Source organism: Cnephaeus nilssonii (genome assembly GCF_951640355.1).
Source record: "Cnephaeus nilssonii genome assembly, chromosome: X".
NCBI lineage: Eukaryota > Metazoa > Chordata > Mammalia > Chiroptera > Vespertilionidae > Cnephaeus > Cnephaeus nilssonii.
Window position 1 is genome coordinate 22,753,660 of NC_137071.1, and position 72,089 is coordinate 22,825,748.

General features: G+C 42.2%; 2 protein-coding genes and 1 pseudogene across 3 annotated transcripts; 1 reads left to right on the top strand and 2 right to left on the bottom strand.

Annotated features, from left to right (window-relative positions):
• Nucleotides 1-14,012: 14,012 nt before the first annotated feature.
• LOC307096130 (tryptophan--tRNA ligase, cytoplasmic-like) lies at nucleotides 14,013-49,120 on the top strand (annotated as a pseudogene). Its single transcript has 2 exons — nucleotides 14,013-14,067; nucleotides 47,801-49,120. The product of its transcript is annotated as a tryptophan--tRNA ligase, cytoplasmic-like (transcript).
• A 5,912-nt stretch (nucleotides 49,121-55,032) lies between these two features.
• Nucleotides 55,033-55,794, bottom strand: LOC307096131 (ferritin heavy chain-like; the record flags this gene model as incomplete). Its single annotated transcript, XM_079765679.1, has 1 exon — nucleotides 55,033-55,794. One exon carries the CDS (start codon nucleotides 55,792-55,794, stop codon nucleotides 55,033-55,035), a length of 762 nt encoding a protein of 253 aa, XP_079621805.1.
• Nucleotides 55,795-58,567: 2,773 nt separating this feature from the next.
• On the bottom strand, nucleotides 58,568-59,116 carry LOC307095967 (ferritin heavy chain-like; the record flags this gene model as incomplete). Its single annotated transcript, XM_079765604.1, has 1 exon — nucleotides 58,568-59,116. One exon carries the CDS (start codon nucleotides 59,114-59,116, stop codon nucleotides 58,568-58,570), a length of 549 nt encoding a protein of 182 aa, XP_079621730.1.
• Between the last annotated feature and the right edge of the window lie 12,973 nt (nucleotides 59,117-72,089).

Below are 72,089 nucleotides of genomic sequence, written 5' to 3' on the forward strand. Positions count from 1 at the left end.
CATACATACCTCTCTCTACACTACCTTAAAAAATTATTTTTCTCTCTGGCCTTTTGTTGTTGTTTGCTTGAATGTTGATTAGATTGAATTTTTATGCTTTTTTATGAGATTGTTTTGATTATTCTTTTTGTTTGTTTGGTTGGATCTATTGTTTGCTTTGTTTTTGTTTGTTTGTTACTTTTCTTTTCCCTTGCCTCACTTGATATTAGTTGGTGTTGCAGTTTGTATTAATCTCCAGGATCGTGTTGCTGGAATTTGCTGGGATTAGTGGTTGTTCTAGTGGAGTCTACTCCCCATATATATAGTTTGTTCCCCTTCTCTCTCTTAGTATTGTTCTTGTCTCTCTTACTTTTTTCTTTTCTTTTTTTTCTTCTCTGCTCTTTTCCCAAGTTCAGATTCACACTCTTTTTTTTTGTTGTTCTTTCTTTTTACTCTCCCGCTTCCAATCCTATTCCCTAATTTGACTTTCTCTGGTGGTTACCTTTATTGGAGGTTATTAATATTGTGAATACAATTCTGTTCAGTGCCTTGTGTGTTGTGCCTGGTTGTGTTGTATTTTGTACCTTTAAATCAACGCCAGAGAGAGAGAACTATATAACCAGACATCCGGAGAAGAGAGACCATGGGGAGACAAAGAAAAAGCCCCCATAGGAAGGAGAAGCAGGCATCACCAGAAAAGGAAGTAAACGAATTAGAGGCAAACAACCTATCAGAAAGAATTCAGAGAAATGGTCATAAGGTGGCTGAAAAGGATGGAAGACAAATTCGACAATATGAGTAAGAACCAAGAGGAAATGAAGAAGAACCAAGAAGAAATGAAAAATGACATCGCTGCTGTAAAGAACTCAATAGAAAGCATCAAGAGTAGACTAGATGAAGCAGAGGACCGCATAAGTGAGCTAGAAGACAAGATGGAAAAAAATACCCAATTACAACAGCTTCCAGAAACAAAAATTAGAAAGCATGAGGAGAGCCTAAGGGAACTTCGGGACAACACAAAACAAAACAACATCAGGATAATAGGGGTACCAGAAGGAAAGGAAAAGGAGCAAGGAATAGAAAACCTGTTAGAAGAAATAATAACAGAAAACTTCCCTGATATAGGGAAGAAAAAACGCACACAAATCCAAGAAGCTCACAGAGTTCCAAGCAAAATAAACCCCAAAAGACCGATGCCAAGGCATATTATAATTATGTTGGCAAACACCAACGACAAAGTAAGAATCTTAAAAGTGGCCAGAGAGAGACAGACAGTTACATACAAAGGAACCCCCATCAGACTAGCAACTGATTTCTCAACAGAAACTCATCAGGCCAGAAGGGAATGGAATGAAATATACAAAGTCATGCAAAGGAAGGGTCTCAATCCAAGAATACTGTACCCAGCAAGGCTATCAATCAAAATTGAAGGTGAAATCAGGAGCTTCACAGACAAAAAAGGGCTAAGGGAGTTTATCACCACCAAACCAGCAATGAAAGAAATGCTAAAGGGTCTGCTGTAAAAAAAAAAAAAGAAAGAAAGAAAGAAATAGGAAGCAAAGAAGGAACACAGGGGTATAGAATAAAAATGGCGAAAAATAAGTGCCTATCAATAATAACTTTAAATGTAAATGGATTGAATGCCCCAATCAAAAGACACAGGGTAACAGATTGGATAAGAAAACAAAACCCATATATCTGCTGTCTACAGGAAACCGACTTCAAAAAAAAGGACGCATACAGACTGAGAGTAAAGGGATGGAAAAAGGTTTTCCTGGCAAATGGAAATGAAAAAAAAAAAAAGCTGGGGTAGCAATACTTATATATGACAAATTAGATCTCAAAGTGAAGGACAGAACAAGAGATAATGAAGGCCACTTCATAATACTAAAGGGAGCAATCCAACAAGAAGAAATAACTCTGGTAAACATATATGCACCCAATACAGGAGCACCAAGATATATTAAAAAACTCCTGGAAGATATCAAAGGAGAGATTCACAGCAATACAATCATAGTAGGAGACTTCAATACCCCACTATCACCATTGGACAAATCCTCTAAACAAAAAATCAGCAAAGAAACATCAATCCTAAATGACTCACTAGACCAGATGGAATTAATCGACATCTTCAGAACATTTCACCCCGAAGCCACAGAATATACATTCTTCTCAAGTGCACATGGGTCATTTTCAAAGATAGACCATATGTTAGGACATAGGCAAAGTCTCTCCAAATTCAAGAAGATAGAAATCATATCAAGTATCTTCTCAGATCACAGTGGCATAAAACTGGAAATCAACTACAATAAAAACAACCCAAAGAAATCAAACACATGGAGACTAAACAGCATGCTATTAAACCATGACTGGGTTACCAAAGACATCAAGGAAGAAATAAAAAACATCATGGCAACAAATGACAATGAAAACACAACAATCCAAAATTTATGGGACACAGCGAAAGCAGTCCTGAGAGGGAAGTTCATAGCTCTACAAGCCTACTGCAAAAAACAAGAAACAATGGTAATAAATTACCTAACCCAACAACTCAAAGAGTTAGAGAGAGAGCAACAAGAAAACCCCAGTGTAAGCAGAAGGAAAGAAATAATAAAGATCAGAGCGGAGATAAACGACATAGAGACCAAAGAAACAATACAAAAGATCAACAAAACCAAGAGCTGGTTCTTTGAAAGGATAAAGAAGATTGATGAACCTCTAGCCAGGCGGACCAAGAGGCAAAGAGAGAGTACCCAAATAAACAAAATCAGAAATGAAAGAGGTGAAATAACAACAGACCCCGAGGAAATACAAAGGATTGTTACAAAATACTATGAACAACTCTATTCCAACAAACTGGACAACCTGGAGGAAATGGACATATTCCTAGACAAATACAACCTTCCAAGACTCAATCAGGAAGAATCTAAACAGCTCAACAGGCCACTAACTATGGAAGAAATTGAAGCAGTCATCAAAAAGCTTCCGTCAAACAAAAGCCCGGGGCCAGACGGCTTCACTGGAGAGTTTTACCAAACTTTCAAGGAAGAACTAAAACCTATCCTCCTCAGACTATTCAAAAAAATTCAAGAGGAAGGAACACTTCCAGGTTCCTTCTATGAAGCCAGCATCACCCTAATAGCAAAACCAGATAAAGACAACACAATGAAAGAGAATTACAGACCAATATCCCTCATGAACATAGATGCCAAAATCCTCAACAAAATCCTAGCAAATCGGCTCCAGCAATACATCAGAAAGATCATACATCATGACCAAGTAGGATTTATCCCAGGAATGCAAGGATGGTACAATACCTGCAAAGCAATAAATGTGATACATCACATAAACAAATTGAGATAAAAATCACATAGTCATATCAATAGATGCAGAAAAAGCATTTGACAAAATCCATCACCCCTTCTTGATAAAATCTCTCAACAAGGTTGGAATAGAAGGATCATACCTCAACATAATAAAAGCTATATATGATAAACCCACAGCAAACATCATACTCAATGGGCAAAAACTAAAACCATTTCCCCTAAGAACAGGAACAAGACAGGGATGCCCACTCTCACCACTCCTGTTCGACATAGTACTGGAAGTATTAGCTATTGCAATTAGGCAAGAAGAAGAAATAAGAGGCATCCAAATTGGAAAAGAAGAAGTGAAGCTGTCCTTATTTGCAGATGACATGATATTGTACATAAAAAACCCAAAAGATTCCATCAAAAAAACTAATAGACTTAATAAATGAATTCGGTAATGTAGCGGGATACAAAATTAACGCCAAGAAATCTATGGCATTTCTATACGCCAATAGTGAACTTACAGAAAGAGAGACTAAAAAAGCAATCCCACTTACCATTGCACCAAAAAAATTAAGATACCTAAGAATAAACTTAACTAAGGAGGTAAAAGACCTATACGCGGAAAACTACAGGACACTGAAAAAAGAGATAGAGGAAGATGTAAACAGATGGAAGAACATACCATGTTCATGGATTGGTAGAATCAACATCATTAAAATGTCCATACTACCCAAAAAAATCTACAGATTCAATACAATCCCCATCAAATACCAACAGCATATTTCACAGACCTAGAAAGAACTCTCCAAAAATTCATCTGGAATAAAAAAAGACCCCGAATAGCCACAGCAATTCTTAGAAAGAAGAAGAAAGTAGGAGGGATCTCAACACCAGATTTCAAGCTGTATTACAAAGCCACTGTTCTCAAAACAGCCTGGTACTGGCACAAGAACAGACATATAGATCAATGGAACAGAATAGAGAATCCAGATATCGACCCAAACCACTATGCTCAATTAATATTTGACAAAGGAGGCATGAACATACAATGGAGTCAAGACAGTCTCTTCAATAAATGGTGTTGGGAAAATTGGACACACACATGCAAAAAAATGAAACTAGATCACCAACTTACACCATACACAAAAATAAACTCAAAATGGATACAGGACTTAAACATAAGACGGGAAACCATAAAAATACTAGAGGAATCCACAGACAACAAAATCTCAGACATATGCCAAAAGAACTTCTTCACTGACACTGCCCCTAGGGCAATGGAAGCTAAAGAGAAAATTAACAAATGGGACTACATCAAAATAAAAAGCTTTTTTACAGCAAAAGAAACCATCAACAAAACAACAAGAAAGCCCACTGCATGGGAGAACATATTTGCAAATGCTATCACTGATAAAGGTTTAATCTCCAACATCTACAGGCAGCTTATGCAACTTAATGAAAGGAAGATAAATGATACAATAAAAAAATGGGCAACGGACCTAAACAGAATATTTTCAAAAGAAGACAGAAGGAAGGCCAAGAGACACATGAAAACATGCTCAAAGTCACTTATTATCCGAGAGATGCAAATAAAAACAACAATGAGGTACCATCTCACACCTGTCAGAATGGCTATCATCAACAAATCAACAAAGGACAAGTGTTGGCGAGGATGCGGAGAAAAAGGAACCCTTGTGCACTGCTGGTGGGAATGCAGACTGGTGCAGCCACTGTGGAGAACAGTATGGAGTTTCCTCAAAAAACTGAAAATGGAACTCCCATTTGACCCAGTAATTCCACTCCTGGGAATATATCCGAAGAAACTAGAAACACCAATCAGAAAGGATATATGCACCCTTATGTTCATAGCAGCACAATTTACAATAGCTAAGATTTGGAAACAGCCTAGATGCCGTCAGCAGATGACTCGATCAGAAAACCGTGGTACATCTACACAATGGAATACTATGCTGCCATGAAAAAGAAGGAATTCTCATCATTTGCAGCAACCTGGATGGAATTGGAGAATATTATACTAAATGAAATAAGCCAGTCAATGAAAGACAAATAGCACATGATCTCACTCATTTATGGATAATAAAGAACATTATAAACTGATGAACAAAAAGATAGATACAGAGACAGTAAAGCAACAAACAGACTGTCAAATTACAGCAGGAAGGTTAGGGAGAGGTGGGGGTGAAAAGAGATCAAACGAAGGACTTGTATGCATGCATATAAGCATAAACAATGGATGCAAAACTCTGGGGGGGGGTGAGGGCATGTATGGGTGTGGGGTGTGGGGGGGAATGGTAAGATATGTACACATATAATACATCAATAAAAAAAAAAATAAATAAATAAAAAGAGGAGATGTAAGTGGGTTACAAAAACTCCATTGGTGATAGATTAGGGAAGCAGAAGAAAGCAAAGCATGGAAACCTCTGGAATTGAATAAAAAGTAAAATGATAGACACATACTTATTTTACTTAGGTGGGTACAGGATAGTTAACAGTCAACAATTAACTCAATAACAATGAGGAGATTTGTGGTCTCTTCAGATTGGTGCCTGTGCTTTGAGGGGTCTGAAAAAAGGAAAATTGCTTTGACATTCCAACGATATATTATCATAGATGCAAAAAGACAATAGGCTCAGTTAAAGTAAGATTGACCTTTGACAGGGAAGATACTGGCCTAGGAAATGACTAGCCACCATAAACTGCTTTTCTTGCCAAGGCTGACCAGCAGACTCTGAGCAATAGATGAATGATTATACAACTTTTGCTGTGAAAGAGAGGGCTAAGGGACTACCTGGCTAAAGGAACCAGACAGCCTTGATTTCCTGCCTCTTCAGGCTTTTATTATAACAACAGCTTGATATAAAGTTTATTTTTTAGATACAATCAGCAGGATAAGTAATCTTGGGAGGACACATGTGTGTGCAGTGTTCTTTAAGCAAGGAAACCTACAGATTAAGCATAAAGATTCTGGTAAACACCAGGGAATCTGCATGTGCACAGTCTTGTTTGGAAAGGTCAAGGCAGGGTCTGCTGCCTTTGGAAAGGCTCTCCTAGAGGCCCCCGACCTTTTGGAGATTCCTCCTTACAGACTTTCCAACCAAGTCTCCTGTGCTTCCCCACACTTTTTAATTTGAAAGGTTTTAATTTCAGACCATCCTTTGGGGTTACTTTAGGTCTCTGAGTTTTCAAGGCCACCATGCAGGCTTTCCTTGAAATAGTCAGGTTAGCATGTGGCCCCGTTTTGTCCACACCACTTTGGCATATTTGGAGGAAGCCTACACTGAACATCATCAGTTAGAATATACTGAAATCTATGATCACAGGAAATGAGGAGGTCCTACAGAGGCCCCAGTATGATGATACAGAACTACAGGTTTGGAGATCTAAAAGAAAGCATGTGCTGGTAGACCATAAGCTAGTTCCCTTTGAAGGGGAACAGAATTTTCCACTCCAAAATATGTCTCTCTGCCATAAAGATTATCTTGAGCTGGTTATTTTTTAAGATAGAGAAGACACAGAAAAAGCTCTGAACACCTTGAAGTTACCCTTTTCTAAGAGACATTTACATTTTTGTTTATATTTCTGAGATGCATTATATAACATCTAAATCAATTATCTCCATCTTTACGGGTGTCTCCCTCACTGTACCAGGAAAAGGGGGATGAATAAATCTCTAGAAACTCTTATCAAGGACTTAAATCTGCATAACAACCTTAGTATTTATTGTGCTTTGCCTGGTAACCTCCTATTACTGTCCTCTACCCCTAACATCCTTTATTTTTAGTAGTTAAGGTTATGACTTGGAATATTTTAAGTTGTTGATCTATTTTCCTGGGTCTCTCTCAGGCATACAAGAGGTATACATGTTATTAAACTTCTATTTGTTTTTCTTCTGTTAATCTCTTTTTATTACTTGGTGGTGGAGGGGAGAGAGTATCTCAACCAACAACCTAGAAGGGTAGAGATAGAATTATTTTCCTCCTCCACACAGCATACAAGATCTAACTATGAAAATCAATATTTCTACATATTACAAATGATTATTCTGAGAATGAAATGAAGAAATAATTTTACTCACAATAGTATCAAAAAGGATAAAAATCTCAGAAGTAAATTTATCAAAAGAGGTATAAGGTTTAAATATTAAAAGTACAGAATATTTCTGAGATGCATTAAATAACATCTAAATCAATGAAAATGGTCATAAATTGGAAGACTCAATATTGTCAAGATATTAATTCTCCCCAAATTGATTTATTAATTACTGGCATTTCTTTTCAAAATCCAGTCATTACCAAAACTTCTAGGTTATGCTAATGACTCCTCAATTTTTACAACCCCTGCTCTAGTCTTTTTAAAAATATATATTTTTAACAATTTCAGTAAGGAAGGGAGAGGGAGAGAGAAATAGAAACATCAAACATCAATGATGAGAGAGTCACTGATTTGCTGTCTCCTGCACACCTCACTCTGGGGATCAAGCCTGCAACTCAGGCATATGCCCTGACCAGGAATCAAGCCATGACCTCCTGGTTCATAGGTCAATGGCTCAACCACTGAGCAATGCTGGCCAGGCCCCCTGATCTAGTCTTTAACCAACTCAGTTTGCCAAAAGCTTTTTCTTCTCTTTTTCTTTTCTCTTCATATGTTTTATTCCAGCCAATGGGTCCAGAGGGGGTATTGCTTGTTCTTACAATAGTACTTAGCATTAAGGCTATATTTTTACCACTATGTTTATAATGTATACCAGTTTACAATTTCAAACATTCATTAAAGAATAAACCAAGAGACTTCCTCAAGATAATAATGTTTATTTATCTTGCAGTCCAGACTTCTAAATGTCCAAAGTCTATCTTGCCTTCTAAAAGAATATGATTCTGGAGGTGACACTTCTTTGTTTCCACAACTCTTTTATTCACTGTTCTTATTTCTCCTAAAAAGAGGGTAGGGAAGGCCCTGTCCAGTTAGCTCAGTTAGTTGTTTAGAGCTTTATCTTCATACTACTGACCCGGTGCACAAAATCCGTGCACATTAAAAGGGAATTAATTAGAGGAAATATTTTAATGTTTCTATTTGCCCTTTCTCTATAATAGAAGTGTCAGAGATGAAAGAAAGTTAGTAAAATGTATATGAAAATCTTCTTCCTGTCAGAGTCTGGGGCACACAATGGGAACCAGAGTCAAGTCCCCGTCCACCCATGTGCACCTCAAAATCACACGAGACCCAGACCCTGCCGGCCCCAACCCCATTGGGCTAGATCAAGGCCTGGCCATCCCCACTCCTGTCAAGCCCCACTAGGTGGGGGCATGGCCTCAAGTTGCCTGGCCTGGTGCCAGGGTGGGGGGCACAGCCTGAGGTCCCCTGTCAAGCCCTGTCAGGCGGGGGGTACAGCCTCAGGTCCCCCAGCCCAACACTGGGGTGAGGGGCATGGCCTGAGGTCCTCCAGCCTGGGCCAGGGCAAGGGGTGCGCCTTGAGATTCCCTGTCAAGCCCCATGTGCAGGTGGTGTGGTCTGAGGTCCCCTGTCAAGCCCCATTGGTGGGGTTGCTGCCTGAGGCTCCCGTCAAGCCCTGCATGACAGGGGGCATGGCCTCAGATCCCCTGGCCTGGTGCTGAGGTAGGGGGCATGGCCTGAGGTCCCTCATCAAGCCTTGCTGGGCGGGGGGGGGGGGCATGGCCTGAGGTCCCCAGCCAGGCACCAGGTCAGCAGGCGCAGCCTGATGTCTCCTGTCAAGCCTCACCTGCCCTGGCCCAGTGCCTCGCAGCCTCAGGTCCCTGCTGATTGCTCTTTAAGACTCGTTATGGGAATTCGGCCTCCTCTAGGGGGGAACCATCTTGTGTTATAAAATCCCTGCCTTCACTGTGGGCGCAGCCATTTTTGTTATGGCATGACAATTAATTTGCATATTCCCTCTTTATTAGATAGGATGCCAAGGTCATGGGTTTGATCCCAGGTCAGTAAATATATAAGAATCAACCAATGGATGCATAAATAAGTGAAACAACAAATAGATGTCTCTCTCACTCTTTCTCTCTCTCTCTAAAAAATTAATTAAAATTTTTAAAATAAAAAAGTTATAATAAATAAAGAGGATGGAGAGAGGAGAGGCAAGGAGAGAGGAAATTAATAATCAAAGAAAAGTCTATGGCCTTGAATGGTTTGGCTCTGTGGATAAAGAGTAGGCCTGCAGACTGAAGAGTCCCAGGTTCGATTCCAGTCAAAGGTATGTACCTTGGTTGTGGGCACATCCCCAGTAGGGGGTGTGCAGGAGGCAGCTGATCAATGTAACTCTCTCATCAATGTTTGTAACTCTCTATCCCTCTCCCTTCCTCTCTGTAAAAAATCAACGATCAACAATATATATATATATATATATATATATATATATATATATATATATATATATATATATATATAAAAGTCTATGGTTCTTACAAATAAGAATATTATAGTTGCATACTTAGATTTTTTCTTCTCCATTGTATGTATTTTTTAGTAATGAAAAAAGCTATTTGAACTATTTGGAAACCATTCAAATTTGAAAAAACATTTTCAATTTTTTCAACTTGAGTTTTAAGCTCACCGAATTAAGTTGGATTCCTCACATTGCTTCTAATGAAGCAAGAAAGATTGTGCTATTTTTGCAGCCATATATGTTTGTCAGCTCATTAGTATTGCTTATTTATTTACACTTTCTCTTCATTCTTTCATATATTTTTTCCCCTCAAAGTATTAAAAAAAAAGGAAGTACAAAAGGTGTATCTTGGCATCTATGTGGAAAGTCAGTTTATAAAATTCCATTCTTTGTACATATAGGACACACAAACCATTCCTTATTTCCCCAGAGATATATACTGCTTTCAGTTAAATTAATGTTTTCTCTCTAAGACTCTTATTTTTATTAAAAATTATGCTAGTTTTCCCATTTTTAAACTATGCCTACTTAAAGTCTCATTTCTAGGACTTCAATTTATGAAACAACTTGATTTGGTATAAAAAGTAGCCCCAAATATATTTAAAAATGAATGTTAAGAAATCTTTTTTGAAAGAAAGAAAAAGAGCACTAAGTAAACAAAATATCTTATTTGTCAGAGGCAAAATTCCCAAGTTATTTTATGCTCTAAAAAGAATCTACCTATATTAGTTATCTATTATCTATAATAGCAAATTACTCCAAAATTTAGCAGCTAAAAACAATAAAATTTATAGTCTCACTGTTTCTATAAATCAGGAATATGGAAGACATTTAGCTGGTTGCTCCCTTATGAGGCTTTGGTTTCTTTGGCAGGGGCTGCACATCTGCAGTGCTAAATGGTGTCGGGGTGGGGATTGATATTCAAACCCACTAATGTGTATGTTGGTAAGCCTTGGTCCCTCTCTAGGTAGGCCTCCCCATTGGACTTCCTCACAGAATAGTAGCTGGCTTCCTCCAGGGTGAAAAATGCAAGAGAAAGAGTATACGCTTAAAACAAAAACCACCATATTTTTGTAACCTAATCGTCTCACTTCATTACTCTGCTATATACCATCCTACCTAATAAGAGAGTAATATGCAAATTAACAATTACTCCGCTACACCCACAAGCCACGCCCACCAATCAATCAGGAGCGATTATGCAAATTAACCCCAACCAAGATGGCTGCGGCCATGGAGAGAAGGAGGGAGGCTTGATTTTCCCCGCCAACACAGGAAGCGAAGCTTTCTACACACCCTGGCCAGCCGAGGCCTCCACTCCAGGCTACAAAGTTTCAATTATAGAAGATAAATCTCAACAGAAATGGTGGCAGCCATGGAGCTAGAGAGAGTAGGAGGGTAGGGTTGCCCCTGGCGATGGAGGAAGCCAAGCTTTCCACACACCCTGGCCAGCTGAGGCCTCCACTCCAGGTTACAAAGTTCCAATTACAGAAGATAAATAAATTCCAACAGAAATGGCTGCCATCATGGAGCAAGCAGGAGGCTTGGCTTCGCTCCAGGCTACAAAGTTTCAATTGAAGAATATAAATAAAATCCAGATACCAGGGCCTCTGCTTGAGTTGTGGGGGGGTGTGGCCAGCCTGCAAACCACCACAAGCCCCTTTCCCAGGCCACCCCATGTCCCAAGGGAACCCCCACCTTGATCTGGGACACCCTTCAGGGCAAACCAGCCAGCCCCCACCCATGCACCAGGCCTCTATCCTATCTAATAAAAGAGTAATATACAGATTGACCATCACTCCAACACATAAGATTGCTGCCCCCATGTGGTCAAAGATCCTGCCCCCATGTGGACACAAGTTGGCCACTACAAGATGGCCAGCAGGTAGGGAAGTTGGGAGGGACCAGGCCTGCAAGGAAGGGCAGTTGGGGGTGACCGGGCCTACAGGGAAGGTCAGTTGGGGGGGACCCAGGCCTGCAGGGGAGAGCAGTTGGGGGGTGACCATGCCTGCAGGGGAGGGAAGTTAGGGGAAAACAGGCTGGCAGGGGAGCAGTTAGGCATCAATCAGGCTGGCAGGGGAGTTGTTAGGGGGTGATCCGGCTGGCAGGCAGAAGTGGTTAGGGGAAATCAGGAAGGCAGGCAGGTGAGCAGTTGGGACCCAGCAGTCCTGGATTGTGAGAGGGATGTCCGACTACCCGGTGGGATTGGGCCTAAACGGGCAGTCGGACATCCCTTGAGGGGTCCTAGATTGGAAAGGGTGCAGGCTGGGCTGAGGGACACACACACCCGTGCATGAATTTTGTGCACCGGGCCTCTTGTCCTATGTAATAAAAGCCTAATATGCTAAGTGTCTGGTCATCTGGTCGGCCATTCAACCTATCCTCTCTAATAAAATGGTAATATGCAAATTAACCATCACTCCGCTACATAAGCCATGCCCACCAGCCAAGCCACGCCCACCAGCCAATCAGGGCGAGTATGCAAATTAATCCCAACCCAAGATGGCTACAGCCACAGAGAGCAAGGTTTCCCAGGTAACAGAGGAAGCCAAGCTTTCCATAGCTGTTGCAGGCCTAAGCCTCCACTCAAGCTACAAAGTTTCAATTATAGAAGGTAAACAAATTCAAACAAATGGCGGCAGAATGGAGCTTGAGAGAGCAGGCCAGGGTTGCCGGCGGCAACAGGGGAAGCAAAGCTTTCCGCACACCCTGGCCGGGCTCACCCGCTTAAGGCTACAAAGTTTTAATTGTAGAAGGTGAATTAACTGCCACAGAAATGGCTGCCGCCCCAGAAATGGCTGCCGCCCCAGGCTACAAAGTTTCAATTGTAGAAGGAAAATGAATTCCAGATACCAGGGCCTCCCCTTGGGTTGCCAGGGGGCGTGGCCGGCCTGCAAACCACCACAGGCCCCTCGCTCAGGCCACCCCACACCCCAAGGGAACCCCCACCCTTATCTGTGACACCCTTCAGGGCAAACCAGCTGGCTCCCACCCGTGCACCAGGCCTCTATCCTATCTAATAAAAGAGTAATATACAGATTGATAATCACTGCAACACACAATATAGCTGCCCCCATGTGGTCAAAGATCCTGTCCCCATGTGGACACAAGATGGCCACTACAAGATGGCCAGCAGGAGAGGGCAGTTGGGAGGCACCCGGCCTGCAAGGGAGGGCAGTTGAGAGGGACCAGGCTTGCAAGGGAGGGCAGTTGAGAGGGACCAGGCTTGCAAGGGAGGGCAGTTGGAGGTGATCAACCCTGCAGGAGAGGGCAGTTAGGGGTGACCAGGCTGGCAGAAGAGGGAAGTTGGGGGCAAAAAGGCTGGTAGGGGAGCAGTTAAGCATCAACCAGGCTGGCAGCGGAGTGGTTAGGGGATGATCAGGCTGGCAGGCAGAAGCAGTTAGGGGCAATCAGGAAGGCAGGCAGGCAAGCAGTTGGAAGCCAGCAGTCCTGGATTGTGAGAGGGATGTCCGACTGCCCGTTTAGGCCCGATCCTGGTGGGATCGGGCCTAAACGGGCAGTCGGACATCCCTCCAGGAGTCCCAGATTGGAGAGGGTACAGGCTGGGCTGAGGGACAACCCCCTGCCGTGCACGAATTTCGTGCACCGGGCTTCTAGTCAAAACATAATATGCTAATGATATGCTAAGGCCACTCAACTGCTCACTATCATGTGCACTGACCACCAGGAGGCAGATGCTCTGACTGGTAGGTTAGCTTGCTGCTGGGGTCCAGCTGATATGGACTGAGCAAGACTGCTGGACATGCCCTGGAGTCCTCCCGAAGTCCCTCCCCACCAGGGGACAGATGCAGTGTGACAAGCAGTAAGGATCAGCAAGCAGGTGGGCGGTAAGGAGCGATGGATTCCGGACTGCACGAGGGTGCAAGCTGGGCTGAGGGATCCCCCAGTGCACGAATTTCATGCACTGGTCCTCTAGACTATAATAATAAAAGCATAATATGCTAATTAGACCAAACAACCTATGGACATAGCTGCAGAGGTAGAGGCTGAGCCCCTTCCATGAATTTCATGAATCAGGCCTCTAGTCCTATCTAATAAAAGAGTAATATGAAAATTAACCGTCACTTCGTGATAAAGATGGAATCACCCACAGCCAATAAGGAGGGAGTATGAAAATTGACGTGACAAAGATTGTGGCGGTCATAGCAGAGTGAGTGGGGGTGGCTTGGCTTCCTCTGTCTCCCCAGCAATGGCAAAAGCCAAGCCGACTTGAGCGCACACAAGCAGGGGGCTTGGCTTCCTTGGTTGCAGGGACAGCCACCATGGCGGGCCAGATTGACGTCCTCCTGGCCATGCCACGAGGATTTGCGGATCTGTGTAGCCACAGGCCTCTGGTGCATGCATCCTCTCCTCCACCCCTGCGTGCGAACGTCGACCAGCACACTGTCTCCCATGCGTGCCTGCAACAGTCCCGGACCATGGCATGTGCAAGTTACCCTCCTGCCCCTCCGCCACACTTCCATCAACCCCAGCATGCCTATGTCCCCCACAGGATGTGCGCACATCCTCTCTTGCACCCTCACATCCTTTGGAGAGTGTCTGGGTGTTTTGGGTGCTGGGGGTTGGCGCCTGTGAGATGACAGTGAGAGGGCAGAATGGTGATGCCCTGTTCCTGCAGAGGCCAGTGCAGCGATGAGATCACCTCCGTGGGGCTCATTCAGTTGCTGAGGCAGGAGCAGGTGTGGACAGACACACCTAGTGGGCACAGGAGGCCCTCGCTAAGGTGCCTTTGGTCAGTGTTCAAGATCGGGAACTCAGAAGAGGCGAGGAGTTCTAACCTCTCAGTGAAATGGTGGGATAGTCGGGGCGACTGCAGAGGAGGAATGTGCACTTTGGCTGCTGGCACCCATAAGTGAAGGCTTCCCTGACTGAGCCTCACTCGCTTGTGGTCTAGTGCACTCCTGCCGGGCAGCGGATGACAGGACATGCTTTTCTGAATTAATGAGAGGAAACATTGATTCTCCCACTGCCTGTGAAAGTGGAAAGTGCAGTGGGGAGACATGCCAGGAGTGAGCAAGGTTCCCTGTCTGGGGGTTCCAAATCCACCATTGGATCCTTTCACTGCTGACTAGAGGTATACAGTGTGTTCCCCCAAAATGTATACACACTTTGAATACCTACTAATTCCAATGGGTTTAAGCATGAAAAGAAAGAGACAACAATGGAGCTGTCATCTGTTAAAAGTGTGGGCACAAACCAACAGCTGGACATTCCCCGAGGGGTCCAGGATTGGAGAGGGTTCAGGCTGGACTGAGGGGTCCCCTCCCCCATTGCATGAATTTTGTGCACCGGAACTCTAGTCTATACTAATAAAAGAGATATATGCAAATTGACCATAACTCCGTGACGCCCACCAGCCAATCAGGAGTGAGTATGCAAATTAACCCAACCAACATGGCGGGTTAATTTGCATACACAGGTGCAGAGCGAAGACTGAAGGCTCCAGCTTCAGCAAAGACTAAAGACTGAAGACTGAAGAGGCTTGGCTTCTCCGCTGTAGCCAGGGCGGAGAAGCCAAGTCTTGCTGTGGTTGGAGCAGAGAAGCCTAGCCTCGAGACTTCTCTGCTCCAGCTGGATCGAAGGCCTGGGGAAAACTGGTGCCGGCAGCCAGGGGAAGGAAGGCCTATTGCACGAAACTTTGTGCAATGGGCCTCTAGTCTATATATAAAACCCTAATATGCAAATAGACCGAATGGTGGAACAACCGAACAACTGAACAACCAGTCGCTCTGACGTGTGCTGAACACTAGGGGGTAAGCATGGAACATGGTGGGCATCAGCAGCGGGTGGCAGAGCACAGAACATGGTGGGCATTGGCTGCGGCAGGATGGTGAATCAGGTGAGTGGGGGCACCCAACCAAGGCAGAATGCCAGTTGCTGTCATTGGGGCGAGCCTCTGGTGATTACTAAAAATTCTTTGCTCCCACGCACCACGGACCCACCAGGTACTCGCACCTGCTGCTAGCACTAGCCATGCTCACACCCACTGCCAGTGCCGGAGCCTCAGATCACACCCACTGCCGATGCCATCAGCAGGTATGAGTGGTGGCTGCCGGCCCCTATCACCCCTCAGAGCATTTCCACCTCCCCCTGCTCCTGAGGGGTGATCGGGGAAGCAGCTGCTGCTCTCACCCACTGATGGTGTTGGCCCCACTTGCACCTGCTGCTGCTGCCGGCCCCAATCACTCCACACTATCAGTGGGTAGGAGCGGCAGTGGTGGGAGTGGGGCTGCCAGCAGACAGGGGACCAGGGCCACAGTGTGAGAGGTGGGGTGGGGGCATGGAGGATGGGTTGAGACACACCCCTGTGCCCACCGTAGTCTCATGGCTGACAGTTCCTTTCAAGATGCACAAATTCATGCACTGGGCCCCTAGTTTATTAGAAGTGAGTCAAAAAGTCTAGCACAGTCTCCAGCAGAGAGGATTACACAGAAGGGAAAATACCAGGAAGCAGGAATTATTAGGGACCAATTTAGAGGCTATCTCCCACACTAGCATGCAAACACAAAATAATGTCATTCTTTTTTTTCTCCATATTCACATAATTTCCTAATTAACTAGGAATATTATATCTGTAGTTGCATTGTTGAGAAATTATTACGTACATAATTTGATATCATTGAACTGTTACTAAGAAAAAGGTGTTACAAAATTCCATGTACTTTTTAAAGCATAAAGACTGAAATTTTAGGAAGAGATAGGGATAGAAACAATAGAGGTATAGATACACAAATACAGAGATAGAGATATAATATGTATACAGTTATCAACATAGATATATCAATATCAAGATAGATAATATATTATTGTATCATTAAGGTATGGCAGTAAACAGGTTGTATACTCAAAAGTGTTTAACTGGAAAACTGATTTTTAAAGGGTCTATTTACAGAGATGTTGGCAGAGTTATGTGATTTAACAAGGAACTAATGACAACAGAAAGCCATTATGACCCCTGGACCAGAAGAATCAAGAAGAAAAAAATGTGCTAACCTGGTGAAAGCTGGAGCCTTGAAAAAAGGAGTGCACATTAAAGATAATCCTATAAAATAAAAGGCTAATATGCAAATCGAGCTAACTGTGGAATGGCAGGTCACTATGATGCGCACTGACCACCAGGGGGCAGACACTCGACACAGGAGCTGCCCCCTGGTGGTAAGTGTGCTCCCACTGCTCAGCCAAAAGCTCACAACTGTGGAGCACAGCAGCAGGGGCAGAACACCGTCCCCCCAGTGAATGAATTTCATGCACCAGGCCTCTAGTATGTATATAAAACACTAAGTTATCCTATTTAAATACAGATTCTGATTCAGTAAGTCTGGAGTGAGCCAGAGATTCACTGCTTCTAACAAGATCCCAGATAATGCTAATGTTACTGATCCCGTTGATCACACTCAGAATAACAAGGTCCTAGTTACTCAATCACAGCAGCACTTCAAGGAGGCAGGGAAGACAGAAAGAATGAACACACCAGTCTTTCTTATCTATCCACCTTCTAAGAGTGCTTCCATTGTCTAAATGTAACCAAAAGTCAAAGGCAAAGAATATCAAAGAGATGTAATCTATAAAGAGAATCTTCCTGGGGCCCAGAGCAGAGCAAAAACAGCCACAAAATATATAGAGGGCCTTGTAGAGTTCCTTACACTTATGCACATCAATACCTAACTAAATACTCAAGAAGACCTCTTTATGGATCTCCAGGATTCTCTCTATGCTTAGCTCTCTCTTCTCAGATAACCTGTCCTATGTACTCAGCTGCTTTGGTTTCCTCAGATTCTAACCTCTGTTTCTTCAACTCAAGGGGTCTACTAGATTCTACCTAGGTTCCCCTCCCTGTGCTATGTTTTTGTGTTTCCCAGTTTTTTCGGTTGTTTCCAAGATTCTTCATTTTTGAATACTGCCAATATATTTGTTATTTCCAATATATTGCCTGTTTTATTTTATTGTTGCTTTTGTTATTTCAAACAGGACGGTAAGTCCAGTGTCTGTCACTCCATCTTGGTCAAAAGTAGAAATTCCCCACATGAATTATTCTTAATAATTTATTGTTAAGTAAGGGGCACAGAATCATATTTTTGATATTCAAAATGAGTCTAATGATAAACTTTTAAGAAGGATGAGGACAGGAGGTTAGATAAAGGGTTGTCTTTGAAATTTAAAAGGCAATATTATAGTAGTATTTCAACTTTATTATTTAGTCAGAAATGGTATAAATATATCAACAATTGAACTCCCATGCTCCTATATTCCCATTCTAGTCTCATTTCCTTAGTAGCTTTGCAAATTATTCTACTTTTGTGTAAAGATATTTTATGATCCATCTTGGTCTCAGTTAAAAATTCAAGATGTCTTATTAGTATAAATAAAATGAATCAAGAAAACATAATTTAGAAGTAGGTGAAGAAAGATAAAGTCAAAACAGAAACAAGAATAATTCATGTAATATGATATGTCTCATAAAAATTTTACAACATATAGTGGCCAGGATAGGAAAAGGATGTGCAAGCAACTTCTAGGATGCTAAAACATTCTCTATTTTGAACTGGCTGGTGAATTCCTAGGCATAACAAATCAACATAACATAAAAATTCATTAATCTGTACACTCAAGATTTGTGTACTTTATTGTATGGAAATTATACGTCAATAAAAAAGTAGTTAAAATGTATTTGACACCTGTGTATTTGCCACAGATGAAATTGAAATTTAGCTTCCCAGCAATCGGTGAACTAAAAAGGAACATTTATTTAATTTCACAAATCACACTACAGAAAGAATAAAGGAAACATATTGTTACATAATTAACTGTAACTTAATTATTAAAACTATTTAAAAGTTTACCAATAATTTAATAGAAACATCTGTGTTTGGTATCTGTGCTCTGGGAGAGGAAGGGAGAAGGAAGAAAGTATTGGGTTTAAATTGATTCATAGAAATAATATATAAAGTTAATTAACCCAACTTGCTTAATATTATTTCTTGTACCTTTTTTAAGCACACTCTAAAACTATGGCATAATTATGTTGCAAGAAATAAAGGGTCATGGTGGTCTTGGGAGCAAACAGGAAATGATTCATGATCTATTGTGGAATGTACTGAACATTCCACAAAAAATTCCTTTGCCCTTTCTGAGAGTAATACCTTCTTGAATCATGGGGCTGTGTAAGGTTTCCTACAATTTCCTGTGATAATATAGATCATAAAACACATTCATGAAATCTTCCTTATCATTTGTTACACAATAAGGAAGAGAAAATGTTGTTACATAATAAGATATGTTTTATCCTATGTCAAATTACTTATCCATAAAAGCAGAAGAAATGGCTCAAAAATTGAAAAACATAATTGAAATAGGCTGGCCTAGAAAATTTGTAGAGCTCTAAAAAAGTATGATCTCTATCTTGAAAAAGATGACGACCGGCAGGAAGGTAGGGAGAGAGAGAGTGTGAGTGAGGAACCCATAGAGGAGAGTGTAGACGTCTGTGCTGTGTGTGTGTGTGTGTGTGTGTGTGTGTGTGTGTGTGAGCTAGGGTCAGTTAGATTCTGCACGTCTTCCAAGGGGCTGCCTAACTGGGAAGTCCTAGACAGCGGAGCCCCATGCACAAAGCGGACACATCTCGGTGGCTGGTGTGGACATGGAGACCACACCATCTTGAGAAACAGAGCTGCCTGAGACTAGGGTCCTGGCTTCAGACACAAACCAGGACCCTGCAGCCACTGGGCACAGAGAACTGCTATCACAGCTTCAGACCAACAGACAACAAGAATCCAGACTTCCCGGCAGCATATTTCCCTGAGTCAAAGAGCCTGTCCTGCTCCCCACAGGCTCTCGGATAGCACCATAGTAACTGATAGAACCGCCCCTCGCCCAAGCTGCAGAGCACCCACGCACAGCGCACAGACACATGTGCTCCGCTTTAGGGAATTTGGCACACGGGACAGATGCAGCCCCCTTCGGGGAAATCTGACAGCGTGTACAGAGGGCTCCCATTCAGAGAATTTGGGGAAATTTGGCTTGCGGGACACAGCTCCCCTTTGGGAAACCTTAGAACATGCACAGAGGGGCTCCCCTTTGGGGAATTTGGCATGCAGGATGGACTCTGCCCCCCTTCTGGGAATCTGGGGGAGTGCACGGAGGCAGCTCCCCTTCAGGAATTTGAGAGTGTGTGAAGCCCTAGCCAGTTTGGCTCAGTAGAGAGAGCACACACAGGACACAGGTACACTTCAGGGAATTTGGCACACTGGACACAGCTGCATGGGATCCCTGACTCACAGCGCATTTACACTAAGAGCCAGTGACCCCAATTGTTGGTGCATGCACACACAGAGACCCTAATTCTCAACGAGAAACTGCACAAGGCAACAGAGACTCTGACACTCGATTCTGGGTGCAGACACAGGGAAACTCTGACTCCTGGAACATGGTAAGGATCTCATTTTCGGCACATACCAACAGTGTGGTGCAGACAGGGCCCCTGATTCTAAGTGTGCACATGAGACCACACAGAACACCAGGGACACTGCCCCTGGGCAAGCCTGATTCCCACCAACCAATGGCAGCCACACTTCCTAGTGTCAGAGCACTTCAGTGAAACTCAGGTGGAGCGAAGTCCCCACAGCACATGGCCCAGGTCCACACAAACTGAGCTTGAGCTTTCTGGTGATAGTCAGAATGGGGAGACAAAATAACTCACAGAGGAAAGAAAAGGAGGAGTCACCAAGAAAGAAAATTAGTGAATATGAAGCTTGCAAGATGACTGAAAAAGAGTTCAGAGTAATGGTTGTGGAATTTATACATCGGATGGATGAGAAAATCAACAACTTATGCAAGAATCAGGAAGAAATGAAAAGTGATATAGCTACAATCAAAAACACCATGGAAAGTGACAACAGTAGACTAGAAGAAGCAGAGGACCAAATTAGTGAGTTAGAAGATCAGGTACAGAAACAAGCTCAATCTGAACAGCAATTGGAGAAAAAAATTAAAAAGCAGGAGGAAAGCCTAAGGGAGCTTTGGGACAACATGAAATGAAGTAACATGCATATAATAGGGCTGCCAGAAGGACAAGAAGAGCAGCAGGGATTAGAAAATCTATTGGAAGAAATAATGACAGAAAACTTCCTGGATATGGGAAAGAAAAAAGTTACACAAGTACAGAGAGTCCCAAGCAGCATCAACCCCAAAAGACCCACACCAAGACATGTCATAATTTCAATGGCAAATATAAATGATAAAGAGAGAATCCTAAAGGTGGCAAGAGAGAGACAGAGAGTTACCTACAAAGGAACACCCAGCAGATTGTCAAATGATTACACAACAGAAACACAACAAGCTAGAAGACAATGGAAGGAGGTATACAAAGTGTTGCAAAGCACAGGACTGAATCCAAGAATACTATACCCAGCAAGGCTATCAATCAAAATTGAAGGGGAAATCAGGTGCTTCGAAGACAAAAAAGGCTCAGAGAGTTTATCACCACCAAACCAGCAATGCAAGAAATGCTAAAGGGAATACTGTAAAAAGAAGAAATAAACAGGTAAGAAGGAATACAGACACAAAAACAGATATGACTACAAACAAACACCTTTCAGTTATAACTTTAAAAATAAAAGGTCTAAATGCTCCAATCAAAAGACATCGAGTGGCTGAATGGATAAAAAAACATGACTCATATATATGCTGTCTACAAGAGACACACCTCAGAACAAGAGACTCACACAGATTGAAAGTGAAGGGATGGAAAAATATCTTTCAGGCAAATGTAAATGAAAAAAAAGCTAGGGTAGCAACACTTATATCTGACAAAATAGATCTCAAAGTAAATGCCATAACAAGAGATAAGGAAGGCCACTTCATAATACTAAAGGGAGAAATCCAACAAGAAGAAATAATTCTGGTAAACATATACGCTCCCAATATAGGAGCACCCAAATACATAAAAAAAACTCCTGAAGGATATCAAGGGAGAGATTAATAGCAATACAATCATAGTAGGAGACTTTAATACCCCACTATCACCATTGGACAAATCCTCTAAACAAAAAATCAGCAAAGAAACAGCAATCCTAAATGACTCACTAGACCAGATGGAATTAATTGACATCTTCAGAACATTTCCCCCCTAAGCCACATAATATACATTCTTCTCAAGTGCACATGGGTCATTTTCAAAGATAGACCATATGCTGGGCCACAGGCAAAGTCTCTTCAAATTCAAGAAGATAGAAATTATACCAAGCATCTTCTCAGATCACAGTGGCATAAAACTGGAAATCAACTACAATAAATAAAATCCAAAGAAATCAAACACATGGAGACTAAACAGCATGCTATTAAACAAGGACTGGGTCACCAGAGAGATGAAAGATGAAATAAAAAATATCATGGCAACAAATTACAATGAAAACACAACAATCCAAAACCTATGGGACACAGCGAAAGCAGTCTTGAGAGGGAAGTTCATAGCTCTACAAGCCTATTTCCAAAAACAAGAAACAATGGTAATAAATTACCTAACCCTACAACTCAAAGAGTTAGAAAAAGAGCAGCAAGAAAAGCCCAGTATAACCAGAAGGAAGGAAATAACAAAGATTAGAGCAGAGATAAAAGACATAGAGACCAAAGAAACAATACAAAAGATCAACAAAACCAAGAGCTGGTTCTTTGAAAGGATAAACAAGATTTATGGACCTCTAGCCAGGCTCACTAAAAAGCAAAGAGAGAAAACCCAAATAAACAAAATCAGAAATGAAAGAGGTGAAATAATAACAGACCCCGCTGAGATACAAAGGATTGTTACAAAATGCTATGAACAACTCTATTCCAACAAACTGGACAACCTGGAGGAAATGGACATATTCCTACAAAAATATAACCTTCCAAAAAATCAATCAGGAAGAATCTAAACATCTCAATAGGCCAGTAACTATGGAAGAAATTGAAGCAGTCATCAAAAAGCTTCCAGCAAACAAAAGCCCGGGGCGTGATGGCTTCACAGGAGAGTTTTACCAGACATTCAAGGAAGAACTAAAACCTATCCTCCTCAGACTATTCAAAAAAATTCAAGTGGAAGGAACACTTGCAAGCTCCTTCTATGAAGCCAGCATCACCCTAATACCAAAACCAGATAAAGACAACACAGTTAAAGAGAATTAGAGGCCAATATCCCTCATGAACATAGATGCCAAAATCCTCAACAAAATTCTAGCAAATCGGCTCCAGCAGTACATCAGAAAGATCATACACCATGACCAAGTAGGATTTTTCTCAGGAATGCAAGGATGGTACAATATCCGCAATTCAATAAACGTGATACATCCCATAAACAAATTGAGAGATAAAAATCACATAGTCATATCAATTGATGCAGAAAAAGCATTTGACAAAATCCAACACCCTTTTTTGATAAAAACTCTCAACAAGGTTGGAATAGAAGGCTCATACCTCAAAATAATAAAAGCGATATTTGATAAACCCACAGCAAACATCACACTCAATGGACAAAAACTAAAAACATTTCCCCTAAGAACAGGAACAAGACAGGGATGCCCACTCTCACCACTCCTGTTCGACATAGTACTGGAAGTATTAGCCGTAGCAATTAGACAAGAAGAAGAAATAAAAGGCATCCAAATTGGAAAAGAAGAAGTAAAGCTGTCTTTATTTGCAGACGACATGATATTGTACATAAAAAATCCGAAAGACTCCGTCAAAACACTAATAGACTTAATAAATTAATTCGGCAATGTAGCAGGATACAAAATTAACACCAAGAAATCTAAGGCCTTTCTATACACCAATAGTGAACTTACAGACAGAGAGACTAAAAAGGCAATCCCATTTACCATCACACCTAAAAAATTAAGATCCCTAGGAATAAACTTAACTAAGGATTAAAAGACCTATACACAGAAAACTACAGGACACTGAAAAAAGAGGTAGAGGACGACATAAACAGATGGAAGAACATACCATGTTCATAGATTGGTAGAATCAATATCATTAAAATGTCCATACTACTCAAAGCAATCTATAGATTCAATGCACTCCCCATTAAAATACCAATGGCATATTTCACAGACCTTGAAAGAACTCTCCAAAAATTCATCTGGAATAAAAAAAGACCCCGAATAGCCACAGCAATCCTGAGAAAGAAGAATAAAGTAGAAGGGATCTCAATACCAGATTTCAAGCTGTATAACAAAGCCACTATTCTCAAAACAGCCTGGTACTGGCACAAGAACAGACATATAGATCAATGGAATAGAATAGAAAATCCAGATACCGACCCAAACCACTATGCTCAATTAATATTTGACAAAGGAGGCATGAAGATACAATGGATTCAAGACAGTCTCTTCAACAAATGGTGTTCGGAAAATTGGACAGATACATGCAAAAAAATGAAGCTAGATCACCAACTTACACCATACACAAAAATAAACTCAAAATAGATACAGGACTTAAACATAAGACGGGAAACCATAAAAATACTAGAGGAATCCACAGGCAGCAAAATCTCAGATATATGCCAAAAGAACTTCTTCACCGATACTGCCCCTGAGGCAATGGAAGCTAAAGAGAAAATAAACAAATGGGACTACATCAAAATAAAAAGCTTTTTCACAGCAAAAGAAACTATCAACAAAACAACAAGAAAGCCCACTGTATGGGAGAACACATTTGCAAATGGTATCACTGATAAAGGTTTAATCTCCAACATCTACAGGCAGCTTATACAACTTAATAAAAGTATGATAAATGATCCAATAAAAAAATGGGCAACGGACCTAAATAGAATCTTTTCCAAAGAAGACAGAAGGAAGGCCAAGAGACACATGAAAACATGCTCAACGTCACTAATTATCCGAGAGATACAAATCAAAACAACAATGCGGTACCATCTCACACCTGTCAGAATGGCTATCATCAACAAATCAACAAACGACAAGTGTTGGTGAGGATGCTGAGAAAAAGGAACCCTTGTGCACTGCTGGTGGGAATGCAGACTGGGGTAGCCATTGTGGAGAACAGTATGGAGTTTCCTCAAAAAACTGAAAATGGAACTCCCATTTGACCCATTAATCCCACTCCTAGGAATATATCCTAAGAAACTGGGAACACCAATAAGAAAGGAGATATGCACCCCTATGTTCATAGCAGCACAATTTACAATAGCTAAGATCTGGAAACAGCCTAGTTGCCCATCAGCAAATGACTGGATCAGAAAACTATGGTACATCTACGCAATGGAATACTATGCTGCCATAAAAAAGAAGGAATTCTTATCATTTGCAGCAACCTGAATCAAATTGGAGAACATTATGCTGAGTGAAATAAGCCAATCAAGAAAGAAAAATACCACATGATCTCACTCATTTATGGATAATAAAGAACATTATAAACTGTTGAACAAGAAGATAGATACAGAGGCAGTAAACCATCAAACAATCTATCAAATTACAGCAGGAAGGTTAGGGAGAGGTGGGGAAGATAAGAGATCAACCAAAGGACTTGCATGCATATAAGCATAACCAATGGACTCAAACCTCTGGGGTGTGAGGGCATATATGGGAGTGTTGGTGGGGGGGCAATGGTAAGATATGTACACATATAATACCTTAATAAAAAATTGGAAAAAAATAAATAAAACAGTATGATCTCTTGGTTAAATGTGAAGGGTTTTGTGTGTTTGTCAGCAGTAAAAGCACAATCCTCAAAGCAGTACTAACCTGGCACCAAGAAAAAATGATGTCAAACTCTCCTTTTTTTAAATTAATTTTTCTCTTAAGAATTTAGATAATAAAATCAATTTAAGTTTTAAGCTAGGCCATTTAACTAGTTTTATACAATGTTCAGATCTGGAAGGAGCTGGTTTCCCATTAGCAAATATTGTGGGATGGGGTAGGAAGAAGCAGGTGAAAACCAGAAGCAAATTAGATTTCTTTTAGCATTTTCTTCTTCCCTAAGATAATTTTGCTAGTCTATGATCCTTGAATTGAAGTTCAATTAATTTGTAATAAATTCATAAAGCAGAAGACCTTTTCACTATGCTCCCAAAATAACAATTATTATATTATTTTAAAACAGCAAAATAATTTTAAAAATGAAATTGTTATTATAATTTTAATAATGAAAACAAATGAAATTAACTTTCAATTTTACAGCTAGTAAAAAGCCACTGCTTTTAATATAGAAATATTTATTGTAAGTGTGAAAATTTTCTTTCCAATAGAGTATTTTAACAAAGATACTCAAAATAATAGCCATCATTGGAATTTACCTTTGAGAAAAATTTATGATGAGCAGATGAAACTATCCTATATAATAAAGAGCTAATATGCAAATGGCCATTACACCCTCATACCCTCACGCCTTCACCCTCTCATGCCCTTGTTCCCTCACACTGGGGCCAGGGGACCTGAGGCTGCGCCCCAGTGCTGGGGCCGGTGGACCTGAAGCCAGGCTGGGGGACCTGAGGCTGCGACCCCCACCCTGCAGGTCTTGACGGGGGTGGGGCTGGCAGGGTATGGGTTTCACTCAATTTCCAGGCAGATGCAGGTGGACAGGGACTTGACTCTGGTCCCGTGGCACTCCCCAGACTCTGACAGGAGGGAGATTTTCATATATATTTTACTGATTTTCTTTCATTTCTGACACTTCTATTATAGAAAAAGGGCAAATAACAAAATTAAAGTATTTCCTCTAATTAATACACTTTTATTTTATTTATTTATTTTTATTATTTTTTAAATAAATCTTCATTGTTCAGATTATTACAGTTGTTCCTCTTTGTTTCCCCACATAACTTCCCTCTACCCAGTTCCCACCCTACCATCTGCCCTTACCCCCCCACTGTCCAAAATCCATAGGTGTACAATTTTTGTCCAGTCTCTTCCCACACCCCCAACACCTCTTTCCCCCTGAGAATTGTCAGTCCACTCCCTTTCTATGCCCCTGATTCTATTATATTCACCAGTTTATTCTGTTCATCAGATTTTTTATTCACTTGATTTTTAGATTCACTTGTTGATAGATATGTATTTATTGTTCATAATTTTTATCTTTACCTTTTTCTTCTTCCTCTTCTTAAAGAATACCTTTCAGAATCCTACCTAATTAAATAGTAATATGCAAATTGACCGCACCTTCGCTATGCCAAAGCCATGCCCACCAGCCAAAGGCACACCCACCAGCCAATCAGGGCAAAGTATGCAAATTACCCAACAAATATGGCGGTTAATTTGCATACGCCGAGGGAGGGAGGAGTGAAGACTGAAGACAACTTAGAAGGAAGAGGGAGGAAAAGCAGAAAGCAAGGTGGCTGCCAGAGGGAAAGCCTGGGCGGAGCGGGGCAGGGCGGAGCGGGGCGGAGTGGGGCAGAGCGGGGCAGAGCGGGGCTGGCAGCAGCGGCCCGAGGGTGCAGGCATGGTGGCCGCAACGGTGGCGGCAGCGGCAGCGCACACGGCCGCAGTGGCCGCTTGCAGGATTCTTCCTGCAAATGGGCTACTAGTTTCATATAATACTGGTATGGCGGTGATGAACTTCTTTAGCTTTTTCTTATCTGTGAAGCTCTTTATCTGACCTTCAATTCTGAATGATAGCTTTGCTGGGTAGAGTAATCTTGGTTATAGGTACTTGCTATTCATCACATTGAATATTTCTTGCCACTCCCTTCTGGCCTGCATAGTTTCTGTTGAAAAATCATCTGACAATCGTATGGGTACTCCCTTGTAGGTAACTGTTTTTCTCTTGCTGCTTTTAATATTCCCTCTTTATCTTTTGCTCTTGGCGTTTTAATTATGATGTGTCATGGAGTGGTCCTCTTTGGATTCCTTTTGTTTGGGGTTCTCTGAGCTTCCTGGACTTGTAAGTTTATTTCTTTCACCAGGTAGGGGAAATTTTCTGTCATTATTTCTTCAAATAGGTTTTCAATATCTAGCTCTCTCTCTTCTTCTGGCACCCCCATAATTCAGATGTTGGTACACTTGAAGCTGTCCCAGAGGCTCCTTATACTATATTCATATTTTTGGATTATTTTTTCTTTTTGCTTTTCTGGTTGGGTGTTTTTTGCTTCTTTGTATTTCAAATCTTTGACTTGATTCTTGCGATCCTCTAGTCTGCTGTTGGATCTCTGTATATTATTTTTTATTTCAGTCAGTGTATGCTTAATTTCTAGCTGGTCCATTTTCATATCCTCAAGGGTATCACTAAATTTATCGGTGATTTCTAGAAGATTCTCGAAAAACCTTATAACCATGGTTTTGAACGCTATATCCAGTAGTTTGCTTTCCTCCATTTCTGTCATTTGTGACCTGTTTCTTTGTCTCTGCATTTTGGCTGCTTCTCTGTGTTGATAGAGTGGCTTTGTGTGCTAGGTGTCATATTGGGCCCAGTGGCTCAGCCTCCCCAATTACCTGAGGTGGACACTCTTGGTGCACCCCTTTGTGCATAGTCTTGTTGTAGTTAAGCCTTCATTGTTGTTCGTATCACTGGGAGGAATTGACCTCCAGGCCAATTGGCTGTGAGGATCAATTCTGTCTACGATGGGAGAACTTCTGTGCTGGAGACACCCTTATGGGGCAAGACTTGCTTCAGTGGGGCCTTGGTGCTCACTGAGTCTGCTCCTTGAGTGTGTCCCTTATGGATCTGAGGAGTTGTAATCTGGATGGTCCCACTCTGTCCACTGGGTACACTGGCTCTTGGATATCCAAGGAGGTTCAAATTTAGCCTCTGCTTGAGGCCACTCAGCAGGAGCTATGGAGTGATCTGCAGATTCCTCTTCTTTGTTTGGGGTTTGGAGTTCCCCAGATGAGGCCCAGCTGTGAAGCAATGCAAGCTGCTGTGTGTCCTTGGGCCTTTTTTTGGTGGCTCTGGGGCTCTCTGACCCAGCTGCAGTTTGTTAGGTAATTTTAGATTGCAAAGGGCCAAGCCATTCATATGCAAAAGCCTCTGTGCACAGCTTGGGTGGGGCAGGGTCTCAGGGAATCAACAGGGTGGAACAAACAGCTATGGCTGATCCTTAGCCCTGCCCCAAGAGGCCCCTGGTTCTCAGTGTCCCTCGGTAATTGCTGCAAGCACCTCTGAGAGAAAGCCACCCTCAAGTTCCATCTGAAGCCAGACAGTCCAGTTTCTCCCGTATGAGTCTGGGTCCCCAGAGTCTTGCCCAGAACTGGAGTTCAGAGCAGTCAGGAGCTTGTGTCTCCCTCGCAATTGAAAAAGACAGCTGCGTACTCAGTTGGCAGCCCTTTCCGTGTGCATGCCTCCGTACCTCTGCACTTTACTTCCACACCTCCTCTGAGTCTCAGTGTGCTTTCCTCTTTCCTTTTAGTTGTAGAGTTTCCACTCAGCCAGCATTCCTGTGGTTCTGGATGATGTCCGTTTTGTCTTTTAGTTGTAGTTTTGAAGTGGTTGTGCGAGGCAGCAATTTCAGGTGTTTACCTATGACACCATCTTGGTTTCCTCTAATTAATACCCTTTTAATGTGCATGAATTTCATGCACCGGGCCACTAGTGTAATTATAAAAGGCATGGTAATACATTACTTGAGAGTAAGTGATAGAACTTTTGTGGTATTCAAAAGCATTTAACCTAAATGCAATGGACAAGAAAGATACAATTCATGTTCTATGGATTCTATATTCTAGTGGGATAGTGCATAAAGGTATACAGAATTGCCTGGCCAGCATGCCTCAGTGATTGAGCATCGACCTATGAACCAGGATGTCATGGTTTGATTCCCAGTCAGGGCCCATGCTCAGGTTGCCATTTCGATCTCCAGTGTAGAGCATGCAGGAGGCAGCTGATCAATGATTCTCTCTCATCATTGATGTTTCTATCTCTCTTCCTCTTCATTCCTCTCTGAAATTAATAAAATTTTTAATAGCATACAGAATTACCTCCACAATTATTATTTAATTCAATTATGATGGATGCTCTGTAGCATGAAAGTGCAATATAAGAATTCTTTCAATCAACATGTTTTTATCATAGAGGAAGAAAAATAATTTTTCCTTTACTATTCTATGTTCTTGGTTGAGAGTCCCTGTGATAAAAGACAAATTAACAAGAAAAAAAAAGACAGAAGTTCAATAACATGTATACCTCCTGAATATATGGCCAACACCCAGGAAAACTGAGTATGGTAACTCTTAGAAATGGCCCAAGCCATCACCTTAAATACAGCTAAACACACAAAAAAGGTATTGATAGGGTAGGAGGGGAAGAAGGGAGACCTGTTATGGGAGGTTGGGGGGTGGTGGAGCAAAGCGTAGTTAACAAGGGTAAGGTTGTTATGCAAATTTAGGTAATAGTCTTCTCTATTGGTAAGAGTTTCTAAAAATTTAGTCATCCTCCTCTTCTTGGTACAGATGGGGAGACACTCTGACAAATGAAGATATCCCTTATAAATTTACAAAAGGGTAACTTCTGCTGGGTTTTCAGAGCTTCTCCTGTGTCTGCTATTTTTTAAAAATACCAGCTCAAGATAATCCTTATTATGAAAAGGCATATTTGAGGGCAGCAAAATCTGCTCCCCTTCACTAACATTTTAATATTTTCTCTAAAGATGAAAAGGACATTTTCTTTTAAATGAAAACTTAAAGAGTATGGTAATAGTCTTTTCTTTTATGCTTAAATCCTAGGCATCTTTCATCCAACTGTGAGCCACAACTTCCCCTGGAGACTTTTCCATAAATGTCAGCTTTTAATGATTTTTCTTTTTTATAAACTATTAAATTTAGAGTGGTGCAGATTTATACTTAATAGTTCTCTAGTAGAATTATTTATATTCAGTGTATCTCCCCAAATAAGAACTAAGTGTTCTAAAAGTAAAAATTATATAACTTCTGTTTATTTTGCACTGTATACAACTCCAATACATATTTGTTGATAAGAGTACTTGATAGAATAAAACATTATTCAGATGAGTTGTAAAAACTAATGGCTCTTGAGGACAAAATTCAATGAAGTACTGCCACAGGACTAAAGGGGTACATTTGTCTGTATGCATCAAAGCATCAAAGCCCAAACACAAGCAGGCATTTATTAGTTGAGGAAATGGCACTCATCCCAGAACCTCATGTAAGCTAGTCAAAGACTTGGAGCTCGCTCTGATGAAGTCCAGGGGAAGGGTTATATGGGGGAGGGGGGGAAGGGGGAACATTAATCATGGTGGCTAAAGGAGTTGGGATTGGTCATGGTCTCTACTGATTGGTTGAGGCCAGGATAGGGTGTATTTGATCCTTGTATCAGGTCCTGATATCAGCCAGGGTATTTTTCTGTCTGGTTTCATGAGGGTGTGGTCCATATGTCACTCAGGTTTTATAGGCCTGGGGCTGAACACAACTAAAGTCAACATGTTACCTTTAGCTTGACCAAAATTCTATTTCTATGGTCAACAGACCTAAGGCTTTGTTCTTAAGACAGGTTGATACAGACCTGAATCTGTTGTCCTAAGGGCTCATGTTTAAGGAAGGGAGTTGGTAAACAGAAAGGAGAAAGGGTCAGGTTCTTACCATAAACAGTGAGTCACAGGGCCAGCCTGAGTGGGGGGCTGCACAGAGGATGCAGGCACATGTGGATCCAAGTGTGCCCTATAGACTCCAACTGGCTCCCCCAGATGTGCGGCCTGTGTCCAGCACTGAGAGGCGAGCTGAGTCTATGGTATCTTTGGACTTCCTGACAGTGGCAGATCCTACAGCCTCCCACACCCCACTGAACCTGATAGGAGGACAGTTGGGGAGTGCAGGGGAGTCTCCCCCATTGGCCAAGATGGCACAGGGGGAGGTTCTTACACTGAGTGTGCCAAAAGTTAGAAAGATGAATGGACAGGGCCCAAGATGCCAAAAGCTAGCAAGATAATTGGATAGAAAAAATGTCCTCACCGCCATCCCATATAATAAAGAGCTAATATGCAAATGGTCATCATCCCCTCATGCTATCACGCCTTAATGGCTCAGACACTCAACACTGGGGAGAGAGGAATGGGGACCAGCCAGGCACAAATGAGCTCACAAGAGAGGAACGGGGACCAGCCAGGCTGCAGCCCAGAAGAGGGACAAATTGCTCACCCCATGGTTCTGGGCGCCAGTGGCTGCACCTGAGCCTGCAGCCCAGGAGAGGGACAAGCCTCCTGCCCCATGGTCCCGGGCACCTGCAGCTGCAGCCCAGGAAAAGCCACCCGCCAATGGTCTCCTGCAGCTGTGGGCAGCCCGGGCGAAGCTGGCCTGGATCCTGGGTGCCTATGGTCAGCCAGAGGGAGGGAAGCCTGGGTCCTGGGTGCCTGCAACCGGCCAGAGGAGGGAATCCTGGGTTCCAGGTATGGGGTGAGGCAGAGGCAGTTAGGGGTGATCAGGCCAGCAGGGAGCAGTTAGGGGCGATCATGCAGGCAGGCAGGCAGAGGTGGTTAGGGGTGATCAGGCAGGCAGAGGTGGTTAGGGACTATCAGGCAGGCAGAGGAGTTAGGGGCGATCAGGTAGGCAGGCAGGCAGGCAAGCAGTTAGGAGCCAGCAGTCCCGGATTGTGAGAGGCAGTCGGACATCCCCCTTGGGGTCCCGGATTGGAGAGGGTGCAGGCCGGGCTGAGGGACACCCCGCCCCCCCGTGTACGAATTTTGTGCACTGGGCCTCTAGTATCCCTATAAGAACTGCTGGCTTGAACAGGAATGGGAAATGGTCTTTGAGATGGGAGTCCAACATTCTCCCAGGTCATGGCACCTGAATAAACTTCTGTCTTTTTGTACCAGCACCTGTTTCACAAGTTTGCCTTTTGTTGAAGCAAGCAGCCGAACCCACTTGTTCAATTAGAATGTTAAAAAATGGAGTTTCTGCAAGGTTACAGTACCTAAGCATTGCAGTATAATTTCACATAACACTTTCCCATGCATTCCAAGAGTAATTCTGGTGATATTTTAACTTTGTTAAAAATACTACTTGACTTACAAAGCTTTTTTAATGTGCAAAGAATATTTTAGGGCCTTTCAATGTAAATTAGAAATTCATGAACTTCTGTTGTTCATGATCCAGATTTTGCCAATCTACTTGCAAAGGGAAGTGATTTTCACAATAGCAGGGAAGGCTATCTTTGCTGGAACCAAATGAAAAATATTGATTTGAAGACACTTAAAGAAAAATTTCAAAGCAGTATGTGAACAGTATTGGAAAATTGTCAGAGCTATTTTTCAAGCTTATATTGAAAAAATAACACCATTTTTTTAGGTCACAGTAAGGAGGTGAATAAAAGTTATATGCATTATATATCATTTTTATTTTGAAAGAAGCAAAGTGCATATAAGTAGAGTAAAATATCAAACCTGATTTTTAATTATATTCTTTCAACTTTAAGTACAAAGAAATGAGTTGAGACTAAATTAAACTCTCAGATTTAATAATCATTCTTTTGATATTTTATTATGTCTGAAGTATAGGTATCAAGGAGCATATAATATTTCATAGTTAAGTCTTTATGCAGGTTTTACTTAACCAAGCAGTGAGAAATGACAGGCTGCTCTGGACTTGATATTTAAATTATCTTTTTAAAATTCTCAGAGTCTGTGCCAGTATTGTGTGCATAAAATTATATTGAAGTGTTTGGCAAGTAACTGGCATATCAGTTATCTCAAAAATAAAACAAATATTTAGTCCATATATTTAATACTTAAGTCTTAGATAAATAATTATTATGCATCTCTAATTTCCATTTATTAAATTAGATATTTTAATCTGAAAATAATCTAAACATATTAAGTGGGGAGTCATGTTTCTAAAAGGAAGATTATCAATGGAAAACTGTAAATGATTTCTCATTTCAAAGAAAATAAGCTGAGCAATGATTTTTAGAAATACAGTACAGAACTAAACATGCAAAATGCATATCTTTTAACTTTGAAATTAAAAGCATCAAATCATTCCTATTTGGCTTACAACAGCTTATGCAACTTCCAACTATTTATCAAGCATTTAACTGTTTCAAAGTTTTGTTTTTCCTATATAAAAGGCATTTGTTTTTCCTTGCTTGCCAGGGAAAATTTTTTTGCACACAATTGTGCCTTTGGTTACACTGAAAATCTACATAGTTATTCACTAAATGAAAGTCTATTAATTCTGTATGAATTTGCCTTGCCTATGTGAAGAGTTAAAAAAAAAAATGACACCAGGCTTTTTTTGTAGTGAAGAAAGATTTGACTGTTTTATTATGAATGGCACCACCCAGGAAAATGGGAAAGCTAGTACTCAAAATCCAATCTGCCTGATGGTTTAGACAAGAGGTTTTATAGAGCAGAAATCATGAGTAATCATGAGTAAGGGGGTTGGGGTCGTGGGTCTCTGTGATTGGTCCTTGATTAGGTAAGCACTAAATTTTCATCTTCTGGTCATCAGCTTCCCTGATGGTGTCCCCTTGTCTGGTTTCAGCGAGATTGCAGTGGGGTGGCCTTCATTTTGTGGGATGAAAAACATCTTAACAATGCATGTTAATAGGTTATCTTGGTGTGCAGGGGTGGAGGCTATATACATATCTTGTGACTCTTATTCATTGTATGTTGTTATTATTTCTGCTGTCTTGGTTATTTATTTTTTCCAAAGTCTAACAGGCTAAGCAATTTCTATAGTGGTTAGCAGGGTGCTACATGACTTTTCGTCTCGTGTCTTTTAGTCCAATCTGGCTTACTTTCTGAGGTTATTGATTCTCTTGTTTCACCTATATAATTCAGAAGGGGCCCTTTCCTTGTCATAGTTCACAGTGAAGCTCTCCTTCCAGAATAAAATGAAATCTACAAAATCCCTTTCCAGAAAACTATCATCAAAGTAGAGTCCGTTTCCTTTGTTTAAATGCCCTTCATTTCTTTTCATTATACTGGATACCTACTCATTCGTTCACTCTTCAAGAACTTGTTTAAATGTTAACTTCCCTGAAGAGACTTGCTAATGATGACCACTCCCTTCTCAGGAATATCATTTCATAATATGTATCAGCGGTGTTACAGCACAAAATATTGTGATTTTTCAATTACCTTCCTAAAGACAAGAGCCATTGTTATTGCTTAACACCATGACTTAGATTTAATAAGTGCTTTTCTTAGGTTTAGAAACAGACCTTGAGAGGAGGAATCCTGTGTACGTGATTTATAAAGGTAGTGCTTCCAACCCACAGGAAACTGGTAAGGGAGCAGGGCAAGCAGGACAGGCAAATGGAAGAAGTCAAGCAAGAATGTGATTTCAGAGAAGTTCCTGTGGAAGGTAATACTTCAACCTGATCCTATAACTCTGGAGTGAAAGTTAAGCCTCAGGGTTATCTTGACCCAAGATAAGAAAACAGGTTTTCATGTCCTGTCAGTCAAACAGAGACTGTAAATCTCCATGTACTTCCAGCTTTGTGTGTGAACTAAAGCAAAGAGGCACCAGTAGCCCAAGGGAAATCTTGTGTAAAATACCCAGATTTGCTGGCTGTTGGAAGCAAAAGAATACCGAAGACTACAAAGGTACACATGTACCTTTGAGTCCAATCTCTCACCCCTATTGTGATAGTGTTGATATCTATTACAGAGGTTCAGAATAAAGTCTTTGTTACCATTTTAACAATTTTCAGAACTTTTTATTCACAGGTGAAACGTATGTAAGATAAGGGGTGAGGGAGCAGAAGTGGGCAGCAAAAGCCTTCAGACCATGATACGGGATGATACCTGATAAGGGAGAGGGGGAAAGAAGGAGGAAGAGGTTGGAAGAGCTTCAGATCACAATGCAACTCTGAGAAATTCTAAGCATTCCAACAGAAAGCCCCAGAATAAAGATTATCCATAGAGGAGACGTTGCATTGGGCAGAAATGCTTAGTCACTGGCAGAAAGGGGAGGGGAAAGTTTCCTAGGGAAATTATCCTTGATTCACATGTCTACCGCAAATCCTGAATCCTGAAGGCACTGGAGCTGGAGGATCTAAACTAACTGTACTCTCCACAGCAGCTTATCTCTTCAAGGGAGATCTAAGCAACTGCCACAACTAGACAGATGCTCATACTTTGTGTTCATGTGACTGTAATATAATTGAAAGCAATGCATTTTGTGTCTGTCCCTTACTAGCTGTGTGATTATGAAAAAGTAACTAAAACATTCTGAGCTCAGATAAAATATATGACGATGGCTGTTTCTGGATAATCATGACAGCTATGGTCATTCACTTGAGTCTGATGTCATTGATTCTAACAATGGAGTTATTATCATTTTTTTTCCTCCTTTCTCCATTTTCAAGGCTTCACTCTTTCATATGCTCATAAAACCTTCATATACCCATTGTGAAATTAATTGCTCCTTTGTTCACTTTTCTCTATTTCCCACCATTTAGTTTATGCTAATATTAATATCTAATAACTTGCATCAGTCAAAAGAGGTTAGTTTATGTTGCAGTGAAAAACATCCTAAATATCTTAGTGGCTCAGTAATTCCATGTACCCATCTGCTCTACATTGAGGGAGCAGCCTCGATCTGGAATATTGTTGGTTATTGTGGCAGAGGGGAAAGGAAGATATGATGAGCCACCCAGTCAGTTTAAAATCTATGCTAAAAAGTGACAGATACAATTTGGCCAAAGCAAATCATATGGTTAAGCCTTATGTCAGCAAAGAAGAGTACATAATCCTTTTCTAGAATTTTTTATTAATAAAATCTACTAAATAGCCCCAGTTTTCACATTTTCAACCTAGAATTTGAATGTAATTTTTTCTTCACAATGTGTATTCTGGTATCAATACTTCAGTTTGTATAGTTAACAGAAACTAAGAAATGAACTGCAGGTGTCTCTGTTAAGAACTCCTTCTGAAACTCCTTACTTGAATTCTATCATTTGTTTGCCTTCTTATCACTGCAGTACCTTAGCAAATATATTCTAAGGATATCATGGGCTTTGTATGAAATACATTAATCATTCATGCTATTTTGATTGGCTTCTTTTCTTCTTTTTGCACAATACAGCAGCCAAACAAGGTCACTACTGTTAGATTTATCACAAAATATCTTACTGACAAGTGATTTTTCTCCTTCTAGAATCTTACTGTGATACATTAGCCTTTGGTTTTTACTGCTATTTTTTAAGAGAAAAATATAGTACTCTATCTGTCCTAATTCTGTGACAACCAGACATTCATTGTAAGAGGAAGTCCAGAGGAGATGAATTTTTTATGTTCTAACATCTCCTTAGTCATGAATATGAGATAGGTCAATCAAGCCAATGGGTTAAATTCAGAGCATTAACTGGTCCCAACAATTATTGCCATTGATACTGTTTTAGTTAGAAGTGTACTAAAATTTTGAACCTACAGTAATATGTGTTTGCATCTCTTACTGGACTGGCCTCTCCCCATTTTTCATTGGAATGAGTTTGTAATTCCATGGTTATCTTGAGTATAGAATGCTAATTTACAGAAATAGTGGAGAATTTTTAAAATTCCAAAGATTAACTTATATCATATTATGCACTTTTTTTTCTGTAAATGTGTTCTTTTGGAGAAATATATAAATTAAAAATTTGTTATGCAAATCAAGTATTTAACTTATTAAGAAGATATTTGAAAGATTTATATGGTAATTTGCTTTTTCTTAATACTAGCTGTCACCTCCTGGTACTTTTAATTTGGAGACCTGGCTTTCCAATTCTGACTTTTATTTTGTCTTCTGTTACAACTCTAACTGTACACCAAGATACCCTAGGACCCTAAGAGAAGTTTTAAATTTTCAAAAGAAGTCCAACAATATCTGTCAGAGAAGGTAAAAACTAATAGGACAAAGTAGTTCACAGATTTTTCATTAGATCATATAAAATTTCGACTGATTATATCATGGGGGAAAAATACTTTTCCTCCCACCTTCTAAGTATTTCTAGCTGGGCTATTAATCAAATGAACAGAGACAGATTAACAAGGGGGACTAAAATTTTAAGATGTGCATGGGAATTCACATAAGCATGAAAATTCCAATGATAGTGAGGCAAAATTGGGTATATATGTCATTTTGGACAAAGGAGAATGGCAAGGGAGAGTAGGGATCTGAGATTTCAAAGGGACTGGGCAATTTACATGTAGTTGAGGAAGAACAGAACATACATGGCAGGCAATTTTTTGTTAGGCAACTCCAATAACAATGAGACACACTGGGGTGATCTAGTTAACAGACCCCTGCTTGGCACCTTCCTATCTACCATACTTAATTCAAATTAGGCTAAGGTGAATAAGTTAACATTTCCTTTCTGGAACAGGTCTTTTTCTATCTGAAGCTCTTGGGCAGGAAAGATGGATGGTTTTTTTTTGGAGCCTTTTACTTATAATAGTACCCCCCACCCTTTAGAATCAATAAAAAATCATCTTTTGGGTGCTTGGAGACAAAGGTAACACATCTCTTGATATTTTAGAATTACAACAGCATAATGTACAATTATCCCAAACAAACTTACAAACTAATTCTTAGAATGTCTGGCAGCAATTTAAAAAGGACATGAATGGATTTAATCCCTTCCACTGTGTAGAGGGCCCCGTGGGAAGGCACTTGAGCATTCTATATTGGGCCCTCTTGCCCTTTTGGCCAAGAGGGACCCTCTTCTCACAATCCAATTGCCCACAGCTATTGCCTGAGCTTTCTGTTCATGCAGAGGTTGAAGCCTCATGGTGGCTGGTACCATGGATCTGTTTCTTGCCCAGTGGGGTGAGCTGGGCCCTCCCTGGAGAAGAAACCTGGGTTCCCCAAGATATGTGATCAGTGCTGGGGTCCCACCAGCAGGCGAGAGGATCCCAAGGCAGGTGCTGGGCATGGAGGCCACAGGGGCATAGGCTACCAAGGAGACAGAACTGAACCTCACATCACCCTGCTTGGCCCTGGAGGATGGCTGATTAGCCAGAGACGGGTAAGATTCCTCAGGGAAGGAACAACCTAAGACAGGCACAGTTGCAGAGGGGCCATCAAGAGAGAACTTGGCGGTCAACAGAGGTGGGGCACAAACCCTCACCCCCCAACTTTGCAGGGCCCTGAACCCTCACCCCTTCTGAGGGAGGTAACCTGCCCCTATGGCTGCTTCGCTTCTCATTCCCAGCTCAAATTGGGACCTAGTTAACAGACAGAGACTTGGCTGACAGCAGCTGCCCTCTCACTGCAACAAGACTTGAGTTGTCTTGTACCCATGGTGTGGGGAAGTGGGTTTACAATATCTAAATCCAGCCTACCACCAGGAATGCTCAGGGCCTACTCAAGAAGGCAAATAATCCTTTCCACTAATATTTACAGGGTAAAATACGTTTGTTGTTAGACTAATAAATTTGACCGTAAAATAGTAGTCAAGTTTTCAGACTAATTTAATTTGGCTAGTTGAAATAAGCAAATATTCTAGAAAAATTAATTGTACTGGACAAAAAGCTGTTCCTAAAGTGTTAACTAAAATTTTTATTGGTAGTTCATCTCACGGTAAAATTGCGTAACATGTAATGAACCTAAAGTAGTCATATTTTAGTGCAAAAAAATTAAAATTTAAAAGCTATCAAGACTATATTATAAAATTTCCAAAAGCCTCCTAATATTTAAATCAAAAAAGGGGGGATAGTAGAAGAATATCATGTAAGGAAAAATATCCTGTAAGTAAATTACATCTAGAAAATTTTTACTTTAGAAAATTAACTTTCATTTGTAATGCTAACAGCAAGACACCCATGAAAAACACACATGGTGTCAAAACAAGCCAAAGGAAAATCATTTGGGCAAAAAATGAAAAAGGATCCCAAGTCAAATTTATAGGAAAGATTCCTTTGTTAACTTTTGGTCGAGAATATGTTTGTATATTATCAGAAAACAACTGCAAGACCATGTGGATTCCTGCAACAGAAAGGAATTGACAGGACTGCTCCAGCCATGAAAACAGAAGAGAAACAGTCCAGAGATGGAAGACGCTGATGACGCTTTGCCATACTAGCAGTCAGCAGCTGTGCATCATTGCAGGTTGCCCAGGACCAAACCAGAGAGGGTCAGACCTGCATTACAACCATTTGTCCACTATCCAGAACTGAAATATCATTGCTGACATGTACACATAAGGAACTGTTTGACATTGAAATTGGGACTCAAAAGAACTGTTGGCCCAGAAAGAAACTCACTACGGACAGATTCATTTGCCTCTCAGCATAACTATTATTGCTTGTCTCATTTTCAGTTGTTATAAGTGTATTTCTAGTATCACATGATCTCACTCATCTAGGGGAAATAATGAACAACATAAACTGATGAACAAAAACAGACCTGGAGACAGGGAAGCATTGATCAGACTGTCAAACCTCAGAGGGAAGGTAGGGGAGGGGGGGGATAAGGGGGAGAGATCAACCAAAGGACTTATATGCATGCATATAAGCCTAACCAGTGGTCACAGACAACAGGGGGGTGGGGGCATGCATGGGGAGGGGTTTGGGATGGGAATGGGGGGATGAGGACAAATATGTGATACCTTAATCAATAAAGAAATTTTAAAAAATAATAATAAAATAAATAATAAAATAAAATAAATTAAAAAATAAAGATTTGTTAAAAAAATAAATAAATAACCACCTTAAAATCAATATTGCATAAGGAAAAACTTTGGTGTCTTTCAATATTATATCTTTGTGAAGCTGGATTTTTATAGTTGTTCTGATAAAATGTAAGTACTGTACAAAAATCAATGCAGGTCAAGAAATGAGGGTGATGGTATCCAAATGGATTCCAAGGTTTGAGGTATGCAGTGTGCAAAGGCAAATACATCTTATGGTCATTTATATGTTAAATCAAAGTTTTATTTTTCTTCCAATTTATATATTTGTATATATATTCCTAATGGCTTTTACTAAATCATTAGCATAAAAATACCTAGTAAGTTGTTTGAACCTAAAAACTCAATAATCAGAACTCTTACATATTTATTTTCACCTAGGATCCCACATGAAAATATTATTGAAACACTATGAGCATCTTGGGGTGAGAAACTTAAGGAACCTCTCAATTATATATATTATCTCCAGTGTAAGCCTATATAATAAAAGCCCAATATGCTATGTGTCCAGTCGTCCGATCATCTGTTCAACCAATCAAAGCATAATATGCTAATGATATGCTAAGGCTGCTCAACCACTTGCTATGATGTGCACTGACCACCAGGGGGAAAACGTTCCAATCCAACTGATAGGTTAGCTTGCTACTGGGGTCCAGCAGATCAGGACACAGCAAGACAGGCCAGACATGCCCTGGAGCCCTCCCGCGGTCCCTCCAGCACCAGTGGGGTCCCTCGGCCTGGCCTGTACCCTCTCGCAATTTGGGCTGAGGGACCCCCCCTGAATGCACGAATTTCATGCACTGTGCCTCTGGTATTTGAATACAGGTGATGTTGTGGCTGCAAAATTTATTTTTAATTTACTCAAAAGTATAGTTGATGTGGATTTATAAATTTTTATAGCCCTGGCCAGTGTGTCTCAGTTGCTTATTGTCCTATGCATCCAAAGTTTGCAGGTTCTATTCCTGATCAGGGTACCTGCCTAGGTTTTGGGCTTAATCCCCAGTAGGGGCATGCAAGAGGCAGCTGATCGATGTTTTGCTCTTATATCCATGTTTCTCTCTCTCCCTCTCCCTTCCTCTCTATTTAAAAATCAATTTAAAAAAATCTTAAGAAATGAAACATTAAAAAAATATAGTGTTGTGTTGAATACCTTACATCCTCAATGAATCTATAAAAGTAACTGTTGTTGCATATTCATTCCATGTAATAAAATAATCATACATGTTGTACAATAAAAATATTCATACATATGTTAGGTTGATGCCAAGAGGAACAAGGCCGAATGAAATTAAAAGCAAGGTGTCAGCCAAAGTGGTGTCTGCAAGCAAGAGCAGGGAGGATGGGGTATTTATATGGCTCTTATGTGGGTCCAGGTGAATAGTTAAGCCAGATGCAGGTGCAGGTAGTTGTGGAAAGCAGGGTCTAGAGCTGCTTTTCTTGGCTGCTTACCTGTCTCTTATGACACCTGACATGAGAATAACAGGAAAACTGCAGAGAGGACAGGAGCCCTAAGTGGGGCACAATGAAAAAGTGCTGAGCACAGGGGAGAAACTGAGTTCAGGGGAAAGGTACAGGATATGCCTAACAACATATTCATGAATTCTGGTTTATTAATCCTTGTTTGATGAGTTGTTTAAAATAGGTTATTTTGATCAGTGTAGTAGACATTGATGATTGTTTTCCCTGGAATGTACCTGTTTACCATTATCACCAATACGACTACCACTCCTATGACACACATACACACAGTAGGCAACCATATCACTAGCTATCCCCATCCCACCCATCCTTCACCCAGTTCCAGTTCTCTGCCTACCCAAACCAATCAGCATAACTCCATCTTCTTTCAATAAAATATTGGTTATTGGTGAACATGTGATATGACCTAGTTACTCTAAATAAAGTGTTGCCCAGGATTTTGTTTTATGGTTGGAAGAAGAGAAGTTCTCACTTGCTCACTGAATAAGAACTAGGAAGCCTCTGGCCCAGGTTTTATTGGCAGCCATCTTGAAAGAGCTAGGGGAGTTAGTTCCAGGAATAGGAGAGTGAATACACACAAATAAATTTGCTTTTAGTGACATTACTCTGCTGAATAAAGTCTAACTTGAAGCCATTCCTACCAATGTACAACATGAACACCTTTGGAATTTTCAGAATGTTGAGCTAATAAGTGTTATCTTTGTTAAAAGTTTTTTTGTTACTTGCAACCAAAAATATTATGATACAGATGTCTTACTCTTTTTATAACTGCAAATACAATCTTAGAAAAGACTGTTAAAACTGAAATCAAAAATTTTTTTTTGTGGGAAAACAATTGGTTGTCATTCAAATAATAATAAAATGACATGTTTCCATGAAAAAAAAATAGTCATACTTATTTAGTGTCATGTCACTACTATGTATATGTGTTCGTGTATGTATGTATCTCTAAATAGAGACTTACTGAAAAATAAAAATGAAAAGAACATTTATTGAGTTTATATCAGGTGCCAAGCAAGTTGATCATATGTTAAATGTGTTTTAGCATAGTATTGCTCTATTAAGTAAATATTCTTAAACTTTGCAAATCCTCTTTGGTAGAGAAAATATTTTAAACAATTAATTTAATATTTCCCTATCAGAAGTATATAATAGAAAAAAACATTATGATCATTTAAATTAATGATTCTCAACTGTGACTGCACATGCTCATGACCAACCCTGGATATATGCATTTATTTGTCTGTATCCATGTCCAGGCATTATTAGCAACTATCCAGGTGATTCTAAAAATGGAGTTAGTATTAATTAATTCTATTTTATCTGATGTTACTTGGAAAGCCTAACTTTGTTCCTGCTACCTACTTTTTCTTTATCCTTTCCTGCCAGCTTTTTGCCATAGGAATAATAACCCAGATACTATTATCCTGTTTTGATTCATTGTACTGAAAGTCAAACTGCAGCAACATGTTGTACTCTTTTAAGAACTGATGCTAAAATAACCCTATTTTTTCTTTCTATATCTTATTTCAATAATTCACCAACCATCAAGCATCTCCTGTGGATTTTCTGGCTTTTACAAGTCAATGCTTTACAAAACACCACGTTACTTCCTTAGCTGGGTTGAAGGGCCTCAGTATGAAATCTATTGGGAGGTGTGAGAATGGATTTAGCTATAAACCTTAATTTAAGTAATTTCCCTTATTAAGTCCATGAAGTAACAATGATTGTATGATTGCTTCCTCCCATGTTTGCTTCCATGCTCCTAAAATGCTAAGCATTACTAATCAAAAGCAGGTAAATTTGCTTCAGTGAAACTGCCAGTTGTTTATCTATATATATAAAAGCCTAAGCGACCATTATGACCAGATGACTGGACGACCGGACTACCGGATGACCAGACAACTGTCAGGTAGTGATGACGCGCACTGACCACCAGGGGGAAGACACTCAATGCAGGATCTGCCCCCTGGTGGACAGTGTGCTCCCACAGCCAACCTCCCGTGATCCCTCCCTCCTGGCTTGCCAGCCCCCATTGGGCTAGATCACCAGCCAGGCTGGGGAACCCCACCTGTGCACGAATTTGTGCACCAGGCCTCTAGTTCTCAAATAAATTACCACAGAAGGTTTGTTACAAAATGTAACATCTGTGCTTTACTAAAAGAGAAGGTAGGAGAACCATGACTGTTTAGAGCTCAGATTATTGGCATGTTGTTTTACTTGTGACTTAATAATGCTTTCTTACTAGCTTTCCCAAATTGCCGGACTCTCCAGAAGTGAAATAAACTCTGGAGTCATAGTATTATATCCTATATAATAAACAGGTAATATGCAAATTGACCATCACTCCAACACAAGATGGGTGCCCCTATGTGGTCGAAGATGGCTGCCCCCATGTGGACACATGATGGCCACCACAAGATGGCTGGCAGGGGAGGACAGTTGTGGGGGATCAGGCCTGCAGGGGAGGGCAGTTGGGGGCAACCAGGCTGACAAGGGAGGGAAGTTAGGGGTGACCGGGACAGCAGGGGAGGGCAGTTGGGGGTGACCAGGCCAACAGGGGAGGGCAGTTAGGGGCGACCAGGCTGGCAAGGGAGGGCAGTTAGGACTGACTGGGCCAGCAGGGTAGGGCAGTTGGGGGCAACCAGGCCTGCAGGGGAGGACAGTTAGGGGCAACCAGGCTGGCAGGGGAGTGCAGTTAGGGGTGACCAGGCCAGCAGGGGAGGGCAGTTAGGGGCATTTGGGATGGCAGGGGAGCAGTTAGGCGTCAATCAGGCTGGCAAGACAGTGGTTAGGGGGTGATCAGTCTGGCAGGCAGGCAGGCAATCGGTTGGGAGCCAGCAGTCCTGGATTGTGAGAGGAATGTCAGGCTCGGGCCTAAACGGGCAGTCAGACATCCCTCGAGGGGTCCCAGATTGGAGAGGGTGCAGGCTGGGCTGAGGGACACACACACACCCCTGCCCCCCCCCCGTGCACGAATTTTGTGCACCAGGCCACTAGTCTCATTATAATAAGGAGAAACCAACAGTCTTCAAAATAATTTGGCTCCTACTTTTGTGAGATTCAATAGATATTTTCTGGATATAGTGGAAACAGGATATACTCTCATGTTCTTGTGATCTGAAGCATACACAATAGTACCAGCTGCTTCCGTTTTCTTACACTGAACAATGTCAAGAACAGCACTCTCGGGCATATTAAAACCATTTGCAAATTGTTGAAGGCAAAGATCACAAGTGTACATTTCCTGGAATGCATTGTTATTAGGAGCTAGGCTTATTAAATCACTTCCTGTTATATAAATGAGATTCCTGGGTCTTCTATATGAGTACTGTGAAAACCTAACATAAAATACTGAACCATATTGTTCCTGGTTTCTTTAATAATTGGCCCAAGTCCTTTATCCAGAATTGGGAAATGTAAATTAAATGTAGACTTTTATAGAACCAACATCTAGAATATTAGCTAAATTTATTTAGTTCTCAAAGAAAGAATAAAAATGCAGCTAAAATCCTACTTCATGTGACAAAGTGTTGATAGATTTAATTGAGAACTTTTCCCTATTATATTGTGGCATCAATGCAGCCATGTGATATAAGTGGTGATTGGAGGTGAAAGCCTTTACTCATCATTTTCTACCTTCTTAAAGGTGTTATCTGATTCTAAGAGAAAAACATGTCTTGGAGAAAGAAATGAAACTGGACACAATGGTTCTGAGGCTGCCCATCACTACTTGAGGCAAATTAAGCAGAGACAGGGTTGAATCATATTTTATTCCAATAATGCTGGCAGTATGGGGAGAGCAGTTGGTCACCCTGGAAATTCTGACCCCCCAAGCCTGTTGGCTAATCATATATGGGCATCAGAGAAGATAGCTACGTGCAGCTGTGAGCTACAAGTGTATCAGGAAAAGGGGAAGGAAGGGTCTGCAGTCTGGCCTTTAGGAGCTCAAAGTCTGATAACAAGGTGGCTAATTTTCTATGGTGTTACAAACAGCTCAGGCCCTTCCTGGGAATGAAGAATGGTCAGTTCCTGAGGCAAACTCCTGGAGGGAGTCAGGGTCTGAGCACAGCAACCAAATCAAAGAATGTCCTGTCCTTGGTCTGTTCTCAAAATGTATTTCTTTTCTGAGTAATGGACCCATTGAAGCATCTTATCTTTTCACAGCCTTGTTTCAGCCTCTAATTTCCCAGGGTCTGTAAGAAAACTTCTTATCTGTAGTTCATAAGGTGAATAATAATTATTAAATAATTATTAAACAACTGTAGCTCTATTCTTATTTTGTGCCCTTCTCCACTATTAGAACTACAGAAGAGAACAGTCTATACTCGAAAGCCTCAGTGAAAATGGCATCTGCAGCCAGCAAGCTTGGTCTTCTAGTATGACAGTCAGAACTCAGCTTTTTTCATCAGCATCCAGTTTTAATGTGTTTGCAGTGATCCAAACAACAATAAACAAATGGACAAGCAAAAGAAACATACTGCTTGGAAACAGACATCTCATTTAATTATCATGTAATTAGAGGAGTCAAAAGCCAATTTCATTCAATGAAGAAAAAGTGGATATGCAACTTTTTAGCCTATGACACTATTACTGGAGAAAAAAAGAGGTTGTTAATATGATTACACATGTGAAGTTACTACTTTCTCTAATGGGAGCTTACAATATTTTCAGGGTTCAGAGAAAACACAAAAGGAAAACACAAATTTTTCAATAAGTAAAATCAGAAGCACCTTTTATATAGCAATAAACTGAAGATGCTTATGTCACATTTTCAATCAAGGATTTAAAGGCCCTTTAGCCCTAGCCAGTTCGGCTCAGTGGAAGGAAGGATCCCAAATTCAATTAAGGTCAAGGGCACATGCTGCATTGCGGGCTCAATCCCCACTAGGGGGCATGCAGGAGGCAGCCGATCAATGATTCTCATCATTGATGTTTCTATCTCTCCCTCTCCCTTCCTCTCTAAAATCAATAAAATATATATATTAAATAATAATAATAAAGGCTCTCTAAATTGTCCTTGGGGTATTTATGTTGTTATAGCTTATGAGAAAAACATATAATACACACAAAGAACAAAAAATGTTGCATATGCAAATGCATTACTGATATTTTAAAATATCCAATTAACAAGTTTCACATTTTATGTTTCTTCCTAAATTTATTGTTGAAAGTATTACAGATGTTCCTTTTGTATGTTTGTGTTTTTTTCCCATTGATCCCTCCATCCCATACCCACCTCTCCAAGGCCTTCACCACTCTATTATCTGTACATTGGATTATTTACTAGTATATATGCATAGAAGTTCCCTGGTTAATCATTCCCATCCACCCCCCCTCCTGCTTTTCCTCTGAAATTCCTCACTCTGTTCCATGCTTCTTTGTCTCTGCTTTTATTTTATTCATCCATTTATTTTTTCATTAAATTCCACATATGAGTGAGAACATGTGATACTTACCTTTCACTGACTGGCTTATTTCGCTTAGCATTATATTGTCCAGGTCTGTCACAAGCTGTTGCAAATGGTAAAAGTTCTTTCTTTTTTACTGCCACATAGCATTCCATTGTGTAAACGTACCACAGCTTTTTTATCCAGTTGTGCTGATGGGCACTTGAGTCAAATGGCAGTCCCATAGTTAATTTTTTGAGGAATATCCATAATGGCCGCACCAGTCTGCATTTCCACCAGCACTGTACTAGGGTTGCCATTTCTCCACATCCTCGCCAAAATATTCTGTGAAGCATCTACCTGTAATCACAGGATAAGAACATGGCTGAACTGGAGTATGAACTTATTTCTGCCTGGCTCCAAAGGTTGTGTTTTAATATTCTTTTAAAATATTTTTATTGATTTCAGAGAGAGGAAGAAGGACTAAGCCATAATCCAGGCATGTGCCCTGACCAGGAATTGAACCGTGACAGGTATTTCATGGGTTGATGCTTAACTACTGAGCCAGAGGGGGAAGATTGTAAAAAAAGAGCCCTGCTGCACAGAGCTCTCAGCTACTCCACTGGCCACCTCTCCAGTGACCCCTGCAGCCCAGGATGAAATTGATTCTGCAGTGAAGAGGCTGTTATTGCTAAAAATGAGCTACAAAGTGGCCACAGGGGAGAACTACAAGGCCAACTGCCCTCCAAAGAACCCGGCACCTGGGTTAGTGGCTCAGGTGTCATGGAAGCTGAAATGTATTTTGTGGACCCCTGAACGGTACAGAGGAGCAGTGCAAAAGGCATTGACTATGACAAGCTCATTGTTCTGTTCAGAAGCAGTAACATTGACCAAGAGCTGATAAACAGAATAGAGAGAGCCACGGGCCAGAGACCACACCACTTCCTGAACAGATGCACCTTCTTCTCACACAGAGACATGAACTAAGTCCTCGATGCCTATGAAAACAAGAAGCCCTTTCCCTGTATATGGGCAGGGGCCCCTCTTCCGAAGCCATGCATGTAGGCCACCACATCCCGTTCATTTTCACAAAGTGGCTGCAAGACGTGTTTAATGTGCTCTTGCTCATTCAGATGACAGATGACGAGAAGTACCTGTGGAAGATCTGACCCTGGACCAGGCCTATGGTTACACCATGGAAAACGCCAAGGACATCATCACCTGTGGCTTTGACATCAACAAGACTATCTTTTCTGGCCTCAACTACATGGGGGTGAGCCCAGACTTCTACAAGAACATGGTGAAGATCAGAAGCACCCGTGACCTTCAACCAAGTGAAAGGCATTTTTGGCTTCGCAGTGACTGCATGGGGAAGATCAGCTTTCCTGCCATCGAGGCTGCTCCCTCCTTCATCAACTCATTCCCACAGATCTTTAGGGGCAAGATGGACGTCCAGGGCCTCATCCCCTGTGCCATCGACCAGGATCCTTATTTCAGGATGACAAGAGATGTCACCCCCGGATCTGCTATCCTAAACCACCCTGCTACACTCAACCTTCTTCCCTGCCCTTCAGGGGACTCAGACCCAAAAGAGTGCCAGCGACCCCAACTCCACCATCTTCCTCACAGACACAGCCAAGCAGATCAAGACCAAGGTCAACAAGCATGCATTTTCTGGAGGGAGAGACACCATCGAGGAGCACAGGCAGTTTGGGGAAAACGGCCACGTGGACGTGTCCTTCATGTACATGACCTTCTTCCTTGAGGATGACGACAAGCTGGAGCAGATCAGGAAGGATTACAGCAGCGGAGCCATGCTCACTGGGGAGCTCAAGAAGGAGCTCCTGGAGGTCCTGCAGCCCCTCCTTGCGGAGCACCAGGCCAGGTGCAAGGAGGCCACGGAGGAGATAGTCAAAGAGTTCTTGACCCCCCGGAAGCTGTACCACAACTTCCAATGACACCCATTTTATATCTGCACAGAAAGAACCATAATTTACCCAGAGGCTCTGTCACATGGCTTCCCGTTCCTAGTGTCTGTAACCCTGTGTGTCTGTCAGAAATGTTTCTTCCTGTGTCATCCTTTCCAAACCCTGTGAGCTGCCTGCTCTGCCCCTAGGAGGACTTCCATTGGAAAACATCCCACCGTTCCACATAGACCCTTAAAGCCTGATGGTTAGAGAGCCTGTAGTCTAGGTGTACATTTCAGGAAGTTTAATGGGCACAGGCCTATTTCAGCCCATCCCTTCAAAAACAAACAGAAATGCTAGCTGTGCTTTTGACTGAGAGATTTCCCAGCTTGAAAGCTGCTTTTCACACTGAGTATTGGCCCCAGGTGGCCACTTTTATTAAAGTTCAGTCTGTGGGAGAAACTTTCCAGCTCACTTCCTGAAATCCAGACCTCATGTGTTCTCCTGGAACCTCTGCCTATCCCTGAGCCTCCCCATGCTGCTTCCAAGGACAGGCCCTGAGCACAGGTGCTGTGACCCACCCTGTGGGCAGCTGAGGGAAATCTGTGTCCTTTGTAGAAACCCTTGTCCTGACACTTGACTGGCTCAGAGGCCTGCAAGGAGCACTGCCCTGCTGGTGTCCTGGGCTGTAGAGAGCAAGCAGCAGCCCCAGGCACCAAGGGAACCATTCAGTCTTGTCCCCTGTGTAGTCTGGAAAAGCAGAAGAATATCCTGGGAAATCCCTCCATGGGGGTGCAGGGTCCAGTCCTGAGCACAATAACCTAAATAAATTTCTTTTGGTCCCATGCGGGTGGATGTAGGGGTGGAATATATATATATATATATATATATATATATATATATATATATATATATGACATACAAACCATTTTGGAGTCATGGGAAATGTCTGCATGATAAGTCATCACATGGAGAGACATTACAAGAAACAGGGACTATAAGATATGATGATATGCCTCAGGGATTTTTGATGCTAAGAATATTAAAATTAATAGGCAGATTTGAAAAGTGTTCAAAAAGGTCTAACTAAATAGTTAATTTTATAAAAATATTTTACTTTATTCTATTCCATAGATGAGTGTGTATTATCTTTCCTTCAACTAAAGTGTGGCATCATTGATTTAATATATGCATGAATATATTTTTCTTCTAGATTAGGGGGACAGTAAAATTTACTGTAATAATTCAGATAGGAAATATTTTAGGCTTTCAGGCAATATGATCTCTGTGACAATTCCTAAATTCTCATGTTGTAGTGCAAAGGTAGCCTTAGACAATTCACAAACAATGCATAAAATTACGTTGGCTACGGGTTACAAGTTTTACTTAACAAAATAATTGTCATAATGCATTATAAATTGAATATTATTGGAGTGATACAGTTCTTTCATTCTGCACAATTATTATGAGATTCATCCCATGTTGTAGCTGGCATAATTTTTTATAAATATATTTTTACTGATTTTCAGAGAGGGAGAGGAAGAGAGAGAAACATCAATGATGAGGGAGAATCATTAGTCAGCTGCATCCTGCATGACCCCCCACTGAGGATCGAGCCTGCAACCCAAACATGAGCCCTGACCTGGAATCAAACCATGACCTCCTGGTTCATAGGTTAACGCTCAACAACTGAGCCACATCGGCTGGGCAACAAGATCCTTTTTAAGTAATTATTTTATTTATGTTTATTTTTAATGAATAATTAAAATAAAAATGTAATACTCCGAATGCAATAAAAACTGAGAGGAGTATATGTAAATATTGACTTCATAGTTGGTAAAATACACAAAATATTGATGAACCCAAGCTGAAGCTCATTTAGAAATTTTTATTAGCACTAGGTGTTAAATTTACAGATATTGTGGAATCAAAGTTGTCCATACACAGTGAGGCACTCATGGTGAATTCTGACTGATGTTAAAATGAGAGAGACACCAGCCAAGTGAGTAGTAAATAGAAAATTGTCTAATCCTCTTCTTCCCCTGAATCCTCCTCTTTGGCTTTGGAGAGGAGTTTCATTACTTGGTGTACAGGAGTCTTCACAGACTCATATTTCCATCCCTTCCTTAAAAACATCTTCTCAATCACAACTGGCATATTGTAGCCTTTGCTTACAATGAAATCTTTGAAGGCAATTGGTCCATAAAGTTCATCGATAATGTCTGGTTCAAGATGCCTTCTATAGCACCAATAATCCTTGTCACGGACGACTTTAGGGTCAGGCAAAGGCGCGTCATTGACCAGCTTTGTCCAGATTTTGGGGTCCAGGTACCATGCTCCATACCTTATCTTCTCCCGTTTGGGTTTATAAGGGTCAGGTGGTTTTCGGAGTTTCCTTTCCAAGTTATCTTCCTACAGGGAGAATTTTCTCTGCTTTAAACCATCTAGCTGTTTGCTGGGCCTTATATTCAAAGGAGGCTGGCTTATTTTCTTTATTTTGACTGTAGTATGGGTGAGTGGGCCCTCAAAGTCAATTTCAAACTTTTTCATGATGGACTCTTCATCAATGCCTATGTCTCCAAAATTATCATCAATCCATTTGCAGAATTCACAAACTGTTTTTCTTGGGTTTTGGTAAATAGGAACTTTGGGGATATCCGTTGTGCATGGTTCTTTTGTCTCTTCCTCAGGAAACAAACTGAATAAATAAGACTGGAGACACTCTTTGGCTGATTTCACGAGGTCTTTTTCCTTAGGTTCCAGGTTGACTTCTTTGGGAGGTTCCTGGTTCTCCGCCTCTGGAGGTTCCAGGTTGAACTTCCAGGGATATTCCGGGTTGAACTTCCAGGTGTATATATGGAATATAATGAACATCATAAACTGATGAATAAAAATAGGTCCAGAGACATAGAAACATTGATCAGACCATTAAACCTCAGAGGGAAGGTAGGGGAGGGTGGGGGTAAGGAGGAGAGATCAACCAAAGGACTTGTATGCATGCATATAAGCCTAACCAATGGACGCAGTCAACAGGGGGGTGAGGGCATGAGGGGGGATAATGGGGGAATAAGGACACATATGTAACACCATAATCAATAAAGAAAGTTATAAAAAAGAAAGGGTATCTTCCTAAGCAGACACTCAAAATCTACTCAGGAGATTCAAAATGAACTCTGCTGCTCAATATCTATCCTATCTAATAAAACAGTACTATGCAAATCATCACTCCGCTACACTCACAAGCCACGCCCACCAGCCACGCCCACCAGCCAATCAGAAAGCAAATATGCAAATACACCTAACCAAGATGGCTGCAGCCTCAGAGATCTTAGGTTGTTGGAACAGGGCTATTGGAGCCGAAGATCAGAGGGGAAGATCGGAGCCAGCGGGAGTCCCCCACAGGTGATCAGAGCCAGCTGGGGTCCCCTGCAGGCGATCAGAGCCAGCTGGGGTCCCCTACAGGTGATCAGAGCCACCTGGGGGTCCCTGCCCAGGGCCCGAGCCTCAGCCAGAGGCTTGCAGCCTTGGCTGGGGGTGGAGCCCCCCGCCATGGGAGCCAGCTGGGGGTCCCTGCCCAGGGCCTGAGCCTCAAACAGAGGCTTGCGGCATTGGCTGGGGGCGGAGTGGGGCGATCAGAGCCAGCTGGGGGTCCTGCCCAGAGCCCAAGCCTTGGCCAGAGACTTGCAGCCTTGGCCATTGGGGCGGAGCTTGGCGATCGGAGCCAGCTGGGGTCCCCTGAGGGCGATCGGAGCCAGCTGGGGGTCCCTGCCCAGAGCCCAAGCCTCGGCCAGAGGCTTGCGGCCTTGGCCTTGGATGGAGCTGGGCGATAGAGCCAGCTGGGGGTCCCTGCTGGAGATCAGAGCCAGCTGGGGGTCCCTGCCCAGAGCCCAAGCCTCGACCAGAGGCTTGCGGCCTTGGCCTTGGATGAAGCTGGGCGATAGAGCCAGCTGGGGGTCCCTGCCCAGAGCCCAAGCCTCGACCAGAGGCTTTAGGCCTTGGCGGGGGGTGGAGCCCGTGAGCGGAGCCAGCTAGGGGTCCCTGCAGGCGATTGGAGCCAGCTGGGGGTCCCTGCCCAGGGCCCAAGCCTCAGCCAGAGGCTTGCAGCCTTGGCTGGGGTGGAGCCGGGCGATTGAGCCAGCTGGGGTCCCCTGCGGGAGATCGGAGCTAGCTAGGGGTCCCTGCCCAGAGCCCAAGCCTCTGCCAGAGGCTTGCAGCCTTGGCTGGGGGTGGAGCCAGCTGGGGGTCCCTGCCCAGGGCCCGAGCCTCAAACAGAGGCTTGAGGCCTTGGCCAGGGGCAGAGCCTGGCAATCGAGCCAGCTGGGGGTCCCCTGCCAAGGGCTGGAGGCTTTAGGCCTTGGCAGGGGCGGAGCCAGAGATCACAGGAGATAGGTGTGAACTACAGAGGAAATACCTTTTCTGACCGCTCATTGGGTAAGCTCCCTGTATGCCACTGGTACTATTCTTAGTAACTTGGGTATAAGAATCCAAAAAGGTGATCTAGGGCTTTTCCACCACGCTCCTAGGGAAAAAAACGAAGGTCTGCTGCTGGAGGGCTAAGAAATGTCATATCCTGCCCTAGCCGGTTTGGCTCAGTGGATAATGCCTAGGTTTGCCAACCGCAGAGTCCAGGTTAGATTTTGATCAAGGGCATGTACCTAAGTTGCAGGCTCCTCCCTGGCTGGGGCCCAGGTCAGGGCTCATGAAGGAGGCAAGAAATCTAAGTATTCCTCTCACTTTGATGTTTCTCTGTCTTTCCCTTTCTCTTTCACATGCTCTAAAAGTCAAAGTCAACATATACTCAGGTGAGGATAAAAAAAAAAAAAAAGAAAGAAATGTCATATTCTATGAAAGACATATCTTGAAAATGCCTAAAGAAAGTTGTCATTTTTTCTTGGTGAAGGGACTGGAGTCCGTGTTGATGAAAACACCTTGGTGGCTGCGGTGACTTGCAGTGGCTCCAGCAGCGGGGTGATGGGGCTGGTGCCTTTCCCTGATTAGCCTGGTTGTCTCTCACAAAAGGAGGCCAGACTGCGGCTTAGGCCCGCTCCTTATGGGGAGCGGGCCTAAGCCGTCAGTAGGACATCCCCTGAGGGCTCCCAATATGTGAGAGGGGGCAGGCTGGGCTGAGGAGACACCCCTCCCAGTGCACGAATTTCGTGCACCGGGCCCCTAGTACACATATAATACAAATGAAAGAACATATACATAAGTAAGTGCTTTGTAACTGCAATGTGCATGCCAGTCACTGGTGACTTGGAAGTCACACACCCCTGTCTGTGGGAAAACCAGTCTAAGGCTCATTTCCATACTCACTGTTGCCCTGTCCCAAGGAATACCTCCTCCCTTCCTACAGGGTCCCAATGAATACCACCTGCCTCCCTCCATTCAGGGTCCCAAATAACATTTCCTCCCACCATCCAGGGTTCCATGGACTAGCACATCCCTCCATCCAGGGTTCCATGGAATACCTCCTTTCTCCCTCAACCCAGGGTTCCATGGAATACCTCCTTCCTCCCTCCATCCAGGGTTCCATGGAATACCTCCTTCCTCCCTCCATCCAGGGTTCCATGGAATACCTCCTTCCTCCCTCCATCCAGGGTTCCATGGAATCCCTCCTCCTCCATGCATGCAGGAACCCAGGGAATACCTCTTCCCTCCCTCCATCCAGGGTCCCAAGGAATACCTACCTCCTCCTCCATCGACGGTCCCGAGCTGCACCTAATTGAGGCATGGTTGGAGACTCCTGGATACCTGTTTTACCTTTTAAAAGGTGGGGGTTTTGCACACATGAATCAAAGAGAGACCTTTATTAACTTAAGAACCAATAACTTTATTTGAAGAAACGGTAAAACTTGAACATATAAACTTAAGTGACCGTTTTGCAAGGGCAATATGGCAATACGCGTGCTGGGCACGGTGGCCAGGGGAAGTCACCCCATGGCTATCAGTCAGGCAGTCCAGGCTCAGTTCTTCTTGCTGGCATTCAGGGGGAGCGCGTCGAAGAGGTACTCTGCCAGGCTGGAGGTTGGGGCTCCCAGCTTGCGCAGGTCGCTGATATTGGCTCCCACATTGTAGATGAACTTCACCTCCTGGCGCAGGTAGTGGTGCTCCAGGAAGTCGCACAGGTGGGCGTCGTTCTTGCTGGTGGCCAGCTGGTGCAGACGGAGCAGGCTCTGGTTCACCATCCTCTCCACGTGCAAGGCGGTTTTCATGGCTTTCAGGCCGCTCTCCCACTGGTTGTGGTCAGGCCTCCTGATATCTCGCAGGCGGATCCGCCCCCCTCGCTGGTTCTGCAGCCTCATCAATGCCTGGGCTTGCTCCCACTCCTCCCTGGACTGCCACAGGAAGAAGGCAGCGAAGTGCTGCAAGGCCTGGTCCTGGCGGTCGAAATAGAAGGCAATGGACGTGTACACGTAGGAGGCGTGCAGCTCCAAGTTGATCTGTTTGTTGATAGAGGCCTCGCAGTGGGCATGGTAATTCTGGCGCACTTGGGAGATGGGCCCCAGCACCGCCACTGGAGGCGCAGGAGGCACTGGCGGAGGCGCAGCGGCCATGGGCGGAGGCGCAGGGGCCATGGCTGGAAGCATGGGTAACAGGTTTTCCGGGGGTGGCCCTCCGGCCAAGTAGATCAACAGAGCCTCGTGGCGAGGGCTGAGGGGCGGGCTGCGGGGTGGGCAGCGGCGCGGGCGAAGGCGGTGGCTTCTCCGGGGACGGATCATTCCCATGGTGGTGGGTGAGGGCGGCCGAAAGCCGAGTCAGCAGCGGTGGCGGTGGGGACCTCGGACTGTCCCTGGGGGACCTTCCCAGGCTGGCCGGACACAGGCTTCTCAGGTGCTAGGCTGCTGGCAACTGACCGTTGGCTCTGAGGTGGGACCGGAAAAGGAAGAGGTGACCTTTACTCTTGATTGTTGGGGGAGGGGAGGGCGGTTGGAGAGAGGACCCATTGTGGACAGGGCAGCGGGGGGGTTTGAGGGGGGCCCAAGTGGGCCGCGCACCATCTAGGTGTTCCAGGTTCCATCACAGCCTGTGTGAGACAGGGAGACTCTTCCCTGAGTACCAGGCATTTAATGTTTTAAATTGTGCAATAATATTTCTATCTTGCAAGTACTTTATCTGTCCTCTAATTGTTTCCTTCTATACTAGACATTTTTTTTTATTTTATAAATCCATTTTCTCCCCTTAAAATTCTGAGATTATGAATTTGAATTTTTGGTAAAATTCTCTTTTATTTCCATATTTTATGAGTTTCCCCCCAAAATGAAATAGTTCTGTGTGTTTATTGTGATCTTCTATTTTACCTTCCGCGTACATCTGGCAAACCTTTGTTCATTTATATTTATGAATAAAGGACTTACTTGATTAACCTAGGTAATTAGCATGGATCTGATCTCGAACTGTGATGTCCAATTCACTGCTAAGGTTTTGCTCAAAATGGGAGAGTGGAGTGTGTCAGTTATTCCGTTGCGTTCTCATTTGGGGATACATGGCGTGGAGCTTACAGGTAGGATAGGAACACTCCCTGTTGCCAAAATAAACACATATTTCTGACATTGGAACACTAGTGTTTTTCCCTTCTAGGAAGATGTGTCCTATTGTTTCCCTTCTCTGCAGGTCTGTAATTGTCTTAAATTCATTCACTGTCTTGGAGTGTAGTTTGGGGAGATTAAAAGGCTCAGGTGCCAAACACGTGTACTGTCCTATGTAAGTAGGGGTGGGGGAGGGTTAGAGCTGAGCAAGGTAAAACACATCTGCTATTCACAGGTAGCTATTTACTCTCACAGTTGACCAAGGACCCTCTGCAACGTTGCAATTTCATTTACTCTGTTCTTAGAGGAAGGGGTCTCCATCTTGATACCCAGATGTTAACAAATATTAATATTTGCATATTTTGGTAAACTAAAAAAGTGTAGGTTAAGTATAAGAATCCTTTATTTTAATCCCTGCCCAATCCCATTCTGTTCACCCTTACTCCAGAGGCAAGCACACCAGTGATTTTAAGGTTATGTTTTATACTTTTAGCATGAACATTCATCCACATTCACAGGGCCCAAGACCATGCACCTGACCGCACCCCCATATACATTGTTTATAAGGGGTACATTAATTTTGTGTTTTCCCAGGGGCCATGCAATCCCTCCTCCCTCCATCCAGGGCCCCAGGGAATACCTCTTCCCCCCGTCCACTCAGGGTCCCAGGGAATCCCTCCTCCTCCATCGGGGTCCTATGGAATCCCTCCTCCTCCCTCCATCCAGGAACCCAGGGAATACCTCTTCCCCCCCTCCACTCAGGGTCCCAGGGAATCCCTCCTCCTCCATCGGGGTCCTATGGAATCCCTCCTCCTCCCTCCATCCAGGAACCCAGGGAATACCTCTTCCCCCCATCCACTCAGGGTCCCAGGGAATCCCTCCTCCCTCCATCCAGGGCCCCAGGGAATCCCTCCTCCTCCCTCCATCCAGGAACCCAGGGAATACCTCTTCCCCCCATCCACTCAGGGTCCCAGGGAATCCCTCCTCCTCCATCAGGGTCCTATGGAATCCCTCCTCCTCCCTACAGGGCCCCAAGGAATACCTCTTCCCCCCTCCATCCAAGGCCCCAGGGAAACCCTCCTCCTCCATCCAGGGCCCCAAGGAATACCTCTTCCCCGCCTCCACTCAGGGCCCCAGGTAATCCCTCCTCCTCCATCGGGGTCCTATGGAATCCCTCCTCCTCCCTCCAGGGCCCCAAGGAATACCTCTTCCCCCCCCTCCACTCAGGGTCCCAGGGAATCCCTCCTCCTCCATCAGGGTCCTATGGAATCCCTCCTCCTCCCTCCAGGGCCCCAAGGAATACCTCTTCCCCCCCTCCATCCAAGGCCCCAGGGAAACCCTCCTCCTCCATCGGGGTCCTATGGAATCCCTCCTCCTCCATCAGGGTCCTATGGAATCCCTCCTCCTCCATCCAGGGCCCCAGGGAATACCTCTTCCCCCCGTCCACTCAGGGTCCCAGGGAATCCCTCCTCCTCCATCGGGGTCCTATGGAATCCCTCCTCCTCCCTCCATCCAGGAACCCAGGGAATACCTCTTCCCCCCCCTCCATCCAAGGCCCCAGGGAAACCCTCCTCCTCCATCGGGGTCCTATAGAATCCCTCCTCCTCCATCCAGGGCCCCAAGGAATACCTCTTCCCCCCCTCCACTCAGAGTCCCAGGGAATCCCTCCTCCTCCATCGGGGTCCTATGGAATCCCTCCTCCTCCATCGACGGTCCCGAGCTGCACCTAATTGAGGCATGGTTGGAGACTCCTGGATACCTGTTTTACCTTTTAAAAGGTGAGGGGTTTTCCACACATGAATCAAAGACAGACCTTTATTTACTTAAGAACCAATAACTTTATTTGAAGAAACGGTAAAACTTGAACATATAAACTTAAGTGACCGTTTTGCAAGGGCAATATGGCAATACGCGTGCTGGGCACGGTGGCCAGGGGAAGTCACCCCATGGCTATCAGTCCGGCAGTCCAGGCTCAGTTCTTCTTGCTGGCATTCAGGGTGAGCGCGTCGAAGAGGTACTCTGCCAGGCCAGATTCTGGGGCTCCCATCTTGCGCAGTTGGGTGATATGGTCCCCCAACTCTTTGATGAACTTCACCTGCTCGTGCAGGCAGTGACTCTCCAGGAATTCGCACAGGTGGGCATCCTTCTGGTCGATGGCCAGGTTATGCAGATTGAGCAGGCTCTGGTTCACTCTCTTCGCCAGGAGCATGGCGAACTCCATGGCCATCAGGCTGCTTTCCCACTCATTCTGCTGTGGCCTGTGGATGTTCTCCAGGAGGACTCGGCCCCCGCGCTGGTTCTGCAGCCACATCAGCCTCTCAGCCTGCTCCCTCTTCTTGAGAGACCGCTTCCGGAAGTACTGGGTGCAGTGATTCAAGGCCAATTCGTGGCTTTGGAAGTAGAAGGCCATGGATGTGTACACGTAGGCTGCGTAGAGCTCCAGGTTGATTTGGTGGTTGACAGCGGCCTCACAGTCTGGATGGTAGTTCTGGCGCACATAGGAGGGCGGAGGGTTCGCCATTTCTGCAGGCCCAGGAGTACGCGGCCAGGTGAGAGAGGCGTGCTCAAGCGACAGGCGGCCAGCTGTTAGCCTTTGGCGGTTGGCGGTTGGCTCTGAGGTGGGCCGGAAGAAGTGACCTGGCGGTTGGCGGTTGGCTCTGAGGTGGGCCGGAAGAAGTGACCTGGCGGTTGGCGGTTGGCTCTGAGGTGGGCCGGAAGAAGTGACCGTTACTCAAGAGCGTTGGGGGAGGGGCGGGGAGGACCCGTCACAGGGGGGCGTGAGGGGGGCCCGAGGAGGCTGACAGCACTTTAGTTTGCCAGATTCCATCCCAGTCTCTGGGTGAGGAGGGCGTCTCAGTGCTGGGCACCTGGTGTATATGATATTTTAAAATGTTATTCACGAAGAGAAGTGCAACTGCTCTCAGTAAATCAACTGCACTTGATTTCTTTGAGCAACTTATTTGAATATTGTCCTAATGTCATTGTTTCATTAATCATAGTCCTTTTGTGGTATCATTGGTTACATTTAATATCACAAAGCTGTGAATGGCTTCAGCATCCGTACTAACCATTCTGATAGCCTGACTCAGCTCCTAGACCTTATTGCTCCACTTTTCTCCTATTCATCATCAAGCTCACCCTTCTCTGTCAGCAGAGCACCGCCTCCAAAATCTCACTGACTCTTCCCGCCTCTCCATCTTTCACTCTTTTTGAACTTGCTCTTCACTCCCTTTATTCTGTCTCATCTCTTAATCGTTCAGCACAGCCCTAGAAACACATTCCTTCTGCCCTGTCTGCACCCCAATATAGACAGTTTCAATGATCTCAACACGGGCATCCTGGGTTGTTCACCCATTTCACCTGGTTTGCACATTTCTTTCCTGTACAGACTTCAGTTTTCTCGGGCAAGAAACAAAAAATGTCGGTGCATTCTTAGAGAAAGCACTCAATAATGTGGATGTATTCATCCCCCACAACCTCATTTGTACTTTAAGCTTGTAACTGCGTTCTAAGGAATAAGCCACAGTGGTTGGGAATACCACTGATCTCCATCTGCCTTTCATTCATTCACTCATTCACTCATTCATTCATTCTACAAATATTTATTGCTTATCTAAAATGGTCTAGTATTTGGGCGTATATTAGTAACAAAGAGAGCCAAAGTCTTTGGGATTTGTATTCTAGTGGAGAAACAGATCAAAACAAAAAGAAACATAAAACTGGCATTTTTACCCCCTTATTGTCCCAAGTAAATACACACAAGATATTACATATGTATATGGAAATTAAAAATTGTAAATATATTAGAATTCAAAGACATTAGAGTGAAAGACGTAAGACAAACCTAGGTATTTATATCATTTATGCATTAATTCAATAAGCATTTATATACTGCAAATGTATGTTGGACAGTATGATTCTGGAAATACACAGAAGAATCAAATGTGGTCTCTGTTCTCAAGGTACAAGATAGAGTAACAGAATATTATAAGTGTTCTCAGATGGTTTTAAAGTTATGAATAAAGGGCCTATTTTCAATTGAAGTTTTATTCCCAGGGTTTTGATTAATACCTTTTTTGAGGTGTCTATTTCTCTTTGGAAGTTAATGTTATTTTTAAAATTTATTTATGTTTTGATTTTTAATTTTCACCTAAAATATGTTTTTATTGACTTTAAAGAGTGGACGAGAGAGAGAGAGAGAGAGAGAGAGAGAGAGAGAGAGAGAGAAACACTGATGTGAGAGAGAAAAACATCAATTGGTTATCTGTCATATGCTCCCCTACCTGAGAGCAAACCGGCAACCTAGGTATGTGCCCTGACCAGGAATTGAACCCATGACCTTTCAGTGTACAGGACAACGCTCCAATGCACTGAACCACACCGGCCAGGGTAGAAGCTTATGGCATTTTATAATCAGTGTTTGTGAAGAAAATCAAGGGTCAAATATTAAATGTCACAATGTAAACTTATCTAATCAGTTTAGACATATGTAATTGTTTAATCTTTAAAATAACTGAATAATAACGTGTCTATTTGATAAGATGATTGTCATGATAGAATCATACACTAGACATAGAAAATAACTACATGATCAGTTTCTGAATGAAGTAAAAATTTAACCTTTTGCACTGGGATGTCGAGTGTGACTCGACACGGTTAGCATTAGAATAAAGGAATCGAGAAAAAAAGCAAGCGAGTGCAAAGGGTTAATCTATATTTCCTTACACCATTGTTTAGTTTTAATATAATTGTAGACTTTCGAAATTCCCTTGGGAGATTTTATTGCCGATCTCATTATAAGAATCTATTTAAATAGAAGAAATCCTAATTTTGTAGACCACTTATTAGGTTCCAAGATTATTGAATAATTTATCCCTATAATTTTACTCTGCCTAATGTTTAAAAACTCAGTTTTCTAAGTGAAATCAATAAACAAACATAGGCTGGGACCTCAAAATTCCATGAAAGTAATATACATATGTATAAACAAAGGCATTCTTTCCAGGTTTTCTTTAATGAGAAATGTAAAACTAAATATGAACACATAATGAATATAAGACTAAAAATTTATTTGAAACTTTTGTGGTCAGTTTTTATACTGTATTAGAAGCCCAGTGCATGAAAATTCATGCACTTGGCGGAGTGGGGGGTCCCTTAGCCAGGCCTGTACCCTCTCACAGTCCTGGAGTCCTCAGGGGATGTCCTCCTGGCAGCTTAGGCCCACTCCCCATGGGGCCTAATGTACATCCAGATTTGTGCTGAATGATTGCTGCAGACATTGACTTTAATCTCATGTCCCCAAGAGTCTGTTTCAGTTCACTTTGCTCACCAAGAGAATATATATGGACCAATATAAAATTAATTGTTAATGAGTTGATAATAGAATGCACATTAATATATTTGTTTTGAAATACTCATGCATTCAATAATATTTTATTTTAAATATTTCCTATTATCACAGATACAGAGGTTGCTACAGAAGTTCTAATACCTTTTCCTACATAACAATTATGTTTAGGGAGAATATATTTGGTGCAATTATGCTAGTTAAAATTAAAGATCCAAAATATCTTGGTTGAAGCTGTAGATTTTTGGTTCACTGAAATCAAGTGTGTGTGTTTTCAATCACGTTAGGCAAAAACCACAATCCTTTGAAAACTTTTCTGATTCCATGCCTTACACTCATATTCACCCAGAGAGTTGATAGAATAAGCTTATGTTTTATGCAATCACTTTCCTTCATGATTTGACATGAGTAATTTTCTCTCATTTTAATTTTGTGAACTTTTCTTCTACACTCTCAGTTGCTTACTTGCTGACTTCCTCATTCATAAAAATATAATTACCTCACTAGCCAATGTTAAAACTCAGTGAAAAACACAACTTATATAAAATTAAGTTTTGTATAGTATTTCCTGTGCGTTACTCACATTTCTTACCTTCCCTCTGAGCTTTTCATTCTTCAGTTTTTGCTCATACTTTAAAAACAAACAGTGTCCTTTTGATTTATTTCCTTGAAGGCTTTTGCCATTTTCAAAAACAAAACTCTGAATATTTAAGGTCAGTTAACCATATTTAGGGAATTTCAAATTCCTAGGAAATATCTGATTATTTAATAGCTTTCTGCCTAAACGGTTTTAAACCTCATTTACTTCAAGTGAATCAATGAGTTGGGCCATATTCTTTTTTTGTTGTTGGTGTTAATCCTCACCTGAGGGTACCTTTCTATTAATTTATAGGAGAGTGGAAGGGAGAAGGAAATAGAGAGAAAGACATCAATGTGAGAGAGACACATAAATTGGTTCCTTCCCACAGAAGACCCAGCAGGGATTGAGACTCAAACCTACAAACCAGGTAGGTGCCCTTGACTGGAAATTGAACCTGTGACCCTTTGGAGTGCAGGCCAACTCTCCAACCACTGAGCCACACTGACCAGGGCAATATTCTTTAGGTAGAATATTAAGATTTTGTTTTTGCTTTTGTGGATGGTGCTTTCAAGTTCTGATTTCTTACACGACAAACATTTCATGAAGAAAGGCTTATTAATCAGTCAAGTTCTGTCAGCTGTATGACTTGCTTCTCTATTAGTAATGTTATCCCTTGATTTTGTCTAGCCAGAAAAGTGCTGATTCTTCCAAACCATTGATAGTGGGCTGAATTTATGCAGCATATGTATGTATGTCTCTACACACACACACATACACACACACACAATAAGAAGAGGGATTGAGTGCAAAGAGAAAACCTAACATGCCTTGAAGGATGTGGATCGAAGATAAGTTATGGAGTATCTGGTGTATTTGGTGAGGCCACAGGTAGCCCACTTGAAAGAGGCTGTTGAAGCTGGAAATTGAGGGAAAGAGAACTAGTAAAAAGAATTCTTGAAAGATAATACCCTCCCTTTGGTCATTTGTGTGTAAAGCCCCTGGCTTGGAGTAAAGGGGGGAGCTGTGCTGAGAGCAGCTTCTGGTGGCAGGGAATATTATTTTCTTGTACGTGTAGCTATTGCAACATAGCTCATCTTAGCTGTCAAAGGTTAAAACCAAGAATGATAACTGGAAATGTCAGTAAGATATCCAAAATAATTTACAAATGCTTCTCTTTTTCACCAGGTCTCTATCAATTATCAGTGCTTTTGTCCCCCCCCCTCCTCCCAATTATTCACTTTGCTCCTTTATCAAATGTATTTCTCAATTATCCTATTGAAAAATGCAGTTGTCCTTATGTGGCCCTTTTCCCTTAATTCTTTTATCTTTCCACTTTAATAATACCTGATTTTTAGCAAAATTAGCATATACATGAATCAAGGTACAGAATACTTCAAGTTAAAAAATCTATTCCTGTTTCACTGTTGTTGGTTTTTGTTTTTTGTTTTTGTTTGTTTGTTTGTTAATCGTCACCCAAGGATATTTTTTCATTGATTTTGAGGGAGAGTAGAAGGGTAGGGGAGAGACAGAGAGAGAAACATCAATGTGAGAGAGGCACATCATGGTTTCCTCGTGTACATGCCCTGACCTGGGCCAGGATGGAGGTGCATGCCCTTGACTGTAATCTAACCCGGGACCCTTCAGTCCTCAGGCCGACACTCTATCCACTGAGGCAAACTAGCTAGGGCCTGTTTCACTATTAATTGTTAAATATATTGATCATATCAGTGTAATTTAGCTAATCATTTTGTCTAGAGTGATTGTAGCTACAAGATGAAACAACATTCTCAGTTTATTCTGTTGTTACAAATGTAGGAGGAGAAGTGGAAATACAAATAACAAGATTCCATGCAGAACCAAGAGTCCACTTCCTTTTCTCTCACAGATACTGTTTTATAAACCACTGTAGGACCAGTGCATTCGTGCACCAGTGGGGTCCCTCGGTGTGGCCTGTGGGGATCGGGCCGAAATTGGCAGTCCAACGCCACCTGCCGCTCCTGCCTGCTGCCCCCACTCATCTTGGGCCCGCTGCACCTGTGCTGCCTTGTGCCCAGTCAGTCCCAATTGGGAGAGGCTTGCGCCACCACAGCAGTGCTTACCAGCCGTGAGCCCTGTGTCTGGCAACCGTAGGTCAGCTGAATGGCACTCCCCCTGTGGGAGTGCACTGACCACCAGGGGGCAGCTCCTGCATTAAATGTCTGCCCCCTGGTGGTCAGTGCACATCATAGCAACCAGTTAACCAGTCGTTTGGTCGCTGAGGCTTTTATATATATAGATGGTGGTGATTTTCCTGGCCATGCTATTAAATATATTTGGTCAGATTACATTCTAAATTAAACCACTTCATTGGATTAAATATATGGGACACTTGATTTTATAATACTACTTCATAGCTAGATAATGTAGAGTACCCCTTAGGCTATCTTCTTGCAAAAGAGTGCTGTTGGTTTAAATGAACAAGAGAAAGCAGGTAATAATATAATGTTAGGACTATCTTTATAAAATAATTCAATTTATATTTTGTGATAAATTCAGTAATACCTTAGAAAACCATGGTGTGTGTCAAATGCATCCATTTGTATGGTCAGATAAAATTTTGATAGCTAATGTTATTAACTATACTATTTAGTTAATGTTATTAACAGAAGTTTGGACCTTAATGTGAAATGTGATATGAATGCATATTATCAGTTACTAGTAGCCCTGCACATGAATCTGTGCATGAATAGCTCGCTGCCGCTTGCCTCAGCTGGCCTGCCGACCCACTGCCACTTGTAGCTCTCCACTGCATGTAGATAGCAGCTCCGCCCTCCTGTAGCTCTCCTGTAGCTCTCCCCCACTTGTAGCTTGCTGTCCTGCCCTCCTGGTGATTGGTCGTTACGCATCATGGTGTAATGACCATTAGCATATTAGCTCTTTATTATATAGGATTCTGAATAAATATTATTATTATCATAAAATTAATAACCTATATTTCACAATCCAGGTTAGAGTGATATAATTTATAAATAATATTAATATTGAATGTTTTTGCCCACTCTTCCAATGTTGGACATGAGACAGGTAAAGTAGACATTAGTGGGAACATGCATCTTAGCTGATTGTATGTGTGTGTGTCCAGTGAATTTTTAATTATTTAAAAGATGCAAATGTTGCATTAGACACCAAGGAGTAAAATTAATCCAGCAGTAGTAGATAACTGAAAATATTGACTATTATGCATTTTTCATATCTATAATATAATGTGATTCTGTAAATTTTTTGCCAGCTACCAGAAGATATATGATAGTTGTTTGAATGCATTTACTAAAGTTTCATCAATAGAAAAGTGAGGTCAACCAAATTCCTTTGCTTATATCAGCATACATAAAGCAGTGACATTTATATGTCCTCAGATAAAAGTTTATAACTTGAGAAAAAGTGGAGATCAAGATGGCAACTGGCAGGAAGGTAGGGAGGGAGAGAGTGTGAGAGAGTGAGGAACCCATAGAGGAGAGTGTAGACATGTGTGGTATGTGTGTGTATGAGCTAGGGACAGTTAGATTCTGCAGGTCCTCCAAGGGCCTGCCAAACTGGGCAGTCTTAGATGGTGGAGCCCGCGCACAAAGTGGACACTTCTGGGCAGCTGGTGCAGGCACAGAGACCACGCCACCTTGAGAAACAGAGCTGCTTGAGACTAGGATCCTGACCTCAGACACATACCAGGGCCCAGCAGCCACTGGGGACAGAGAACTGCGACCACAGCTTCAGACCAACAGACAACAAGAATCCAGACTTCCAGGCAGCAGATTTCTGTGAGTCAAAGAGCCTATCCCCTTCACCACAGGCTCACGGATAGCGCCATAGTAACTGACAGACCTGCCCCTCGCCAAAGCTACAATGCCCCTACAGGGAATTTGAGGACACGCTTGGGACGCAGCTCCCCTTCAGGGATTTTGGCACGTGCGACACAGCTCCCCTTCGGGGAATTTGGGAGTGAATGAAGCCCTAGCTGGTTTGGCTCAGTAGAGAGAGTGAGCACGGACCCCAGCGCTGCTACTGGAATTTGAGAGACTAGAATCTGCTCCCCTCAATGCAATCAGGCAAACAAACCTAAAGCCCATGCACGACGACAGTGCAACCTGACTTTGATTCTGGACAAGCGCACACAGAAATCAGGTTTCCGCAGCACAGGCACGCCACAGAGCTATTGTGCAACCCAGTCCCCCATGGTAACCGGGACCCAAATTCTCCCCGCAAGAGGCAGCACTGAGCACCACTGGCTTAACTCTGTTTCTTACCGGGTGCGCCTGGGATCCCTGAGTCACAGCGCATTCACACTAAGAACCAGTGACTCCAATTCTTGGTGCATGCACACACAGGAACCCTGATTCTCAACGAGAAGCTGCACAAGGCAACAGAGACTCTGACACTCAATTCTTGGTGCAGACACAGAGAAACTCTGACTCCTGGCACGCGCTAAGGGTCTCATTTTCAGCACATACCAACAGTGTGGTGCAAGCAGGGTCCCTGATCCTAAGTGCGCACATGAGACCACACTGAACACTGGGGACACTGACCCTGGTCAAGCCTGGTTCCTACCAACCCACAGCAGCCACACGTCCTAGTGTCAGAGCACATCAGTGAAACTCGGGTGGTGCAAAGTTCCCAGGGCACCTGGCCCGAGTCCATGCAAATTGAAGCTTGAGCTTTCTACTGATAGTCAGAATGGGGACACGACACAATCCACAGGGGAAAGAAAATGAGGAGTTGCCAGAAAGGAAATTGGTGAAATTGAAGCATGCAACATGACTGAAAAAGAGTTCAGAGTAATGGTCGTGGAATTTATACATTGCATAGATAAAAAAATCAACAACTTATGCAAGAATCAGGAAGAAATGAAAAGTGATATAGCTACAATCAAAAACACCATGGAAAGTTTCAGCAGTAGACTAGAAGAAGCAGAGGATCAAATTAGTGAGTTAGAAGATGAGGTACAGAAACAAGCTCAATCTGAACAGCAATTGGAGAAAAAAATTAAAAAGCAGGAGAAAAGATTAAGGGAGCTTCGGGACAACATGAAACGAAGTAACATGCATACAATAGGGCTGCCAGAAGGACAAGAAGAGCAGCAAGGATTAGAAAATCTATTTGAAGAAATAATGACAGAAAACTTCCCGGATATGGGAAAGAAAAAAGTTACACAAGTACAGAGAGTCCCAAGCAGGATCAACCCCAAAAGACCCACACCAAGACACGTCACAATTTCAATGGCAAATATAAACAACAAAGAGAGAATCTTTAAGGTGGCAAGAGAGAGACAGAGAGTTACCTACAAAGGAATACCCATCAGATTGTCAAATGATTACTCAACAGAAACACATAAAGCTAGAAGGGAATGGAAGGAGGTATAGAAAGTGTTGCAAAGCAAAGGACTGAATCCAAGAATACTCTATCCAGCAAGACTATCAATCAAAATTGAAGGGGAAATCAGGAGCTTCATAGACAAAAAAAAGGCTAAGTGATTTATCACCACCAAACCAGCAATGCAAGAAATGCTAAAGGGAATACTGTAAAAAGAAGAAATAAACAGGTAAGAAGGAACACAGACACAAAAATAGATATGACTACAAACAAATACCTTTCAGTAATAACTTTAAACATAAACGGACTAAATGCTCCAATCAAAAGACATCGAATGGCTGAATGGATAGAAAAACATGACCCGTATATATGCTGTCTACAAGAGACCCACCTCAGAACAAGAGACTCACACAGATTGAAAGTGAAGGGATGGAAAAATATCTTTCAGGCAAATGGAAATGAAAAAAAAAAAAAGCTGGGGTAGCAATACTTATATCTGACAAAATAGACCTCAAAGTAAATGCCATAACAAGAGATAAGGAAGGCCACTTCATAATACTAAATGGATTGATATAACAAGAGAATATAACCCTGATAAACATATATGCACCCAATGCAGGAGTACCCAAATACATAACAAAACTCCCGGAAGATATCAAGAGAGAGATCGAAAACAATACAATCATAGTACGGGACTTTAATACACCACTGACATCACTAGATAAATCCTCTAGACAAAAAATCACAAAGACACAGCAATCCTAAATGACTCACTAGATCAGATGGACTTAACTGACATTTTCAGAACATTTCACCCCAAAGCCACGGAATATACGTTCTTCTCAAGTGCACATGGACATTTTCAAAAATACACCACATATTGGGTCGCAAGCAAAGTCTCCCCAAATTCAAGAAGATTGAAATCATACCAAGCATCTTCTCAGACCACAATGCCATAAGATTAGAAATAAACTACAATAAAAACAATCCAAAAATCTCAAAGACTTGGAAACTGAATAGCATGCTATTAAAAAATGACTGGGTTAACAAAGAGATCAAAGAAGAAATTAAAAACATCCTGGAAACTAATAACAACAAAAACACAACAATTCAAAATCTATGGGACACAATGAAAGCAGTCCTGAGAGGGAAGTTTATAGCTCTACAAGCCTACCTCTAAAAATAAGAAAAAATGGTAGTAAATCATCTAACTCTACAACTCAAAGAATTAGAAAGAGAGCAACAAGAAAAGCCCAGAGTGAGCAGAAGGAAGGAGATAGTAAAGATCAGAGCAGAAATAAATGACATAGAGACCAAAAAAACAATACAAAAGATCAATGCATCCAAGACCTGGTTCTTTGAAAGGATAAACAAGATTGATGAACCTCTAGCCAGGCTCACCAGAAGCAAAGAGAGAGGACTCAAATAAACAAAATCAGAAATGAGAGAGGCAAAACAACAACAGACCCCACAGAAATACAAATGATTGTTAAAACATACTATGAGCAACTCTACTCCCACAAACTAGACAACCTAGAGGAAATAGACATGTTCCTGGAAAAATACAACCTTCCAAAACTCAATCAAGAAGATTCTAAAAATATCAATAGGCCGATAACTATAGAATTAATTGAAGCAGTCATCAAAAAGCTCCCAGCAAACAAAAGCCCGGGTCCAGACAGCTTCAAAGGGGAGTTTTACCAAACATTCAAGGAAGAACTAAAACCTATCCTCCTCAGACTATTCCAAAAAATTCAAGAGGAAGGAACACTTCCAAGCTCCTTCTATGAAGCCAGCATCACCCTAATACCAAAACCAGATAAAGACAACACAGTTAAAGAGAATTAGAAGCCAATATCCCTCATGAACATAGATGCCAAAATCCTCAACAAAATTCTAGCAAATCGTATCCAGCAGTACATCAGAAAGATCATACACCATGACCAAGTACGATTTATCCCAGGGATGCAAGGATGGTACAATATTCACAAATCAATAAACGTGATACATCACATAAACAAATTGAAAGATAAAAATCACATAATCATATCAATTGATGCAGAAAAAGCATTTGACAAAATCCAACACCCCTTCTTGATCATAACACTCAGCATGAGCAAGGTGGGAATAGAAGGATCATACCTCAACATAATAAAAGCAATATATGAAAAACCCACAGCCAACATCATACTCAATGGACAAAAACTAAAACCATTTCCCCTAATAACAGGAATAAGACAGGGATGCCCATTCTCACCACTCCTGTTCAACATAGTACTGGAAGTACTAGCCATTGCGATAAGACAAGAAGAAGAAATAAAAGGCATCCAAATTGGAAATGAAGAGGTAAAACTGTCCTTATTTGCAGATGACATGATATTGTACATAGAAAACCCTAAAGACTCCATCAAAAAATTATTAGACTTAATAAATAAATTTGGCAATGTATCAGGATACAAAATTAATGCCAAGAAATCTATGGCCTTTCTATACACCAATAGTGAACTTACAGACAGAGAGAGACTAAAAAAGCAATCCCATTTACCATCACACCAAAAAAATTAAGATACCTAGGAATAGACTTAACTAAGCAGGTAAAAGACCTATATGCGAAAAACTACAGGACACTGAAAAAAAAGAGATAGAGGAAGACATAAACAGATGGAAGAACATACCGTGTTCATGGATTGGTAGAAGCAACATCATCAACATGTCCATACTACCCAAAGCAATCTAAAGATCCAATGCAATCCCCATTAAAATACCAAAGGCATATTTCACAGACCTAGAAAGAACTTTCCAAAAATTCATCTGGAATAAAAAAAGACCCCGAATAGCTGCAACAATTCTGAGAAAGAGAGTAAAGTAGGTGGGATCTCAATACCAGACATCAAGCTGTATTACAAAGCCACTGTTCTTAAAACAGCCTGGTACTGGCACAAGAATAGACATATAGATCAATGGAATAGAATAGAGAATCCAGAAATCCACCCAAACCACTATGCCCAATTAATATTTGACAAAGGAGGTATGAACATAAAATGGAGGCAAGATAGTCTCTTCAACAAATGGTGTTGGGAAAATTGGACAGATACATGCAAAAAAATGAAACTAGACCACCAACTTACACCATACACAAAAATAAACTCAAAATGGATAAAGGATGTAAACATAAGACGGGAAACCATTAAAATACTAGAGGAATCCAAAGGCAGAATAATCTCAGACATATGCCGAAGAAACTTCTTCACTGATACTGCTGTTAGGGCAATGGAAACTAAAGAGAAAATAAACAAATGGGACTACATCAAAATAAAAAAAACTTTTTCACAGCAAAAGAAGCCATCAACAAAACAACAAGAAAGCCCACTACATGGGAGAACATATTTGCCAATGACATCACTGATAAGGTTTAATCTCCAACAATTACAGGGAACTCATACAACTTAACAAAAGGAAGATAAACAATCCAATCAAGAAATGGGCAACGGACCTAAATAGACACTTTTGGAAGGAGGATAGAAGGAAGGCTAAGAGACATATGAAAACATGGTCAAAGTCACTAATTATCCGATAGATGCAAATCAAAATGACAATGCGGTATCATCTCACACCCGTGAGAATGGAAATTATCAACAAATCAACAAACGACAAATGTTGGCGAGGATGCAGAGAAAAGGGAACTCTTGCACTGCAGGTGGGAATGCATACTGGTGCAGCCACTGTGGAGAACAGTATGAAATTTCCTCAAAAGACTAAAAATGGAACTCCCATTTGACCTAGTGATACCACTTCTAGGAATATATCCCAAGAAACTAGAAACACCAATCAGAAAGGATATATTCACCCCTATGTTCATAGCAGCACAATTCACCATAGATAAGATTTGGAAACAGCCTAAGTGCCCATCAGCAGATGAGTGGATTAGAAAACTGTGGTACATCTACACAATGGAATACTACGCTGCAGTAAAAAAGCAGGAGTCTTACCATTTGCAACAGCATGGATGGAACTGGAGAGCATTATGCTAAGTGAAATAAGCCAGTCAGAGAAAGACAAATGCCACATGATCTCACTCATTTGTGGAATATAATGAACAACATAAACTGACGAACAGGGACAGATCCAGAGGCAGAGAAGCATAGATCAGACTGTCAGACCTCAGAGGAAAGCTAGGGGAGGGTGGGCGAAAGGAGATCAACCAAAGGACTTGGCTGCATGACG